Here is a 72,089-nt window from a genome sequence, read left to right on the forward strand (position 1 = left end):
ACCTTTGGGCAAGGGGATTATAATGGCAGGAATGTTTGGGTGTAAATAATAGAAACTTGATCCCAACTGAGCAAAAAGGGAACATGTTATGGTTATGGTTAGGCCTGGCTTGTCTCAGGTGCTCAGATGACACTATCAGGAAACTTTCTCCACCTTTGCTTAGCTGGGCTCTGGCAACAAATCATCACAAGCAGCTTCTGATATACAGACTCTCAGCTTACAGTGGAGGGAGGGCTTCTATGTTTCCTTGCTCAAGAAAAATACAATTATGGTCTCAGTCTCCTTGGCCTGGAATAAACCATATGCCCATTTTGAAACAATCACTGTGGCTGGGAGGTGGGGCTAGCTGTATAATTTGCAGAACCCTGTGCAAAATAAAAATGTGAGGCACCTTGTAAAAAAAAGCAGGAGAAAAGTGCCATTAAAGATACTAAAATAGAAAGCTCCTTCATTTATTCTGCAGTCTCTCTCACAACTTTTTACTTGTTATATAATTTCATTCTAAATTAGTAAAAATAAAAAACAAATTATTAGCACGGATATTACCATCCATCCTTATATTGAGCAGTGCTAGTTTTAAATGTAAATATAAGAGTATTAAACTTGGATAAGGACTCACTAAAATTAGATAATTCAGTTTTCCTCTCTCATACAAGTATATGCATTTCATTCTTACCAGAATGGTGGAAATACTGCAAAAAGAAATTGTGTACTTCTCACTACATTGTGCACATTCTATAAACACTCTACCTATAGCTCAGTGATGAGTAAGGAGTGATCAAAAGGGAAAGGAGCTATGAGTTGCCCCATTTTTCCCTTTCTATGTGATCATTTTCAGCATAAGTGGTTGACTAATGCAAGGAAGTAATTAGTAAGAAAGGGTATGATAGGGTTCCTTGGTCATCTGTGTTCCTTAGAATGTCATAGTCTTCCTTCTGAGTTTGAAGCAAGTTCTGGTGCAAATGGAAATCATGCCCTCCCAGGCATCAATGTCCCAGTTATACAGTTGTAGACATGAATGCCTAGCCTGTACTTGCTTTGAGTCTCACTGACCTCTTACATCTGCCAGAATCCTGTACTCATGAGGCATCATGAACATGATATATGAAAGCTATATGTGATGGGGGCAAGGAGGAGTGTGTATTGCATATAACTCCTCTGCTCACATGCACCCTCCATTATCCTATTGCATTTACAAAAGACAAGTTTCAAAGATAAAACTATAGGAATTCTGAGATAGAAAGAGCAGAGTGCTAAACCAAGCCTGGCACCAGTCTGTAACAGTAACCTTTTTAATACAACCTTAAAACTGCAAGCAAGTAGAAAATTGTAAATCCACCCTAAAATGTCACCATAAAGCATCTTTTAATTGTAACCTTAAAATGGAAAGCAGGCAGGGGATGAAAACTTTGTCTCACAAAGAAGCAAGATGTAAATAAGGTCTGCAGCCATATGTAAATGTCAGTCTGCACAAAAACCTAAATCAGCTTTAACCTATTGTCTTAAACCTCCCAGATATAAACAAACCTTTCCTCTATCTCCCCAAACTGTGAGGCATCTTTCCCAGTGTAAATCCCAAAAAAAGTAGGATAAACTACTGAAATTCTCCTTCTACATGTTAACTAAGGTGGTTAACTCTCTTTGTCTCTAATGGTTTTAGCCAATTGAAGAGTCACTTTGAGGAGACTGATTCTGAAAATCTTCCCCCGTCCTCCCACAGGTGTAAATTAACCCTCTTTCCTCTTCAGCCTGGCGCGGTGTGACGTCATTTGGCTGCGCCGAGTGATGCTCCCAGATTCCGGAAGTGCTCCTTCCACAGTTTTGGCGCCAAACCTGGGGCACAAGGTCTGAACAAGGTGCTGCTCGGTGGGTTCCTGGACCCCCGAGGTGCGACAATTGCGAGTCTCAGCTCCTTGGCCGATGAAGAGACTTACCTCTGGGAGCTGGAGGAGAGGATTTCTTGCCTCCCACATCCAGGACCCCAAGGGCTGTGGAGGAAAACAGGTTTGGTGAGTGAGTGTGGACGACTCATGTGCTGGTACAAGCCTTGGTCTTGTTTCTCTGATTCTTGCTCCTGTCTTCTGTTTGTTTCTGGGCTGTTTGCTTCATTTTCAGTGACACATAAACTGCTGGAGCTGTAAGTGGGAGACCACACTTGGTTTGGGTGCCCAGTGGCACATAAATTTATACCAAAGCTGTTTTTGGAGGGTGAAGCCCCAGGCATGGGGGATTAGCCATTGAGACTTGGTTTGGAAGGAAGCAGCCCCTGGCATTAAGGGAGGTCACTGAATTTGGTGCCTAGATTTTGGTTATTTGGGTGCTCAGTGGCACATAAAGCCATTGAGACTTGGTCGCCTAGGCTTGGCCCTAGCCCCCAGTATGAAACAGTGCTGGCCATGATTCCCAGCCCCCAGGTGGTTGAGGCTTTTGAACTCCAGGTGGAAACATTAGTGGCTGAGATTTCTAGGCCTCTGCTTGTGGGTCCTGTGCTCCCCCTCCCTCTCCTGCTAGAGTTTGCAGTTTTTGCACTTGCCTTTCCCTCCCCAGTGGAGCCTACAACTTGGCCACTCCCTCCTCTTCCTCTCCCTCTGTCAACTTGTCAGAAAGCTGAGAACAAGCCCCTCATGCCAATGAATTCCCCTGAAATGGCCTTCCCACCTCATATCATGAGTGATGTGAACTTTAGGCAGGGTGTCCCTACCTCTGGAGGGGACAGGCAGGGACAGTGTCTTTTCCCACAAGGGCCACTGGAGATAGACACAAGATGTGAGCAATCTCCTTTCTCTACCCCAGATCTACACAACTGGAAGAACTGGAACTCCAGTTATCAAGAGGATCCCAGGAAAATGAAAAACTTGCTGAATTTAATCTTTATTATGCATAATCCAAAGTGGCTGATATACAAACTTTGTTAAATGCAATATAACCCTCAGAAGAAAGGAGAATTAGAATGAAAAGGGCTCAATTATGCTAATTCTTTAACCAATGAGAAACCAGAAAATCCAGTTCATGCCCCAGGAAATCTTGCTCTTCCACAAGTAGTCCCCTATTGGGACCCAAGAAAACCAGCTGGCAGAACAAAATTCATGCATAATTGTGAGACTAAGAAATGGAGTTCCTAGACAAAATAACTTTATTAAAATTCAGGAGGTTGTCTAACAGCTGGATGAAAATTCATCAATGTTTTTAGAATGATTATTCAAAAACCTTAAATTTACTAATATAAGCCCAGAGGACCCAATAAATCAATGCAATGTAAATCAGTCTTTTATTTGTCAGAGTGCCCCTGATGTTTGTTGGAAATTACAGAAATTTAAGGTGGACTTAAGTTACCAATCTCAGCCCTGGTGAAAATTACTTTTAAAGTGTTCTATAATCATGATGCAGCTCAAGGAAAGGATGGAAAGAAAGCCATCACCTATAAAGCTAACTGGAATGCCAATGTCTTAAAAACAGCAGCAAAAGGAGTTTGTGAAATGTAAAACCCTCAGGGCTCCAAGGAAACTGCTGGGCTCCAGCATATGCATATTGCTGGGGGAAGGGATGTTGGAAATGGGAATGTCCCAGCTTGATGCAAAGGTAAACAAGGGACCCCAGCAATCCAGTGTCCACAGCTGACAGGAGATGAGGACAGTGACTTGTAGTGATGGGGTCTGGGGGCACTTTCTACCCATCAGGAAACCATCCTTGTCACCCACAAAGAGCCTTGGGTCTTACTCCAAGTGGGTAAGAACTTAGTAAATTTTCTGGTAAACAGGAGGCTTAATTGCTCTTAAAAGGAACCAGTCTTTGTTATGGGCAGGTCTGAAGTTGCTAATGACTTCTCCCAGCATCAGCAATGCCAAATTGGAAAAAGGTCAATTGACTTACAAAGTTCTTTACAAGTCTCTCTCTCTCTTTCCCCCCAAATGAATGAAAGTTCAAGTTCTGACTGTAGGAGCAGGCCTACAGACTGCATTGAAAGATGCAGGCAAGCCACAACTGCCTAAGGAAGAAGGGCTGTGAAATATCCTCCAGGTGAGCCAGAGACATATAAAAGTCACATTAAGATTGCAGCCAAACATGATTCCAACACATTTGAACAACGTCCACTTAGATGAAGAGAAGACAGAATATTTTTGCCACAAATTAAAAGATTTTAGAATAAGGATTAACACCAGCAACTCAAAATTACAAATTTGTCCAGAATTTAGAGTTAGAAATCCAATGTTTGAAAATATACAATCCATAATACCTAATCCGTATACTCTCCTCATCAGTATTTCTGATGCATATAGTTAGTTTAACTTTAAGGAATACCATTTTTTGCATTCTAATAAATAAAACTCACAAAAACTCTTTGCACTCATGAGAACTTGACATAGAAATAAAACAGCAGTCTAATTAGATAATGCTACCACAAAGTTTCAAAAATGCAAGTCTTCAAAAATGTTCAGTGTGTAAAGCTCCACAAGAGACTTTTTGCAGAGTAGACACTTTGGCAGGTAGTCATGCCATAGACCAAAAAGAAACTCAGGATTCTTAGGTATAACTGGCTATTGTCAACTGTCAATACCAAATTTTGGATTGATAGCCAAACCTCTATATCTGGACATAAATGGAAATGAAAAAAAGAAAAAAAAGCCTTTAAAATGGACATGAGATGTACAATTGCCTTTCAAAGTTTAAAGGCAAATTAATATCATCTCCAGCCTTGGGCTCCCTGATCCCGTGTAAAAATTTAACCTGTCTGTCCATGAAAAGCAGAGCATAACTTACAAGTTACTTGTATAAGCCTTTTGGAAAAATATAGGACCAGTGGCTTGTTTCTCAAACCTGTTTGTCACCGTAGCCTTAGAATGGCCCACTGGCCTGAGAAGAGTGGCAACCATTGTGAACTATTATGAGAAAGAAAAAGTTTAATCACACTTTTACCCAATCTTTCACCCTGGCCACTCCACCTGAATGTAGGTTTTTTTTTTTTTTTTTTTTTTTGTTTTTTTTTTTTTTTGTTTTTTTTTTTTAATCATCATTTTATTGAGATATATTCACATACCACGCAGTCATACAAAACAAATTGTACTTTCGATTGTTTACAGTACCATTACATAGTTGTACATTCATCACCTAAATCAATCCCTGACACCTTCATTAGCACACACACAAAAATAACAAGAATAATAATTAGAGTGAAAAAGAGCAATTGAAGTAAAAAAGAACACTGGGTACCTTTGTCTGTTTGTTTCCTTCCCCTACTTTTCTACTCATCCATCCATAAACTAGACAAAGTGGAGTTTGGTCCTTTTGGCTTTCCCAATCCCATTGTCACCCCTCATAAGCTACATTTTTATACAACTGTCTTCGAGATTCATGGGTTCTGGGTTGTAGTTTGATAGTTTCAGGTATCCACCACCAGCCACCCCAATTCTTTAGAACCTAAAAAGGGTTGACTAAAGTGTGCGTAAGAGTGCCCACCAGAGTGATCTCTCGGCTCGTTTTGGAATCTCTCTGCCACTGAAGCTTATTTCATTTCCTTTCACATCCTCCTTTTGGTCAAGAAGATGTTCTCCGTCCCACGATGCCGGGTCTACATTCCTCCCCGGGATTCATATTCTACATTGCCAGGGAGATTCACTCCCCTGGGTGTCTGATCCCACGTAGAGGGGAGGGCAGTGATGTCACCTTTCAAGTTGGCTTAGCCAGAGAGAGAGGGCCACATCTGAGCAACAAAGAGGCATTCAGGAGGAGACTCTTAGGCACAAATATAGGGAGGCCTAGCCTCTCCTTTGCAGCAACCGTCTTCCCAAGGGTAAAACTTATGGTAGAGGGCTCAACCCATCAAACCACCAGTCCCCTATGTCTGTGGTCATGTTAGCAACCATGGAGGTGGGGTAGGCGAATACCCCTGCATTCTCCACAGGCTCCTCAAGGGGGCACTACATCTTTTTTTTTTTCCCTTGTTTTTCTTTTTTTTTTTTTTTAAACTTTCCCTTCTTTTTTTAAATCAACTGTATGAAAAAAAAAGTTAAGAAGAAAGCAAACATACAATAAAAGAACATTTCAAAGAGACCATAACAAGGGAGTAAGAAAAAGACAACTAACCTAAGATAACTGCTTAACTTCCAACATGTTCCTACTTTACCCCAAGAAAGTTACATAATATAGCAACATTTCTGTGAACTTGTTCCTACTATATCCATCAGAAATTAACAGACCATAGTCATTTCTGTGCATCCCCAGAACGTTAAATAGCTTATCTGTTCTTCTTGGATTATTGTTCCCCCTTCCTTAATTGCTCTCTACTGCTAGTTCCCCTACATTCTACATTATAAACCATTTGTTTTACATTTTTCAAAGTTCACATTAGTGGTAGCATATAATATTTCTCTTTTTGTGCCTGGCTTATTTCGCTCAGCATTATGTCTTCAGGGTTCATCCATGTTGTCATATGTTTCACGAGATCGTTCCTTCTTACTGCCGTGTAGTATTCCATCGTGTGTATATACCACATTTTATTTATCCACTCATCTGTTGAAGGACAATTGGGTTGTTTCCATCTCTTGGCAATTGTGAATAATGCTGCTATGAACATTGGCGTGCAGATATCTGTTCGTGTCACTGCTTTCCGATCTTCCGGGTATATACCGAGAAGTGCAATCGCTGGATCGAATGGTAGCTCTATATCTAGTTTTCTAAGGAACTGCCAGACTGACTTCCAGAGTGGCTGAACCATTATACAGTCCCACCAACAATGAATAAGAGTTCCAATTTCTCCACATCCCCTCCAGCATTTGTAGTTTCCTGTTTGTTTAATGGCAGCCATTCTAACTGGTGTTAGATGGTATCTCATTGTGGTCTTAATTTGCATCTCTCTAATAGCTAGTGAAGCTGAACATTTTTTCATGTGTTTCTTGGCCATTTGTATTTCCTCTTCAGAGAACTGTCTTTTCATATCTTTTGCCCATTTTATAATTGGGCTGTCTGTACTATTGTCATTGAGTTGTAGGATTTCTTTGTATATGCAAGATATCAGTCTTTTGTCAGATACATGGTTTCCAAAAATTTTTTCCCATTGAGTTGGCTGCCTCTTTACCTTTTTGAGAAATTCCTTTGAGGTGCAGAAACTTCTAAGCTTGAGGAGTTCCCATTTATCTATTTTCTCTTTTGTTGCTTGTGCTTTGGGTGTAAAGTCTAGGAAGTGGCTGCCTAATACAAGGTCTTGAAGATGTTTTCCTACATTATCTTCTAGGAGTTTTATGGTACTTTCTTTTATATTGAGATCTTTGGTCCATTTTGAGTTAATTTTTGTGTAGGGGGTGAGGTAGGTGTCCTCTTTCATTCTTTTGGATATGGATATCCAACTCTCCCAGCCCCATTTGTTGAAAAGACCATTATGGCTCAGTTCAGTGACTTTGGGGGCCTTATCAAAGATCAGTCGGCCATAGATCTGAGGGTCTATCTCTGAATTCTCAATTCGATTCCATTGATCTATATGTCTGTCTTTGTGCCAGTACCATGCTGTTTTGGCAACTGTGGCTTTATAATAAGCTTCAAAGTCAGGGAGTGTAAGTCCTCCCACTTCGTTTTTCTTTTTTAGGGTGTCTTTAGCAATTTGAGGCATCTTCCCTTTCCAAATAAATTTGATAACTAGCTTTTCCAAGTCTGCAAAGTAGGTTGTTGGAATTTTGATTGGGATTGCATTGAATCTGTAGATGAGTTTGGGTAGAATTGACATCTTAATGACATTTAGCCTTCCTATCCATGAACATGGAATATTTTTCCATCTTTTAAGGTCCCCTTCTATTTCTTTTAGTAGAGTTATGTAGTTTTCTTTGTATAGGTCTTTTACATCTTTGGTTAAGTTTATTCCTAGGTACTTGATTTTTTTAGTTGCTATTGAAAATGGTATCTTTTTCTTGAGTGTCTCTTCAGTTTGTTCTTTTCTAGCATATAGAAACATTACTGACTTATGTGCATTAATCTTGTATCCCGCTACTTTGCTAAATTTGTTTATTAGCTCTAGTAGCTGTATCGTTGATTTCTCAGGGTTTTCTAGATATAAGATCATATCATCTGCAAACAATGACAGTTTTACTTCTTCTTTTCCAATTTGGATGCCTTTTATTTCTTTGTCTTGCCGGATTGCCCTGGCTAGCACTTCCAGCACAATGTTGAATAACAGTGGTGACAGCGGGCATCCTTGTCTTGTTCCTGATCTTAGAGGGAAGGCTTTCAGTCTCTCACCATTGAGTACTATGCTGGCTGTGGGTTTTTCATATATGCTCTTTATCATGTTGAGGAAGTTTCCTTCAATTCCTACCTTTTGAAGTGTTTTTATCAAAAACGGATGTTGGATTTTGTCAAATGCTTTTTCAGCATCTATTGAGATGATCAATTGATTTTTCCCTTTCGAGTTTTTAATGTCTTGTAATACATTGATTGTTTTTCTTATGTTGAACCATCCTTGCATGCCTGGAATGAACCCCACTTGGTCATGGTGTATGATTTTTTTAATGTGTCTTTGGATTCGATTTGCAAGTATTTTGTTGAGGATTTTTGCATCTATATTCATTAGGGAGATTGGCCGGTAGTTTTCCTTTTTTGTAACATCTTTGCCTGGTTTTGGTATTAGATTGATGTTAGCTTCATAAAATGAGTTAGGTAGTGTTCCATTTTCTTCAATGTTTTGAAAGAGTTTGAGTAAGATTGGTGTCAGTTCTTTCTGGAAAGTTTGGTAGAATTCCCCTGTGAAGCCATCTGGCCCTGGGCATTTATTTGTGGGAAGATTTTTGATGACTGATTGGATCTCTTTGCTTGTGATGGGTTGGTTGAGGTCTTCTATTTCTTCTCTGGTCAGTCTAGGTTGTTCATATGTTTCCAGGAAATTGTCCATTTCTTCTACATTATCCAGTTTGTTGCCATACAGTTGTTCATAATATCCTCTTATAGTTTTTTTAATTTCTTCAGGGTCTGCAGTTATGTCACCTGTTTCATTCATTATTTTGTTTATATGGGTCTTCTGTCTTTTTGATTTTGTCAGTCTAGCTAGGGGCTTGTCAATCTTGTTGATCTTCTCAAAGAACCAACTTTTGGTGATATTTATCCTCTCTATTGTTTTTTTGTTCTCTATGTCATTTATTTCTGCCTTAATCCTTGTTATTTCTTTTCTTCTACTTGGTTTACGATTGGTTTGCTGTTCATTTTCTAGCTTCTTCAGTTGATCCATTAGTTCTTTGATTTTGGCTCTTTCTTCCTTTTTAATATATGCATTTAGTGCTATAAATTTCCCCCTTAGCACTGCTTTTGCTGCATCCCATAGGTTTTGGTATGTTGTGTTCTCATTTTCATTCATCTCTATATATTTAGCAATTTCTCTTGCTATTTCTTCTTTAACCCACTGATTGTTTAGGAGTGTGTTGTTTAACCTCCAGGTATTTGTGAATTTTCTAAGTCTCTGATGGTTATTGACTTCTAATTGTATTCCATTGTGGTCAGAGAATGTGCTTTGAATAATTTCAATCTTTTTAAATTTATTGAGGCTTGTTTTATGTCCCAGCATATGATCTATTCTGGAGAAAGTTCCATGAGCACTAGAAAAGTATGTGTATCCTGGTGATTTGGGATGTAATGTCCTGTAGATGTCTGTTAAATCTAATTCATTTATCAGATTGTTTAGGTTTTCAGTTTCCTTATTGGTCTTCTGTCTGGTTGATCTATCTATAGGAGAGAGTGATGTGTTGAAGTCTCCCACAATTATTGTGGAAACATCAATTGCTTCCTTTAGTTTTGCCAGTGTTTCTCTCATGTATTTTGTGGCACCTTGATTGGGTGCATAGACATTTACGATTGTTATTTCTTCTTGCTGAATTGCCCCTTTTATTAGTATGTAGTGGCCTTCTTTGTCTCTCAAAACATCCCTGCATTTGAAGTCTATTTTATCTGAGATTAATATTGCTACACCTGCTTTCTTTTGGCTGTAGCTTGCATGAAATATTTTTTTCCATCCTTTCACTTTCAGTTTCTTTGTGACCCTGTGTCTAAGATGAGTCTCTTGTATGCAACATATTGATGGTTCATTTTTTTTGATCCATTCTGCGAATGTATATCTTTTAATTGGGGAGTTTAATCGATTTACATTCAACGTTAAAACCGTGAAGGCATTTCTTGAATCGGCCATCTTATCCTTTGGTTTATGGTTGCCATATTTTTCCCTCTCTCTGTTAATATCCTTTATTGTACCCATACCGAATCTCTTTAGTACTGAACCTTTCTCCAAGTCTCTCTGTCCTGTCTTTGTTTCTCTGTCTGTAGGGCTCCCTTTAGTATCTCCAGTAGGGCAGGTCTCTTGTTAGCAAATTCTCTCAGCATTTGTTTGTCTGTGAAAAATTTAAGCTCTCCCTCAAATTTGAAGGAGAGCTTTGCTGGATAAAGTATTCTTGGCTGGAAATTTTTCTCACTCAGAATTTTAAATATATCGTGCCTTCTGGCCTCCATGGTGGCTGCTGAGTAGTCACTACTTAGTCTTATGCTGTTTCCTTTGTATGTGGTGAATTGCTTTTCTCTTGCTGCTTTCAGAACTTGCTCCTTCTCTTCTGTGTTTGACAGTGTGATCAGTATATGTCTCGGAGTGGGTTTATTTGGATTTATTCTATTTGGAGTTCGCTGAGCATTTATGATTTGTGTATTTATGTTGTTTAGAAGATTTGGGAAGTTTTCCCCAACAATTTCTTTGAATACTCTTCCTAGACCTTTACCCTTTTCTTCCCCTTCTGGGACACCAATGAGTCTTATATTTGGACGTTTCATATTATCTATCATATCCCTGAGGTCCATTTCGATTTTTTCAATTTTTTTCCCCATTCTTTCTTTTATGCTTTCATTTTCCATTCTGTCATCTTCCAGGTCACTGATTCGTTGTTCAACTTCCTCTAGTCTTGTACTATGAGTGTCCAGAATCTTTTTAATTTGGTCAACAGTTTCTTTAATTTCCATAAGATCATCCATTTTTTTATTTAGTCTTGCAATGTCTTCTTTATGCTCTTCTAGAGTCTTCTTGATTTCCTTCATATCCCGTACTATGGTCTCATTGTTCATCTTTAGTTCTTTGAGTAGCTGCTCTATGTGCTGTGTCTCTTCTGGTCTTTTGATTTGGGTGCTTGGGCTTGGGTTATCCATATCGTCTGGTTTTTTCATATTCTTTATAATTTTCTGTTGTTTTTGGCCTCGTGGCATTTGCTGAACTTGATAGGGTTCTTTTAGGGTTTGTAGACCTATTGAAGTCCTTATCTCTAATTTATCAGATCTACAGCTTCGTGGAGTACACTTTCTCTAACTAACCAGCAGGTGGCGTCCACGAGCCACCTGTTCTCCAGAAGCCAGGTCTCCCCTGCTTAGCCTTTTTGGTGAGTGGGGGAGTGAGTCTTGTGGGGCCCAATTGGTGTACCAAGCTTGCGTGTGTAGTTGGTGTTGCCTGCCCTGTATGTGGGGCGTGTTTCTGGGCAGTCGGGGAGGGGGTTGGCCCTAACAATCAAATCTCCCTGATGATCCTAGAGTTTTAACGCTGCTGCAATAGTCTAATCCTTCAGTTCAGTCCTGCCACAGTTTGTCTCTGCCACTGACCCACAAGTCTTTGGTATTGGCGTATGGCTCCTGAGACTTGCAAGTGGGCCCCTCTTCCAGGCCATGCACCCCGGGTCCTCTGTTGAGGGATGACTGTGCTATGTCACAGGTGAGTGCCGTCCCCCCAGGGCAGTTCTGGGCTGCTGGGCTGTGTAGGGAGGCTCCCAGTCTGCTCAAATGATGGCTGAATGGGGCTTTGTTAATTCACACTGCTCCACCTTCCCAGCTCTGGGACAATCAGCTGAGGTTGCAGGGAAGGCTAATGTCCATGCCCAGTATTGTGGTGTGTGCCTGTTATTTGAAGCACTTCCGTCACACTGGGTTGTCTGGGGCAGCTCTGGGCTATGGGGCTGGCGATGGGCAGGAGTGTTTCCTGTCCACCAGGATGGTGGCTGTGAGCGGACACCCCCCTTTTCTTGGGAAGTTGTGGTGTTTAGTGAATTTTCCCAGCCACTGGATTATTGCCTTTTGTCTCAGAGCTCTCTTAGTTCTGCTCTTGACTTGACGTGCCCAAATTGCAATTCTTTGAATCTTTCTGTATTGGGCTTCTTAGAGTAATTGTTTTAGAAAAAGTAAAAAGGATTAAAAAAAAAAAAAAAGGGCCCTCCTCAGAGATCTAATGGGTTATTGAAATGCTAATAGACACAGCAACCAGGGCCATTAAGGAAAGGTCCACAGGGCAGAGAGATCAGCTTTTCTTCGGGATTTGCATATGCGCCTCAAGGCCTGAGCTCCGCCCTTCCCCTTTCTGTGTTCACCAGAACTCCAAAAATCCTCTGCTTTTATTTTGGAGTTTTTCGTGTTATTTTTATTTTTTTTTTTTCTATGCCTGTCTCCTCTCTGCTGGGCTGGCAGCTCTCAGATTCTCCGGTGTCTGGTCTCAGTCTATCTATGGTTGGAATCTGGATCAGTAGAATGAGTTTCCGATAAGAGCAGCCACTGCAGTTCTCCCTTCTCCTTCCCGGAGCTGACAGCCCCTCCTCCCACGGGACCAAGCCTGGCAGGGAGGGGCGCGGGTCCCCTGGCCGCAAAAACTTACAGATTTCGCTGATCTCAGCAGTTCAACATTTTCATGAGTGTTGTATGAAGTATGCCCAAAGACAGATTGCTCTGTGGTGTCTAGTCCACGCAGTTCCTGGCTTTTTACCCACTTTCCTGGAGGAGTAACTAAAACCTACAGCTCACCAGTCTGCCATCTTGCCCCGCCTCTCGTGAATGTAGGTTTTTGTTCCTAAAAGTCCAAGAAAAAGCTTTTGCTAGATTCACAGATCCCCAGATTCCAAAATGCCATTCAGCAATCCCCCAAAATACTGTGACCAATGTTCTCCTAACTCACATAAATCATCTTTTTTCCCAGTTGAACATTCTGCTGCAATATTTTCTCAAAAACCTTACCTTGAAAGAGGTCAAAAATAGATTGGGGTAATGAAGTCATAACTATTTGATGGTATTGTGAACAGTTGATTGTATACCATGGATGATTGTGTGGTATGTGAATATATTTCTAAAATTGAATTTAATTAAAAAAATCACAGAAAAGAAAAAAAAAAACCTTACCTTGGTCTTACCTTGGTGGGCCATTCTCCTTTGCCACTGTAGCTGTTGGGCTTCCAGTATGTGTTTTGTAGCAACAAAATTTATCTTTATAGCTCAATCATTGCTGTTATAAATGCAATAACAGAGAATATATCTATTGAGTAAGGCATTGCTGGGCCCAAGAGAGTTATATGTGATATAAAAAACAAATTAGATTTCAATCTGTAAAACAAAACTTCTTTGCAGAAGGAACATGCCAAGGAACTATAGAATACAAACTTAGGTGTTTCCACAATCCAAAAGCTAATGCTATTAATATTATTCCAATTCATATCATTATTCTAACTGGTAAAGTAGAAGTGTTCATTCTGTTTAGGTTGGTTGTAGAAAATAACAGTGTATCTATGCTTTCTTTGGTATAGTATGTAACTGTTTTGTGCCCCTATTTTAAAGACACACATGACTTTCTTAAAAGATATCATAATTAACAGTATATATTGTGCTAGTATAATAACATTCTGTTTAAGCAAGCTGGGAAATTATTGAGGACCAGAAATTTAGAAATGTAAGTTCAGAAAAGTTAAGAAATTTAATTGTAATTTGTGTTTAATTTACCTGCTTGTGAAAACAGCAGTATTATCAATTATCTACTCCAAGATATTATTCAAGATTAAATGTTATATTGTTAAATAAAATTATTTGAAATTACTAAAATATATTGTGTAAATATAAACAACATTGTAAGCTATTTGAATGGATAAATGAATGTGTAATCTTTTGTATCCTTTCTGCCTTGTTTCATTATTAGCTCAAGGAAAATATGCATTGTACAGGATAACTCTGGGACAGTCTTCATTTCCCTTGTGTTTAGTCAGTCAGTCAATCAATCAAAGCCTTCCAGTTTTGCAGCAAATACTTAAGGATCAACTTTGGAATTCTACAGAATCCCTGAAAATTCATGTTAGAAATGCAGATACTCAGGACTTACATGTAGAGAATCTGTCTTAGGATATAAAAGAATGGTGTATAGACATCCCAATTGTTTCAGGGTTTTCTTTTTGTACATTCAGACAGATTATTTGAAGTTTAGCATCCATGTAGTTTTTATGCTATTTTGAAAATCAAAACTTCATTTTGTGTTGCATATAAAAAGGATGAGATAGAAAATATCTATTATATCTTATATAATATCTTTATTATATGGAATAATAAAGATATAATAAAGATATCTTTATTTTTTTAAATTAAAGAAGTTGTGAGTTTACAGAAAAATCATGCATCAAGATAAGGTCCCTATATATTACTTTATTATTATCTTGCATTAGTTTGGATCATTTGTTACAATTGATAAAAGAACATTTTAATAATTGTTCTATTATCTACAGTTGATGGTTTTACCTTAGGGTTCACTGTTTGTGTTACACAGTCCCATGTTTTGGTGTTTTTATGTTTATCCTAGTAACATATATACAACCTAGAATTTCCCTCTTTTAATCACATTGAAATATATAATTCAGTGCTGTTAATTATGTTCACAATGTTGTGCTACTTGTATCATCATTTATTATCAAAACTTTTCCATCATATCAAATAGAAGCTCTGTATAATATAACTATTAATTCCCTCTTCCTTACCCCCATTCCATCCCCTCGTATTCTAGATTCTGACTCAGGGCTTGTGTATTATAATTCTTCATATCAGAAAGTTCCTACAATATTTGTCTTGTTCTGTCTGGTTTATTTCACTTAACATGATGTTTTCAAGGTTCATCAATATTGTCATATGTATCAGAAGTCCATTTCTTTTTAAGGCTGGATAATATTCATTGTGTGTATATACCACATTGTCTATCCATTCATAAGTTGATGAATGCTTGGGGTACTTCCATCTTTGGAAAATTGCAAATATGCTACTTATGGCCATTGATGTGCAAATATCTACTCAAGTCCCTCTTTCCAGTTCTTTGGGTTATGTACCTAGTAGTGGGTATACTGAGCTTTCTGAGGATTCACTGAACTGACTTCTCCAGAGGCTGTACCATTTTACATTCCTTCCAGCAATGAATGCCTTTTCTTATTTCTCCATATCCTCTCCAACACTTGTAATTTTCTATTTATTTTAACAGTAGCAATTCAAAGAGGGTAAACTTGTATGTCATTGTGGATTGGTTTGGATTTTTCTAATAGCTAGTGATATCGAGCATCTTTTATTGTACTTTTTAAGCCTGTATCCTATTTGAAGAAATATCTTTTCAAGATTTTGCCCATTTTTAAATTGAGTTGCTTTTTATGGTTGAGTTGTAAGATTCTTTATATATTCTGGATACTAAACCCTCATCACATATGTAGTTTCCAAATATATTTTCCCCCTGAATAGGTTGTCTTTTTATTTTTGTCATAAAGTCCTTTGTTTGATGCACAAAATTTTTCAATTTTGATGAGGTCCCATTTATCTATTTTTTCTTTTGTTTCTTGTGTTTGAATGTAAAATTTAATAACCACTGCCTAAGACAAGGTCCTAAAGAAGCTTCCCTATATTTTCTTCTAGGAGTTTTATTGTCCTGGTTCTTATATTTAGGTCTTTGATTCACTTCTTTTCACCTTTAACACATTTTTTACTAAAGGAGTACTTAAGGCAAAAGAAACAAGTTTACAATGTAAAAATTAATTGATACGCTACCAAGTTTGGGAGCCCCCATTCCTCCAGATGCAGCTGGATGTGAGATCAGAGAGCTCCCACTTGTTTGAGTTTCAAAAAATTTATAGCATCTTGATTTGCAGTACCTTTAATTAAGTCATAATTTATTTATTTAGTATTTCTAATGTAATTTTATTGAAATATAGTCACATACCATACCATCATCCAAGGTGTACAACAATTGCTAACAGTTTCATCATCAAGTTGTGCATTCAACCCCACAATTTTTTAACGTGTTCATTATTCCAAAAAGTAAAAATGAAGCATAAAAATAAAATAAAAGAGAACACTCAAAGTATCCCATTCCCCTCCTCCATCTTCATTTACTTTTTGAAATTTTTAATTGAAATATATTCATATATCATACAATCATGCCAAGTATAAAACAATTGTTCACAGTGTCATCACAGTTGTGCCATCACCACAATCAATTTTTGAAAATAATCATTACTCCAAAAAACAAAAATAAGAATAAAAATAAATGTAAAAAGAATATCCAAAATGTCCCATACCTCATTATCCATATTATTCATTGACTTTTTAATCTCCATTTTACTACTCATTTGTCCATATACTGGGTAAAGGGAGTGTGAGCCATAAGGTTTTCACAATCACATGGTCACACCATATAAGCTATATAATTTTATGATCACCTTCAAGAATCAAGGATACTGGATTGCAGTTCAACAGTTTCAGATATTTCCTTCCAACTATTCTAATAAACTAAAAACTAAAAAGGGATATCTATATAATGTGTACAAGTTACCTCCAGAATGACCTGTCAACTCCACTTGAAATATCTCAGCCCCTGAAATTTTATTTTGTTTCAATTCTCTTTCTCCTTTTGGTACAGAAGACTTTCTCAATCACACAATGCAGTGTCCAGGTTCATTCCCAAGAGTAACATTCCATATTGCCAGGGAGATTTATACCCCTGCAAGTCATGACCCACCTAGGGAAGAGGGAAGTGAGTTTCCCTGCCAAGTTGGCTTAGAGAGAGAGGCCACATCTGATCAACAAAAGAGGCCCTCTGGTGATGACTCTTAGGCACAAATATGAGTAGGCTTAGCCTCTCCTTTGCAGTAACAAGCTTTATAAGTGCTAGCCCCAAGATCAAGGGCTCGCCTACTATGCTGGTGGTCAACAATGCTTGTGAGAATATCAGGAATTCCCCAGCTGGGGAAGTTTAATTTTGCTACATTTTCCCACAGTCCCTCAAGGGGGCATTACAAATACTTTTTATTCTCTGCATAAATTACTCTGGGTTGTATTGGAGCTTCAAGCTAACCTGTACAAACAACAATGTCTTCCTTTCTAGCCAAGGTTCCATGTGATTATGGCATTTGAGTAAACTGAACATATAAGTTAAATTATATACTGTGCTACAGAAAATATAGATTTTTCACCATATAACCCTCTCTTCCTTTGGTCCCGCACAGAAGCCAAAGTTTTAAAACCCAGCTAATATCATCCTCTCCCCTTTAGTCTGATTTACCCCAGTCTCAACCAAGTCCATTTCTCTCATATGAACAAATGAGGTCTGATCTCATTGTCAACCTCTTTAACAGTTGATTCATGGGGTAATTCCAACACTCACAGCTGCAGAACCCTGGTTCTGGGTCCTAGGTGCCACAGACACCCAAAGATCCAGGGACTGACTACATGGCACACAAACAGTTCAGAATTGCAAAGTTTAGAAATAAATGTTACAACTCATAAATAAATGTGACTGCTATAAGAGCTCACAATCTAAGAAACTTTATGTAAGCCTGCCCCTTGTTGTATTACCATATACTAAATGCTTAGAGATGATATTTACATTGATCCTCTCAGTTTAATTTGGCTTAGATTGATGCTGTAGTCAGGATGACTAAAATCTCTACCTGATTGATTAGTGTTTTTCTTCAGTGTGTGAGTTTTCTAACATTTTTAAAGGTTTACTCAAGGGTTGAAATCTCACCCATATAAAAAACCTTTTTAGGATTAGTTATCTCATGTTATTTAAGTTAAAAATGTTGACTGAAACATTTCACATGAATGGCATTCATAGTTTTTCTCTCCAGTTTGGTTTCTGTTCATGCTAAGTTTACAGGAATAAATGAAGGTTTCCCCACATAGATGATATTCTTCTGGTATCTCTGCAGATTGAATTTTCCCATGTTTTCTAAAGGTAGATGAAAATGAAGGCTTTTCCATAAAGGTGGCATTCATAGTATCACTATCCACTGTGAATTTTCTCATGTCATTTCAGGGCAGAACATTTGTTAAAGGCTTTCCCACACAGGTGGCATTCATGTTTTCTCTCTAGTGTGAATATTATTGTGTTGTCACAGGGTAGAAAACTGAGTGAAGGCTTTTCCACATACAAGGCATTCATATGGCTTCTCTCCAGTGTGAGATTTTTTATGTTCTCTCTGGCTAGAATAATGAGTGTAGGCTTTCTCACATAGATGACATTCATGTGGTTTCTCTACACTGTGAGTTCTCTTATGTAGTCTAAGGAAAGAATAAAGATGGAAGGCTTTCCCACATAGATGGCATTCATATGGTTTCTCTCCAGGGTGAATTTTCTCATGTTCTCTCACATTAGAAGCCTTAGAAAAGGTTTTCCCACATAGATGACATTCATTGGGCTTCTCTCCAGTGTGAATCATCTCATGTTTCCTAAACATAGAACAATTGATGAAGACTTTCTCACATAGATGGCATTGATATCATTTCTTTCCAATGTGAGTTCTCTCATGCTGTCTCTTGGCAGAATATAGCATGAAAGCTTTCCCACATAGATGGCATTCATATGGTTTCTCTGTAGTGTGAGTTTCATTGCAAGGTGTAAGGGTAGAGCTTTCAATAAAGGATTTACCAATGAGATGACCTTCATATGACATATTTTTAGTTCATATTTGCTTTTATTTATTAAGAGATGACTGGTCACTGAGGTCTTTTCCAACAAGATTGCTGAGGTGGGATTTCTTTCCATTGTGAGTTAACACCTGTTGAGTCACTCTGGATCTGTAAGTAAAATCTTCTGGCAATTCACTACATATGCCATTCTTTTTAATATGACAATTCTGCCTCTGGGAAGAAGAGGAGAAACCATAATAGGTTTGCCAATGACGTTATGGGATACATATCTTTCCTGTAGTTCTGTTGTGTGGATAGCATTTCTTGTTTTCTAAGACAACTTTCCTTGCCTGAATTCTGGGATTGGAAAAATCCAATTCCTTCTCTCCACAGTTCCTCTTGTTGCTCCAAGTGGGAAGGTACATATGATTTGAAGATCAAATGCCGGGATCTTCAAGCTTCACTCCCTTCCTCTCCATTGCACAGCTTTGCCCGCAGGCCCAGGGTCATGGTGAGGTAGGCCGCGGGTTAGGATGTTGGCACTTCTGTTCAACTCAGGGTGCTGGGGACACAGCTTCCACCTGCAGGATCCTGACCTCGGAATACTCAGGGGTTTGCAGGGTGGGGACGCAGAGAGGGCACCGTGTCCAGCAGCTCTGGTGGGAAGCGGCTGACCCCTTCCAGACCGAAACCCATCTCCCCATAATTTATTTTTACATTAAATGGTACATCGTGAACATGAGTGACTCATAAAGCAAACTGTCTTGATCCAAGAGTGGTTAAAGATCAATGGAGGATATCCACATTATCAGACTTAGACTTGAATGCCTGTAAAACTCTACTAATAATAGTTTTGCAAATTAAGCTATGACTTCTGTGAGAGCAATATAACATACTTTTACTTCTATAAAGTCTAAAAATTGGAAAGGGGATAAATATATCTTGTCTCTAACTTGTTAATATATTTTTCTCATTTTATTCTATGATTAGTTTAGCCATTACATCATATTGATAAAACATATTTTGAATAGGACTGTATTCAATATTGCTACATTATATGTGATTTATCTATGATTAAAGTTAACACCTGCAGCCCATCCTGTGTTTAGACAGGACCAGGTGATTTACATGTTATCTATATCTAAGGTGGAGATTTTCTGCATTCTTGAAAATAATTACACCTTTTCTAGCTGTTTAGCTTCTCCTTCAGTATAATCTTTTAATATAGGATTTGAAGGATATGAATCATCTGTCTCAGTTATTTTTTTAAGTAACTCTTTTTTTAAAATTAACTGTATCAGAAAAAAATATAAAAAAACATACAGTAAAAAGACATTTCAAACAAACCATAACATAATAAGGGAGTAAGAAATGACAACTAACCTAAAATAACTACTTTACTTCCAACACATTCCTACTCTACCCCTAGAATATAACCTAATTTAGCAACATTTCTGTGAACTTGTTCCTACCATACTCATCAGAAATTAACAAACAATAGTCATTCCTGGCCATTCCCAGAATGTTAAATTTACACACAATGGCTTATTTTTTCTTACTGAGTTATCATTCCCCTTCCATTAATTGCTCTCTATCACTACTTCCCCTACATTCTACATTATAAACCATTTATTTTACATTTCTCAATGTTCACATTAGTGGTAGCATATAGTATTTCTCTCATTGTGCCTGGCTTATTTTGCTCAGCATTATGTCTTCAAGATTCATCCATGTTGTCATAGGTTTCACAACATTGTTCCTTCTTACTGCCACATAGTATTCCATTGTGTGTATATATACCACATTTTATTTATCCGCTCATCTGTTGAAGGACATTTGGGTTGTTTCCATCTCTTGGCAATTGTGAATAATGCTGCTATGAACATTGGCGTGCAGATATCTGTTCATTTCACTGCTTTCAGATCTTCCGGGGAAGAAGTGCAATCACTGGGTCGAAGGGTAACTCTATATCTAGTGTTCTAAGGAACTGCCAGACTGACTTTCAGAGTGGCTGAACCATTATACAGTCCCACCAATAATGAATAAGAGTTCCAATTTCTCCACATCCTCTGCAGAATTTGTAGTTTCCTGTTTTTTAATGGCAGCCATTCTAATCAGTGTGAGATGGTATCTCATTGTGGTCTTAATTTGCATCTCTCTAATAGCTAGTGAAGCTGAACATTTTTCATGTGTTTCTTGGCCATTTGTATTTCCTCTTCAGGGAACTTTTTCATATCTTTTGCCCATTTTATAATTGGGCTGTCTGTACTATTGCCATTGAGTTGTAGGATTTCTTTATATATACAAGATATCAGTCTTTTGTTAGATACATGGTTTCCAAAAATTTTTCCCATTGAGTTGGCTGCCTCTTCACCTTTTTGACAAATTCCTTTGAGGTACAGAAACTTCTAAGCTTGAGGAGTTTCCATTTATCTACTTTTTCTTTTGTTGCTTGTGCTTTGGGTGTAAGGTCTAGGAAGTGACCACCTAATACAAGGTCTTGAAGATGTTTCCCGACATTATCTTCTAGGAGTTTTCTGGTGCTTTCTTTTATATTGAGATCTTTGATCCACTTTGAGTTGATTTTTGTGTAGGGTGTGAAGTAGGGGTCCTCTTTCATTCTTTTGGATATGGATATCCAACTCTCCCAGCCCCATTTGTTGACAAGACTGTTATGTTCCAGTTCAGTGGCTTTGGGGGTCTTATCAAAGATCAGTCAGCTGTAGATCTGGGGGTCTATCTCCAAATTCTCAATTTGATTCCATTGATCAATATGTCTATCTTTGTGCCAGTACCATGCTGTTTTCACTACTGTGGCTTTACAATAAACTACATATTCAGGGAGTGTAAGTCCTCCCACTTCATTTTTCTTTTTCAGAGTGTCTTTAGCTATTTGAGGCATCTTCCCTTTCCAAATAAATTTGATAACTAGCTTTTCCAAGTCTGCAAAGTAGGATGTCAGACTTGTGGTTGAGATTGCATTGAATCTGTAGATGAGTTTGGGTAGAATTGACATCTTAATGACATTTAGCCTTCCTATCCATGAACATGGAATATTTTTCCATCCTTTAAGTTTCCCTTTTATTTCTTTAAGTAGAGTTATGTAGTTTTCTTTGTGTAGGTCTTTTACATCTTTGGTTAAGTTTATTCCTAGGTACTTGATTTTTTTAGTTGCTATTGAAAATGGTATCTTTTTCTTGAGTGTCTCTTCAATATGTTCTTTTCTAGCATATAGAAACATTACTGATTTATGTGCATTAATCTTGTATCCTGCTACTTTGCTAAATTTATTAGCTCTAGTAGCTATATCATTGATTTCTCAGGGTTTTCCAGATATAAGGTCATATCATCTGCAAATAATGACAGTTTTACTTCTTCCTTTCCAATTAGGATGCCTTTTATTTCTTTGTCTTGATGGTTTGCCCTAGCTAGCACTTCTAGCACAATGTGGAATCGCAGTGGTGATAGCGGGCATAATTGTCTGGTTTCTGATCTCAGAGGGAAGGCTTTCAGTGTCTCCCATTGAGTACTATGCTGGCTGTGGGTTTTTCATATATGCTCTTTATCATATTGAGGAAGTTTCCTTCAATTCTTACCTTCTGAAGTGTTTTTATCAAAAAGGGATGTTGGATTTTGTCAAATGCTTTTTCAGCATCTATCAAGATGATCATTTGATTTTTCTCTTTTGATTTATTAATGCACTGTAATACATTGATTTTCTTATGTTGAACCATTCTTGCATGCCTGGAATGAACCCCACTTGGTCATGGTGTATCATTTTTTAATGTGTCTTTGGATTCAATTTGCAAGTATTTTGTTGATAAGTTTTGCATCTATATTCTTTAGGGAGATTGGCCTGTATTTTTGCTTTTTTGTAGCATCTTTGCCTGGTTTTGGTATTAGATTGATGTTAGCTTCATAAAATATGTTAGGTACTGTTCCATTTTCTTCACTGTTTTGAAAGAGGTTAAGTAAGATTGGTGTCAGTTCTTTTTGGAAAGTTTGGTAGAATTCCACTGTGAAGCCATCTGGCCCTGGGCATTTATTTGTGGGAAGCTTTTTGATGAATGATCGGATCCTCTTGCTTGTGATTGGTTGGTTGAGGTCTTCTATTTCTTCTCTGGTCAGTCTAGGTTGTTCATATGTTTCCAGGAAACTGTCCATTTCCTCTACATTATCCTGTTTGTTGGCATACAGTTGTTCATAGTATCCTCTTATAATTTTATTAATTTCTTCAGGATCAGCAATAATGTCACCTTTCTCATTCATTATTTTGTTTATATGGGTCTTCTCTGTTTTTGATTTTGTCAGTCTAGCTAGGGGCTTGTCAATCTTGTTGATCTTCTCAAAGAACCAACTTTTGGTGTTATTTATTCTGTATATTTTTGTTCTCTGTCATTTGTTTCTGCTTTAATTCTTGTTATTTCTTTTCTTCTACTTGGTTTAGGATTGGTTTGCTGTTCATTTTCTAGATTCTTCAGTTCCTCCATTAGTTCTTTGATTTTAGCTCTTTCTTCCTTTTTGATGTATGCATTTAGTGCTATAAATTTCCCCCTCAGTACCACTTTTGCTACATCCCATAGGTTTTGGTATGTTGTGTTCTCATTTTCATTCATCTCTATATATTTAGCAATTTCTCTTGCTATTTCTTCTTTAACCCACTGACTGTTTAGGAGCATGCTGTTTAACCTCCATGTATTTGTGAATTTTCTAAGTCTCTGAAGGTTATTGTCTTCTAATTGTATTCCATTATGCTCAGAGAATGTGCTTTGAATAATTTCAAATTTTTTTCAATTTATTGAGGGTTGTTTTATCTCCCAGCATATGATCTATTCTGGAGAAAGTTCTGTGTGCACTAGAGAAGAATGTGTATCCTGGTGATTTGGGATGTAGTGTTCTATGTATGTGTGTTAAATCCAATTCATTTATCAGATTGCTTAGGTTTTCAATTTCCTTACTGGTGTTCTGTCTGTTTGATCTATCTATAGGAGAGAGTGATGTGTTGAAGTCTCCCACAGTTATTGTGGAAACATCAATTGCTTCCTTCAATTTTACCAGTGTTTGTCTCATGTATTTTGTGGCACCTTGATTGGGTACATAAACATTTATGATTGTTATTTCTTGTTGAATTGCCCCTTTTATTAATATGTAGCAGCCTTCTTTGTCTCTTATAACATCCTTGCATTTAAAGTCTATTTTATCTGAGATTAATATTGCTGCTCCAGCTTTCTTGTGGCTGAAGCTTGCATGAAATATTTTTTTCCATCTTTTCACTTTCAATTTCTTTGTGTGCCTGTGTCTAAGATGAGTCTCTTGTATGCAACCTATTGATGGTTCATTTTTTTATCCATTCTGCCAATTTATATCTTTTAATTGGGCAGTTTAATCTATTTACATTCAATGTTATTATTGTGAAGGCATTTCTTGAATCAGCCATCTTATCCTTTGGTTTATGTTTGTCAGATATATTTTTTCCTCTCTCTCTAAATGTCCTTTAATGTACCCATAGTGAATCTCTTTAGTATTGAACCTTTCTCCATCTCTCTCTCCTTTCTTTGTTTCTCTGTTGGTAGGGCTCCCTTTAATATCTCAAGTAGGGCAGGTCTCCTGTTAGCAAATTCTCTCAGCATTTGTTTGTCTGTGAAAAATTTAAGCTCTCCCTCTAATTTGAAGGAGATCTTTGCTGGATAAAGAATTCTTGGTTGGTAATTTTTCTGTCTCAGAATTTTAAATATGTCATGCCACTTCCTTCTCACTCCATGGTGGCTGCTGTGTAGTCACTACTTCATCTTATGCTGTTTATTTTGTAAGTGGTGAATTGGTTTTCTCTTGCTGCTTTTAGAACTTGCTCCTTCTCTTTAGTATTTGATAATCTTATCAGAATATGTCTTGAAGTGGGTTTATTTGGATTTATTCTATTTAGAGTTTGCAGGGCATTTGTGATTTGTGTATTTATGGTGTTTAGAAGATTTGGGAAGTTTTCTCCAACAATTTCTTTGAATAGTCTTCCTAGACCTTTACCCTTCTCTTCTCCTTCTGGAACACCAATGAGTCTTATATTTGAATGTCTTCTATTATCTATCATATCCCTGAGGTTCATTTTGATTTTTTCAATTTTTCCCCATTCTGTATTTTGTTCTTTCATTTTCCATTCTGTCATCCTCAAGGTCCCTTATTCACTGTTCATCTTCCTCTAGTCTTGTACTATGAGTATCCAGAATGTTTTTAATTTGGTCAACAGTTTCTTTTATTTCCATAAGATCAGCTATTTTTTATTTACTCTTGGAATTTCTTGTTTATGCTCTTCTAGGGTCTTCTTCATGTCCTTTATATCCTGTGCCATGCTCTCATTATTCATCATTAGTTCTTTGATTAATTGCTCCAAGTTCTGTGTCTCCTCTGATCTTTTAATTTGGATGTTTTGGCTTGGGTTATCCATATCATCTGTTTTTTCCATATGGTTTAAAACTATCTTTTGTTTTTGGCCTCTTGGCATTTGCTTAACTTGATAGGGTTCTTTTAGGATATGTAGACTGAATCAAACCCTTATCTCTAATTTGTCAAATCTACAACTTCATGGAATACACTTTAACTGGCAGGTGGCACCCATGTGCCACCTATTCCCTTCAAGTCAGTTCTCCCCTATTTTATCTTTGCGGTAAGTGGGCTATGAATCTTGTGGGGTCCAATTGGTGCACCAAGTTCGCATGTGCATTTGGTGCTTTCCACCCTCGATTGGGGGAATGTATCTGAGCAGTTTGGGAGGGAGGGTGGCTTTAATAATCAAATCTCCTAGGTGTTCCTGGAGATTTAAAGCTGCTGCAATAGTCTAATCCTTCAGTTCAGTCTCACCAGTTTGTCTCTGCCTCTTGCCCACAAGTACTTGGTATTGGGATATGGTACCTGGGACTTGTGAGTGGGTCCTTCTTCCAAGCCATGCCCTCCTAGGTCCCCTGCTGAGAGAAAACTGTGCTACATCCCAGGTGAACACTGTCCCCAAAGGGAAGTTCTGGGCTGCAGGGCTCTGTAGGGGTGTTCTCAGTCTGCTGAAAGGGTGGCTGAATTGGACGTTATTTTCCCCTTTTCACACAGCTCTGCCTTCCTGTCTCTGGGACAATTAGCTTTGGGTGCACAAAGTCTATTGTCTATGCCCTATGTTGTGGTGTGTGCACATGTTGTTGGAAACACTTCCCATCACTCTGGGTTGTTTGTGGCAGCTCTGGGCTGTGATGCTGGTGCTGGGCAGGAGCGTTCCCAGCCCTCTGGAAAGATGGCTGTAAGGGAACACACACCCCCCCCCCCTTTTCTTGGGGAGTTGTTTCATTTAGTGAATTTTCTCAGCCACTGGACTTATTGCTTTGTCTCTCAGAGCTATCTTAGCTCTGCTCTTGCCTGGGCCCAAATTGTAAATCTTTGAGGCTTTCTGTAATGGGATTCTTGGAGTAATTGTTTTAGATAAAGATAAAAAGCCCCAGTTATTTTCATGATACCTTTCCACTTTTGTCATTTGGAGATTGTACTTGAGTATTTTCAGGTAAAAGTTCTGTTAAATATGGTTCTATAACAGATAAACTGGGTCTACACTATCAGAACAGAAAACATCAGGTGGTATATGAAAGCAACACAGAAGGAATCCATGTTCTCATTATCAGATTCCTTAGTAGAGATATTATCTTAAGATAGCCTCTCCTGCTCATTTCTGTGTCCTAATTCTATATAACTCATTCCATCATTAATTTGGTTCATATCTGGCTCTCTTTGTTATCTTATTTCATTTCATAAAGGCTAATCAACATTGATCCCCAAAATTCTTCCCTTTCAGAAATTGACCATATCTGTGAGTAGAATGTACTTGATTAGGGTCAGTAGCCCGTTTATTCAAAATAGAGACTGCTTTATTCATATGTTCTGACAGTAGAGTTCTTATACCTGGATAACAATCTAAAGGATACTGATGTTCTCACAAACATTGATAATTGGCAGTTTGATGTGCCAGGCCCTCTATCATGGGACTTACCCTTATGAAGCATGTTACTGCAAAGGAGAGGCTAAACCTGCTTATACTTGTGACTAAGAGTCTACCTCTGAGTACCTCTTGGTTGCTCAGCTGTGACCTACTCTCTCTAGCTAAGCCAAATTGAAGGGTGAACTCACTGCCCTCCCCCCATGTGGGATCTGGCACCCAGGGCTGTAAATTTCCCTGGCAATGCAGGATGTGACTCCTGGGGATGAATCTGGAGCAGACATTGTGGGATTGAGAATATCTTGACCAAGAGTGGGATGCAAAATGAAACAAAATAAAGTTACAATGGCTGAGAGATTACAAATGGAGTCAAGAGGTCACCCTAGTGGGCATTCTTATGCACTATATAGATAACCCGTTTTAAGTTTTAATGCACTGGAATAGCTAGAAGTAAATACCTGAAACTATCAAACTGCAACCCAGCAGTCTTGACTCTTGAAGATGATTGTATGACAGTGTAGCTTACAAGGGTTGACAGTGTTATTGTGAAAGCCCTGTGGATCACACTCTTTTTCCAGTGTATGGATGAATGAGTAGAAAAAATGGGGACAAAAACTAAATGAAAAATATGGTTGGGGGATGATTTGGGTGTTCTTTTTTACTTTTATTTTTTCTTATTTTTACACTTTTCTGGTACAAGGAGAATGTCCAAAAAATATTGAGGTGATGAATGCATAACTACATGATGACACTGAACAATTGATTGTACACTTTGGATGATAATATGGTATGTGACTGCATCACAATAAAATTGAATTTAATAAATCCAAATGCCATATAATTATTTTCTTCCCCTCTTTGGGGAATTTCCAATACCAATAATTATAGCATACAGCAAAACATTGTTTAGGATTATGTTTAGATATGAACTTTCCACCACACCAAGTGGCATTTTTACAGGAAAGAAAAATCAAAGTTCCATGTGGGGTCAAAATCATTACCACATCCCTAAGACCCAGTGAGTTGAAGGCTATTGAGATCATCATCCTGGAAGATCTCCATGGTGTTGGGTACAGGGTCTCCTTCCTGGCTGCAAAGGTGTTTGGGCAGATCAGAATGCTCAGCAGATGTGGTAGCTCATTCAGCAGAGGAAACAGTTGTTGCTGGGATATTCAGGCTCAATATCAGTGCCAGTCATGTTTGCAAAGCTCTGTGCCTGGTTTGGTGTTCTCATATCTCCTAGAACTCTTACTAGAAGGAATGGGTGATGGCAAGACAAAGAATATATCATGACAATTTATTGTCTCTTTAACTCTTGAATAGTAACCTGGATGCTATATCCCATTTTTATTGGAAGGAAGCACTCAGAATTTGGATCAGTATCATAAAACAAATATTTTCTATTACAGTACAAGGAGTGTACAGTGTTAACAGAGCAGATTTAAGTTTCCACTTACATTCTTCACTACTAAGGCCTTGTAATATGTTTTATTTTGTTTTGTTTTGTTTTGTTTTAGATTAAATTCAGTTTTATTGAAATATATTCACATAGCATACAATCATCCATGGTGTACAATCAACTGTTCACAGTACCAATCAACTTCTGAACATTTTCCTTACATCAGGAAGAATCAGAATAAGAATAAAAGATAAAAATAAAAAAGAACACACAAATCACCCCCCATTCCACCCTATTTTTCATTTAGCTTTTGTCCTCATTTTTCTACTCATCCATTCATACACTACATAAAGAGAGTGTGAGCCATCAGGTTTTCACAATCACACTGTCACCCCTTGTAAGCTACATTGTTATACAATCGTCTTCAAGAGTCCAGATACTGGGTTGGAGTTTGACAGTTTCAGGTATTTACTTCTAGCTATTCCACTACATTAAAACCTAAGAGGTGTTATCTATACAGTGCATAAGAATGTCCACCAGAGTGACCTCTCGACTCCATTTTTTTTTTTTTTGCCTTCTTTCAATTCTTTTTTTTTATCTTCATTTTATTGAGATATATTCACATACCACGCAGTCATACAAAACAAATCGTACTTTTGATTGTTTACAGTACCATTACATAGTTGTACATTCATCACCTAAATCAATCCCTGACACCTTCATTAGCACACACACAAAAATAACAAGAATAATAATTAGAGTGAAAAAGAGCAATTGAAGTAAAAAAGATGTAATATGTTTTTATGAAGATGCTGTAAAACAGTATTTTCTTATCCCTCTCCATGGTCACTTACTGTTCCTTCTTTTTCCAAAATTTGGAAGCCATATCAGAATCTTAAAAATCACTACTATAAGTATAGTAATAATTATTAGGATGAATATGGGCTTAGCATAAGTTAATGTGTCAATTATTCCATGAAACTTGCCTTTCATAGCAGTAGGCCAGGCATCCTCCAGTGCTTCTCCCAATTACTTGATCCACTCTGGAGAACCTCCTTCATGTAAATCCAGTCAGAAATTCAGACTTTATATCTTCTATCTGCTTCTCAATGCTAGCCTATGTATCAGTGACCTTGACTTCAATCTTAGCTATGATTCCAACCACATGTGGTTACCTCAGTTGTATTGTTGGTATTTGAAAGTTACCCCAAACAACAGTTTGCTCTTTAGGCAAATGCTTCTCTAATATTTTTTCAAAGCATGTTGCTGTGTCATTGACAGTAATAATTGAGGATTAATATGGAGGTATATTATAGTCTATATTATCAGGCATATCTGCCATTCTTTAAAGGAATGAATTCTAAATAAGGAGATGAAACTGCTTTTCCAGTTAGTAGACATTTACTCCCAGTTTTATTGCCACAAGGTTGATGTAGATTAATGTCTTCACAAATAAGATAACCTCTTCACATCCTCTAGGTTCTAAATAATATAATTCAGAGCATTTGTGACTAATGTGGGTGCATTTTGTTAAAGTGAGTTGAGTTCTTGTTTTTACTTAATGTCCAGTGTTCAATACCTGCCAGTTATAATAGTATACATTGTTACAGAGACTCACTTGATAATAAATCCCTATTTCCCAAATAATTTTCATTTCTGATGTGTCAAGTTTTCTTTATGTAATATATAATGCTGTGTGCTGTTCACTTTATTATTTGCATACCCTTTTGAGGAATAATAAGACCTTCATTAATCCATGTTCTATTTAATATTCTCCTGTCAATTCTCCCTTTTTGGAGAGTATTCTAAAATTTTGTATGTAAGATAGTATCAACATCACTGTAGTTAATGTATCTATTTGTCATCCTCTATGTTGGCTTCCATGAGGGTCACCATGTGATCTTTTAACACCTGTAATCCATCAGCTAACTGATGATCGTTTAAGTCAGAAAGTTTACATACTGTTGCTATTGAATTAGTCATCATAATGCTTGCTTTCTGAAGTCTCTGAGTATTACTGTGTCTTCTTCATCCTTGTTTTAAGGGACAAGGATTTACTTCCTTTTGTTTACTCTTAACTTGTATATTGGACATATTAATTTCATTAACAAATCCCCATATCTTCAGCTGGAAGTTCTTTAATATTAATAGTATGATTCTCTATGTGAGTTATAAAAAGCTCACTCAATGAGCTAATTGTGTTCTCTAAATGATGTTTTTTTAGCTTTTGCTAAGCATTTTAATGCAGTTATTGAGATATAGTCACATACCCTGCAATCATCCACCATGTACAACCAACTATTCACAGTAGCATCATATAGCTATTATGACCTTAATCTCTGAACAGTTTCCTTATTCCAAAATAAATGAAAATAAAAGTAAAAAAAGAACACCTAAAACATCCCATCCCCCATCCCACCCTATTTTTAATTTACTTTTTGTCCCCATTTTTCTACTCATCTTTCCATATACTAGACAAAGGAAGTGTGAGCCACCAGGTCTTCACAATCACACAGTCACACCATGTAAGCTGCAAAGTTACACGAATGCCATCAAGGATCAATGCTACTGGATGCAGTTTGACAGTTCCAGCCATTTCCCTCTAGCCATTTCAGTACACTAAAAACCAAAGGACATCTATATAGGACATAAGAATGCCCTCCAGAGTTCTCTCTCAACTCCACTTGAAATCTATCAGCCACTGAAACTTTATTTTGTTTCCTTTCACTTGCCCCTCATGGCCAGGAAGATTCTCTCAATCCCATGATGTCAGGTCAAAGCGGATCCTGGGGAGTCATGTCCAACATAATGAGAGGGCAGTGGGTTCACCTCCTGGGTGGGCTTAGAGAGAGGCCACATCTGAGCAAGAAAGAGATTCTCTGGGGTAGACCCCCAGGCACAATCAGAAGTAGGCTTAGATGTCCCTTGCAGTAATAAGCTTCATAAGGGCAAGTCCCAAGATCAAGGGCTCCTCCTAGTAAATTTTCAGTCCTCAAAATTTGTCAGAAGGTCAGTAATAACCCAGGTGGAGAAGTCCAACACTTCTGCATTCTTCCTCAGTATCTTAGGGGCCCCACAAATATATTTTTATTCTTTGTGGAAATTACTCTGGGATGCATTGAGATTTCACACCAACCCATAGAAGCCCACCACATCTCACCTCCCATTCAAAGTTCCATATAACTATGGAGTTTGAATAAACTGACCATACAAGTTAAAATATTTAGTGTGCTGCAGAAAATATAGTTCATGCACCAAATAAATATCTCTTCCTTTGGTCTCATGGAGAAGTTGACATTTTTAAAACACACTCAATATCATCCTTTTTCCTTTGGTCAGATTTGTTTTAGTCCTAACCAGATCAGCTTCATTCATATCTCTAATTGAAGTCTGAACTCTTCTTCAGCCTCACAGTTGCTAAATGAGGTCATACTGACATTCATAGCTATTGAGCTCTAGCTCTGAGATTCAGGTGTCACACAGAGATACCCAAAGTTCCAGAGACTGACCAGGTTATACACAGAAAGTTCAGCATCTCACAATTTAGATGTAACCATTACAACTCAGAAATAGGTTGCATTGACTTTATGAATCAGTTTAAGTAGAATTGACATCTTAACTACATTTAACCTTCCAATCCATAACCATGGTAAGTTCTTCCATTTTTTTAAGGTCCTGTTCAATTTTAGCAGTTTGTTATAGTTTTCTCTGTATAGGTCTTTTGTGGCCTTGGTTAAGTTTATTCGTAAATACTTGATTTTTTGTTGCTATTGTAAATGGAATTTTTGTCTTGATTTCCTCTTCCTGCTGCTAATTACTTTCGTATAGCAAAAACACTGATTTTTCATGATGATCTTGTAGCCTGTCCCTTTGTGGTATTCAATGATGAGCTCTAGTAGCTTTGCTGTATGTTTTTCTGGATTTTCCACATAATGTCATCTGCAAACAGGGAAAATTTTACTTCTTCCTCTCCAACTTGGATGCCTTTTCTTTCTTGCCTAATTGTTCTAGGTAGAACTTCCAGCATAATGTTGAATAACAATGGAGACAGTGGGCATCCCTGTCTTGTTCTTGATCTAGAAAGTTTTCAGTCTTTTCCCACTGAATATGATGTTAGCCAGATGCCAAGAGAGTAGCAAAAATCATGAGCCAGATCAGGAAATGGGAAGATATGGCCCAAAGGAAGAAACTAACATTTCAACTGTGATTCAGGAGTTCAGAAAACTAACCATAGGTGTTCAAACAAATCTTTTAAATGAAATCAGTGAAGTGAGGGAGAAGGTGACAAAGTGAGGGAGAGGGTGGGTTTTTCATAATTACCTTTAACATAGTGAGAAAATTCCCTTCTATTCCTATCCTTTGAAATGTTTTCATCAAGAAAGGATGTTGAATTTGTCAAATGCCTTTTGTGCATCAATCTAGATGATCATGTGGTTCTTCTGCTTTGATTTATTGAAGTGGTGTATTACATTAATTGATTTTCTTGTGTTGAACCTGCTGTGCATACCTGGAGTAAATCCCACTTGGTCATGTTGTATAATTCTCCTCATGTGCTGCTGGATTCAATTTGTGAGTATTTTCTGGAGTATTTTTGCGTCTGTATTTATTAAAGAGATTGGTGTATGATTTTGTTTTTTTGTAGTATCTTTTCCTGACTTTGGTGTTAGGGAGTGATTTTGGCTTCATAGAATGAGTTACATAGGTTTCCCTCCTCTTCAATGTTTCTGAAGAATTTGAGCAGGATTGTTACTTATTCTTCCTTGAATGCATGGTGGAATTCACATGTGAACCCATCTGGTCCTGGACTTTTGTTTTTTGACTGCTTTTTATGACCGATTCAATCTTTTTACCTGTGAACCTTTGTGTGCAGATTTATGATGTACTTTCCTCTATCTCACTGATCCTTTCTTATGCCTCTCCAAGTCTGCTATTGTATGTCTCCATTGTGTTTTTCATCTCATGTCTTGTGCTTTTCATTCCCTAAGTTCTGCCATTTGTTTTTTGAAGCTTACGAATTCTTCCTTATGGTCACCCAGTGTCTTCTTTATCTCCTTCATCTCTTTTGTCACATTCTCCCTCACTTCACTGATTTCATTTAAAAGATTTGTTTGAACACCTATGGTTAGTTTTCTGAACTCCTGAATCACAGTTGAAATGTTAGTTTCTTCCTTTGGGCCATATCTTCCCATTTCCTGATCTGGCTCATGATTTTTGCTGCTGTCTTGGCATCTGACTTTCTTGGTGGTTTATTCTGGAAGTTGTTTTCTCTCTTTTGCCTAGAGTTTCTTGTTGGTTGACTTTGATCTCCATCTTTTCTTTTTCTCTCTCCCTGGCCAGTTTTCAGATTGGCTCTGCCCCCTGCCCCCCAGTCTTCTCCCTAAAATCAGATTCCCACCATGGCCTGCCACAGGAATGGGAGGTAGACACTGGGCACTCCATCAAGTTCACTGTGTGTGGTATACAAATCTGCTGGCTTCCAGTGGTGCTCTGTTTTCCACTGGTTAGCAAGACCTGGGTTTGTTTTGGGGACCCACTTTAACATTTGGGTGTCCCCTATTCTCAGCCTAGACAGGGTCGGGCTACCACACAGGCCAAGTAGACTCCAGCTCTTGTGTTCCTCAGAAATGCTCCTTGCACTTTCCTTATTGTCCAGCAGATGGCACAGTTCAGTAACTTTATTGTCCTCAGAGAGGGATCTGCTTCAGAGCACAGCCAGGCTGAATCGGCAGGACTCTTATACCCTCAGTCTGCCAGCCAAAATCCGGCTCAATGTGGGGGTCAACCCATGGCAAAACACTCCCCCAGCTGACTGAGCACTCCAGCTTTCCCCAAGGTGAGGAAAATGACCACTGGCTGCTGCTTCCCTCTTGGATGGGGGAAGGGCTTTTGGACCTTGTGGAATTGTGTCTCTGTCCATGTTTCCTAGTCTCTTTGTCCCTCTCTGACCTGGGCCCTGAAATGTTCTCCCCTTCTTCACTGTTCTTCAAACAGTGAAGGTAATTTTCACTGCTCTGAGATTTTAAAATTTGGATTTTATATGCCCCTGGTGGAGGGGTCCTGCCTGCAGTTTCTTTTCCTTTCCCACATGAAGACAGTGAGAGGGAGGGGAGAGAACTGGCCAGTCTGGGATGGAAAATTCCTACTGGATATTTCTTCTCTTCATTTTGACATTTGCACAATCTTGCTCCAGTCTGTATCCTCCTCCAGAGTTTCAAAGAATTCAGAATTGTCCTTTATTTCATTGAATCTCTGGAGAGAACTTTTCAATAGCTGGTTACATTGTCATGTTGATGACATCATTCCCATTAAGTTTTCAAATTTATTAGCCTATTTGTTTGCTCATAGTATCTTCTCATTATTTCCCTTATTTCTGCAGCATTTGTAGTTGTGTCCCCTTTCCCATTTCTAATTGTGTTTATTTGCATCTCCTCTCTTTTTCTTGTTATCCTAGCTAAGGGCCCATCAATTTTATTAATTTTCTGAAAGAAATCGCTTCTCTCTATTGTTTTACTGTTCTCAGTTTCATTTATTTCTGCTGTTACCTTTGTTATTTTGTTCCTTCTGTTTGCTTTATAGTTAGTTTGTTGTTTTTTCTATAATTCCTCCAGGTGAACAGTTAATTCCTCAATTTTTTTCTCTTCTCTTTTAATATAGGGTTTATGGCAATAATTTTCTCTCTCAGCACTGCCTTTTCTGCAACCCGTAAGTTTTGTTGTGTTGTGTTTTCATTTGCATTTGCCTTGAGGTATTTATTAATTTTGCTTGTAATTTCTTCCTTTTCCCAAACAGTGTGTTATTTAGTGACCGTATATTTGTAAATATTAAGAATTTCTGCCATTATTGTCTTCCAACTTCATTCCTTTATGATCTGAGATGGTGTCTTGTTTAATACCAATTTGTAAAAAATTTGTTGAGACTTCCTTTGTGACCCAATATGCGGCTGTTCCTAGAGAATATTCCCTGAGCACTTGAGAAAAATATGTATTTCTGTTGTCGGGTGTAGTGTTCTTTAAATATCTGTCAAGACTAATTTATTTATCATGCAATACAACTTCTCTGTTTCCTTATTGAGCCTCTGTCTAGATGTCCTATCCAGTGATGTGTGCAGTGGATTGAAGACTCTCAACTATTATTGTAGATAGATCTACTTCTTTGAGTGTTGCCAGTTTTTGTCATGTGTTTTGGGGCAGTCTGGCCTGGTGCATAAATATTTATGTTTGTTATGTTTTCTTGATGAATTGTCCTTGTATTAATATATAACATCCTTCTTTTTCTCTATTTTAATTGTTTTACATTTGAAGTCTAATTTGTCTGTTATTAATATAGCTACTCCTGCTTTTTTTCTGGCTGTGGTTTGAATGAAATATCTTTTTCCAACCTTTCACTTTCAGCCTATTTATGTATTTGTGTCTAAAGTGAGTTTCTTGTAGGCAGCATGTACATGGGTCCTGTTTTTTAATCCATTCTGCCAGTCTGTGTCTTTTTATTGGGGAGTTGATTTCATTAACATTTTGTGTTATTTCTTGAAGGCAGTGCTTTATTCTACTATTTTGTCTTCTGGATTTTATATGTCATATCTTATTTTTTTCCCTCTCTTCTTTTTCCCTTTTTGATAGTTTTATTTTTTTCATGCTTCTCCAAAAATCTTTCTCTCCTATCTTTTCCTATCAGCCTGTAGCAGTCTGTTTAGTATTTCTTGAAGCACATGTGTATTATTCACAAACTCTGTCAATGTCTGTGTGTCTGTAATCTCTTTCTGGATATAGATTTCTTGGTTGGCAGTTTTCCCCTTTAGGCTATTATCTCTTTCACATCAACAGTTACTCAGAGTCAACTATAATTCTTAATTCTGCCCTTTCCTGTGGAAGTGTTGAAACAGCTCCAAGATAGTTTGTTGTGCCTTAGGGGGATGGGAGTCAGCCACCTGCCTGGGGAAACTTACAGTTTTTTTGCTGCAATCTCAGCCATTCCACCCATTCTACATTGGTGTATGATACATGACTAGTCACAGAAGTCCCTGAAAACATGTCTGTTCCAGAGAGGTCCTGACTCTTTACCAGATGCCCTAGATTAGTAACTATATTCCACACCTCACCACTCCACCATCTTGCCCACCACACTTTGATCCATTTTGAGGTAACATTTTTATATGTTGTGAGATAGGGGTCCTCCTTCATTCTTTTGCATTTGTATATACAGTTCTCCCAGCACCATTTGTTGGAATGACTGTTCTTTCCAAGTTGAGTGGACTCATCAGCATTGTCAAAAATCAATTGGCCATAGAAGTGAGGGTCTGTTTCTGAATTCTCAATTTGATTATATTTGTTGCTGTGTCTGTCCTTGCACCAGTACCATCATGTTTTGGTCACTGTGGCTTTGTAATGTTTTAGGATTAGATATTGTAAGTCCTCCAGTTTTGATCTTCTTTTTCAAGATTGCTTTGGCTATTCAGTGACACTTACCCTTCCATATAAGTGTGATGGTTTGCTTTCCATTTCTTGAAAGAATGCTTTAGGGATTTTAATTGTGATTGTGTTGAATCTGCATATCACTTTGGGTAGAATTGATATTTTAACAATATTTAGTCTTCCAATGCATGAGCATAGAATGTTCTTCCATTTATTTATGTCTCTGGTTTCTTTTAGCAATGTTTTATAGCTTTCTAATGTAAAGTCCTTTATATCCTTGATTAGATTCATTCCTAGAAATTTGATTCTTTTAGTTGCTATTGAAAATATAATTTTAAAATAAGTTACTTAATATTGTGGCCTACAGTTGTTCATAGTGTCCTCTTATTATAGCATAACAGTTGTTCATAGTGTCCTCTTATAGAATATTTTTTGTTTACTTATGTGTGGTCAGTTATAATATTTGCTTTTTCATTTCTGAGTTTAGTTATTTTATCTTCTTTTTTCTCCCCATCAGTCTAGCTAAATTTTAAGCAATTTCATTGAGCCTTTCAAAGAACTAATTTTGGGTAAGTTGAATCTATTGTTTTTTTCAATTTTCTATTTTGTTTTTTCCATGCTCTAATATTTGATATTTACTGCTTTCTGCATGATTTGGGCTTAATTTGCTCTTTGTCACCAGGTTTGAGTGTAGGTTTTTTTTTTTTTTTGCTCATATATTTAGAACTATAATTTCCCTCTCAGCAGTGCCTTTTCTGCATCACATAATTTTTGATATGTTGTGTTTTCCTTTTCACTCTCTTCCAGAAAGTTCCTAATTTCTCTTGTGATTTCTTCTTTCACTCATTTGTTAAATGTACCTTGTCTATTTTCCACATATTTTTGAATTTTCCATTTCCCACTCTGTCATTGACTTAGCTTCATTCCATTGTGCTAAAAGAAAATACATTGTATAATTTCATTTTTTTTAAATTATTGAGACTTTTTTCATGACCTAACATATGATCTGTCTTATAGAATGATCTATGCACAACTAGAAAAGAATGAGTACTCAGCTACTTTTGGGTAAAGTGTTCTATATATGTTTGTGAGATCTAGTTGATTTATAGTCTTTGAGTCTTCCATTTCCTTACTGATCTTCTCACTAGATGTTCAATCCATTATTGAAAGCTGTGCCTTAGTGTCTTCTGCTACTACTGTAGAACCCTTTCTTTCTCTCTTCAAAGCTGTCAGTATTTGCTTCATATATTTTTGGGCTCTGGTGTTAGATGCATATATGTTTACCATTGTTATGTCTTCTTCCATTTACCCCCTTTAGCAGTTTATAATTACATACTTTTTCCCTTTTAGCAGTTTTTTACTTAGAGTTTATTTTATCTGATATTAGTATAGCTAACCTAGGTCTCTTTTACTGACTACCTTTATGGTATATTTTTCTGTCCTTTCATTTTTAACCTACTTATCTCATTGAATTTAAGGTAAGTCTCTCAAAAAGAAAACATATATATTTTATCCATTCTGCCCATCTGTGCCTTTTGATTGGAGAGTTCAACCATTTTACAAGAAACTACTGCTACTCTTCTAATTTCTTCTGCCATTTGCTATTTTGTCTTTGTAACTCTCATACCATTTTTGGCCCTTAATTCTTCTGTTAATGTCTACTTTCATATTTATTTGAATTTTTTGGATTGTAATCATTTTGAGATAGACAGCTTAATGTTGTTTTCTCACTAGACTGTGTGAATATCATATACTGATAAGCTTTTTCCTTCTGTCATGATTTCAGCTTGTTCAAACTGGTGTCCTCCAGGCCTCTCCCCTCCTCCAACTCCTTAGTGAATGGACTGTGGAGATAGCGGCTCCTCTCCTGGGCTCACCAGATCCCAGTCATGCTCAGTGCATAATTGCAGGAGGCAGAATGCCCATCTGCCCTGAGTTTTTTGAGGAGGAGGAGGAAAAGAGGATTTCTGTATACTGGCAGGAGCACAGGGAAAGGTTTCCCAAATCAACCTCCCAGTAGTGATTTTTCAATTGGCTTTTATGTAGGTCAGAGACAAAGTAAGATAATATTTTAGTTAAAAGATACCAGAGATCTGGAAAACTTCAGAAATTTCATTATTTACTATTTCCTTCCTGGGAAAGCTGCCTCTGGGAGTCTAGGGAGATATATGATGGCTTTATTCCTATCTGGGAGGTCTGGGGACCATCAATGAGAGCTTATCCAAATCTGGGTGCAGATTTTACATTTCCATATTGCTGCAGACCTTACATTTACATTTTGCTCCTTTGTGAGAACAACCAACTGCCTACTCACCATTTTAAAATACATTTAAATGCTGCTTTAAAGGTTACATTTTTATATATTATATTTTTAATTCAATTTTATTGAGATATATTCACATACCCTACAATCATCCACAGTGCACAATCAAGTGGTCACAGGACAACCATACAGCTGTGTATTCATCACCTTAATCAATTTTGAACATTTTCATTACTGCAAAAGAATAAAAATGAAAATAAAAATACAAGTAGAAAAGAACACCAAAAGTGTCCTATCCCCATCTCCCCTGTTATTCATTTAATTTTTGTCCCCATTTTTCTATTCTTCTGTCCATACACTGGACAAAGTGAGTGTGAGCCATAAGGTTTTCACAATCACACAGTCATGCTGTGTAAGCTGTAGTTATACAATCATCTTCCAGAATCAAGGCTCCTGGGTTGCAGTTCAACAGTTTCAGTTATTTTCCTCTAGCCATTCCAGTACAGTAAAAACTAAAAAGGGATATCTATATAACATAAAACAATAACTTCCAGAATTACTTCTCAACTCTATTTGAATTCTCCCAGCCATGGGAACTTTAAATTTTTTTAATTTTATTCCTCCCTTTTGGTCAAGAAGGTTTTCTTGATGCCAGGTGAAAGCTCATCCCCATGAGCCATGACCCAGACTGCCAGGGAGATTCACACTCCTGGGAGTCGTGTTCCATGTAGGGGCGAATGCAGTGGGTTTACTGGCTGAGTTGGCCTCAACTGAGAGGCCACGTCTGAGCAACAAAAGAGTTTCTCTGGGTATGATTTAGGCACATATACCAGCAGGTCCAGCCTCTCCTCTGCAGCAACAGACCTCATAAGGATAAGCCCCAAGATCAAATTGGCAGTCCCCAATTCCAGAGAAGTTTAACATTTCCACATTTTTCTCCAATCCCTCAGAGGGGCTTTCCAAATGCATTCCTAATCTCTGCCCAAATTACTTTGAGATGTATCTGGGTTTCAGACCAACCTGTGCAAACCAATCAGATCTCACTCTCCAAGCTTCATGTAATTATGGTGTTTGAGAAATTGAGTGTATACATCAAACTCTCTGGTGTGCAACAGGAAATAGAGATTTTGCACTAAATAAATATATCTTCCATTGGTCTCATGCAGAATTCAAAGTTCTAAAACATGGTCAATACCATCCTTTATCCTTCAGTCTGACATGCCTTTGTCATAACCAGTTTTGCTTCAGTCGTATCTGTAATTGAAGTCTGGACTTTTCCTCAGCATTTTTAATAGTTGCTGTATGGATTCATACTGACATTCACAGCTGCCAAACTCTAGCTCTGAGTCTCATGTGTCACACAGATATTTGAAGTTCTAGGGCCAGACCATGTTATACAAAAAGAACTCAGCATCTCAGAATCTTGAGATAACCATTATAACTCAGGAACACATGTGACTGCTGTAAGAGCTCACAATATAGGGATCTTTACAATAAGCCTTCCCCTGATAACCTGTGCTCTAAGATTCAATACTCAGAGTTTGCACATTGTAGTTTGTCCATATTAGTGAGTTTTTGTAATGTTATAATGTTTGTCATTTTGTTTCTGGCTTATTTCACTCAATATGTTGTCCTCAAGATCCATCCACCAAGTTGCATGTCTAACAACTTCATTCCTTCTTGCAGCCTCTCAGTATCTATTGTAGGCCTACACCACATTTCGCATTCTATTCATCTGTGGAGGTACCCTAAATCCACTTCCATCCATTGCAAATCAGGAATACTGCCACCAAAAACAGCAGTGTGCAAATATCCATTCATATCTCTGCTCTCAGTTCTTTCAATTATATACTCAATAGTGAGGTTTCAGGATCTTATGGCAACCTCATACTTAGCTTCTTGTGGAACCACTGCCCTGCATTCAACATGGGCTGTACCATTCTGCTTCCCCACCAGTAGTGAATAGGTGCATCCCTCTCTTCATGTTTTCTCCAGCATTTGTATCTTTCTATTTTTCCACCACAATTTTGTAGAGATACGTTTGCATATTATACAGTCATCCACAGTGTACAATCAATTGTTAATAGTATCATCATATAACTGTGCATTCATCATCACATTCAGCCCTTGAACACATTAATTACTCCAAAAACATTTAAGGTAAGAATAATGAAAAGGATACAAGAAAAAATAAAAGTAAAATAAAATAAAGTACAACAAAAATGTCAGACAATACCACCACCAAGAATCCCATTCCCCTCTCCTATATCCATTATATCCCATTCTTATAGGACTTTAAGTTTAGTATATTGCCTTTGTTACAATTAACAGAAGCATATTACAAGGTGACTGTTAACTATATACTCTAGTTTTCATTGATTATTTTTCCCCAATACTATCCAATTCTCAACATATTGCAAACTTGACATTCATTTGTTCTCCCACATGTAGAAATTTTCTTGTATTTGTACATTTAATCACCATGATTGATGACTCATCATTTTGCTACATTATACAGTACCAGTCTTTATCTTCTGTCTTTCCTTTTGGTGTCATACACATCTCTAGTTTCCTCTTTCAACTTTACTCACAGTCATCTTTGTTCAGTGTACTTATAATATTGTGCTACCACCATGCAGTGTTTTGCTCTCCATTTCTGGGTCTATACAATGAATCCATTTGCACATTCTATAGTCCTTCAGCATCAAATGCCCAATCTCTACCTTTTTCTGTGTTGTGATAACCTTTGTTCACAGCTTTTAACTCTCAAAGTTTTTACATTAATATTAATTCATATTAGTGACACCATACAGTATTTAACCTTTTGTTTTTGTCTAATTTCACTCAACATGATGTCTTCAAGGTTCATCCACATTTTATGCTGTGTCTTTTTTTTTTTAATCTCCATTTTATTGAGATATATTCACATACCATGCAGTCATACAAAACAAATCGTACATTCGATTGTTCACAGTACCATTACATAGTTGTACATTCATCACCTAAATCAATCCCTGACACCTTCATTAGCACACACACAAAAATAACAAGAATAATAATTAAAGTGAAAAAGAGCAATTGAAGTAAAAAAGAACACTGGGTACCTTTGTCTGTTTGTTTCCTTCTCCTATTTTTCTACTCATCCATCCATAAACTAGACAAAGTGGAGTGTGGTCCTTATGGCTTTCCCAATCCCATTGTCACCCCTCATAAGCTACATTTTTATACAACTGTCTTCAAGATTCATGGGTTCTGGGTTGTAGTTTGATAGTTTCAGGTATCCACCACCAGCTACCCCAATTCTTTAGAACCTAAAAAGGGTTGTCTAAAGTGTGCGTAAGAGTGCCCACCAGAGTGCTCTCTCGGCTCGTTTTGGAATCTCTCTGCCACTGAAGCTTATTTCATTTCCTTTCACATCCCCTTTTTGGTCAAGAAGATGTTCTCCGTCCCACGATGCCAGGTCTACATTCCTCCCCGGGAGTCATATTCCACGTTGCCAGGGAGATTCACTCCCCTGGGTGTCTGATCCCACGTAGGGGGGAGGGCAGTGATTTCACCTTTCAAGTTGGCTTAGCTAGAGAGAGAGGGCCACATCTGTATGCTCTGTGTCTTTATTCTGTCTTACAGCTGTATAATACTCCATTGTTTGTATATGCTACTCCTCATTGTTTGTTTACCCACTCATCCATTGGTGGACATTTGGGCTATTTCAGCCTTTTCACATTTGTGAATAATGTGACTATTAACATCAGTTTACAAATGTCCATTAATTTCTTAGCTTTCAATTCTTCTGACTATATAGCTAGTAATGGAATTGCTGAATCATATGACAATTCTATACTTAGAATCCTGTGGGACTGCCACACTGCCTTCCAGGGTGGCTGCACCATTCTAAACTCCCACCAACAATGAATAAATTTGCCTCTTTATCCAACATCCTCTCCAGCACTTGTTATTTTCATTACTTTTTGATAATGACAATTCTAGTAGGTGTAAGATGATATTTCATTGTGGTTTTGGTTTGCATTTCATTAATCATCAGTGAAGTTGGGCATCTTTTTATATGTTTTTGAGACATTTGTATTTCCTCTTCAGAAAAGTGTCTATCCATGTCTTTTGCCCTTTTTAAAATTTGGTTGTTTGTCTTACTGTTGTTTAGTTGTAGGGTCTCTTTATATATTCTGGATATTAAACCCTTATCTGATATGTAGTTTCCAAATATTGTTTCCCATTGAGTTGGCTGCCTTTTTACTTTTCTGACAAAGTCCTTTGATATACAGAAGTTTTTAATTTTGAATAGATGCCATTTATCTATTTCTTCCTTCATTGCTCATGATTTGAGCGTAAGGTCTAGAAAACCACTGCCTATCACAAGATCCTTAATATATTTCCCTAAAGTTTCTTGTATAAGTTGTGAGATAGGATTCTCTTTAATTCTTTTAGATATGGATATCCAGTTTTCAGAAACCATTTATTGAAGAGGCTGCTCTGTCCCAGTAGTGATGGCTTGATCGTGTTACCAAAGATCAATTGTCCATAGATGAGAGGATCTATTTCTGAAGTCACAATTTTTTTCCATTGCTCAGTACATCTATCTTTATGCTAGTACCATGCTGTTTTGACCACTGTAGCTTTGTAATATGGTTCAAAGTCTTGTAGTATGAGATCTCCCACTTCACTCCTGTTTCTCAAGAGACTTTTGGCTATTTGGGGCACATTTCCCTTCCAAATACATTTGGTTATTGGTTTTTCTATTTCTGTAAAGTTAGTTGTTGAGATTTTAATTGTTGTTGCATTAAATATATCAAACAGTTTAGGTAGAATTGACAACTATATTTAGTCTTCCAATCCATGTCCATGGTATGTTCTTCACTTTTTGGGGGTCCTGTTTGATTTCTTTTAGCAATTTCTTATAGTTTACTGGGTATAGGTCTCTTGAGACCTTCATTAAGTGTATTCCTTTGTAAATGGGATTTTTTCTTGATTACCTCTTCATGTTGCTCATTTCTGGCATATAGGAATGCTACTGATTTTTTCATGTGATCTTATACCCTGTCACTTTGCTGTATTCATTTATTAGCTGTGATTGTTTTTCTTTGTATTTTTTCTGGATTTTCTACTTATAGGATCATGTCATCTGCAAACAGTGGAAGTTTTTCTTTTCCTCTCCAGATTGGATGCCACTTATTTCTTTTTCTTGCCTAATTGCTGTAACTAGAATTTCCAGACAATGTTGAAAAGATATGTTGACAGTGGGCATCCTTGTCTTATTCCTGATCTTTGAAGGAAAGCTTTCAGCCTTTCCCTATTGAGTATGATGTTAGCTGTGGATTTTTTTTTTATTTTGCCTTTATCCCTTCAAGAAAGATCTCTTCTATTCCTTTCCTTTTGTGTGTTTTCATTAAGAAAGTATGTTGAATTTTGTCAAATGCCTTTTCTGCATCAATCAAGATGATCATGTGGTTCTTCTGCTTTGCTTTATTGAGGTAGTGTATTGCATTAATTGATTTTCTTTTGTTGAGCCAGCCTTGAATTCCTGGAATAAATCCCACTTCATAATGGTGTATAATTCTTTTAAAGTGCTGCTGGATTTGATTTGTAAATATTTTGTTGAATATTTTTTGCATCTATATTCATTAAAGAGATTGGTCTATAATTACCTTTTCTTGCAGTTTAATGTCTGGCTTTGGTATTAGGGTGATGTTGGCTTCATAAAATATGCTAAGCAGCTTTCCCTCCTCTTCAATTTTTTTGAAGAATTTGAGCAGGGTTTGTACTAATTCTTCCTTGCATGCTTGGTTGAATTCATATGTGAAGCCATCTGGTCCTGGACTTTTGTTTTTTTTGGAGCTTTTTGATGACTGATTCAATCTCTTGTGATTGGTTTCTTCTGGTCATCTATTTCTTCTCAGGTTAATATTGCTTATTGCTTTTCTAGGAAGTTTTCCATTTTGTGTAAGTTGTCTGGTTTGTCAGTATACTTGCTCCTAGTGTCTTCTCATTATCTTCTTTATTTCTATGGGATCAGTGGTTATGTACTCTTTCAAATTTCTTATAGTATTTATTTGAATCCTCTCTCTCTCTTTTCTTTTTGCTGAGCTAGGGGTCCATTGATATAATTGACTTTTCTAAAAGAACAAACTTCTGGTTTTGTTGTTTCTCTCTGTTTTCATGTTTTCAATTTCATTATTTCTGCTCTAATATTTGTTATAACTTTCCTTCTGTTTGCTTTGGTATTAGCATGTGGTTCTTTCTCTAGTTCCTCCAGTTGAGCAGTTAATTCCTTAATTTCTGCTCTTTGTTTTTATTGTAGGCATTTAGAGCAATAAATTTCCCTCTCAGCACCACCTTTTCTGCATGCCATAAGTTTTGATATGTTGTGTTTTCATTGTCATTTACCTTGAGATATTTACTAATTTCTCTTTTAATTTCTTCCTTGACCCATGATTTTTTAAGAATGTGTTGCTCAGCCACCATAAATTTGTCAATTTCCAGCCTCCATCTGTTATTTATTTCCAACTCCATTCCATTATGATCTGAGAAAGTATTTTGTATATTATCAACATTTTTGAATTTATTGAGACTTGCTTTGTGACCCAACATGTGGTCAACCCTGGAGAATGTTCCATGTGTACTTGAGAAAAATGTGTATCCTGCTGTTGTTGGGTGTAGTGTTCTATAAATATCTGTTAAGTCTAGTTCCTTTCTCATGATATTCAACAGCTCTTTCCTTATTGATCCTCTGTCTAGAAGTTCTATACATTGATCGGAGCAGTGTATTGAAGTCTCCAACTTCAGAGTATTCTTAAGATTCTAGGTCTTCTGAAGTTATCAATGGCACAAAAAGAGAGATGCTACAGAACAAAAGAAGCTCTGAGCTCCAAAGTGTAGAGGAGGCATGCTCAATGGAGACTTTTCTTCATTTTGTTTCCCAATTTACTTGAATTCTGGTGAGTGTTGGAGACAGTTTTTACCAGGAGGTGCAGACTTTCCTTTTTTATAAATCAAAATTTAATCAGAATGTAATTGTTTAAACTGATTTAAGCATTTGGGAGCAGATATTCTGAGGGTTCATTAGAAGGTTGTAACCTGATATTTCTCAGTATTTAAAATGTATAGAGAGGCGGGGCAAGATGGCAGCATAGAGAGGAGTGGAAGCTAAGTAGTCCCCCTGGAACAACTACAAGAAACCAGAAACAACTAGTAAATAATCCAGAATAACTGCAGGGGGACAAACGAGACCATCCACTCATCATACACCAACCTGAATTGGGAGGAATGCCTGAGAACACAGCATAAAATCTGTAAGTAAAACCAGTGGATCCAAGTCATGAGACCCCCTCCTCCATAGCCCGAGCTGCAAAGCCTCGTGGTGCCAGAGAGAAGCTCTCTCTCAGCAAGCGAATATAGCTCAGCTGAGCTTCAGCTGGGGTTTTAAGTAGTGAGTGTGAACTGCTCACTACAGGTACACAGCCCCAAAAAACAGAGGCTTTGGGTGATGACTGACCTTGGAGAGCCGGAGGGTTGCCTTGGACTGGGTCTGAAGGGGACTATCTTTCTTTTTTGGCTCAGTGGAGAAAGCCCCAGTCATTTTCAGTTTCCAGGGCTGTAACTCTGGGAAGGGTGGAGACAGCACAAGCAGAGAGCAAGACCATTGAAATGCTAATGACCTCCACCTGGGGGCTCTGTCTTCTCTAGGAGGAAAGGGGTGGGGCCCTTTCCATTCAGATCCAGACCCCAGAGCCTGGGGGAACACGGCCATACCTCCTCACACCAGTCAAGAATTATAGGCTAACAGGCATCACCTGCTGGGCAGAAAAGCACAGTGACCTGAGGCATCAAAGGCTGGAGCAATTTTCTAAGACACACCCACAGGGAAACCAGATACTGAATATTTCTTCCCTCTGGGACCTGAACCTGTTCTGGTTTGGGAAAACCTGATTTGGATAACCAAGGAAACCATGCCTAGACAACAGAAAATGACAACCTACACTAAGGAAAACAAAGTTATGGCCCAGTCAAAGGAACAAACGTACACTTCAACTGAGATACAGGAATTTAAACTAATGATAAATCAAATCAAAAAGTTTAGAGAAGATATTGCAAAAGAGATAGAAAGAATGAAAAAATATGAGCAACGTCTCTGGGAACTCAAGGATGAAACAAAGTACAATAATGTACGTATCATTGGTGTCCCAGAAGGAGACGAGAAGGGGAAGGGGGCAGAAGCAATAATAGGGGAAATAATTAATGAAAATTTCCCATCTCTTATGAAAGGCATAAAATTACAGATCCAAGAAGCGCAGCATACTCCAAACAGAAGAGATATGAATAGGCCTACGCCAAGACACTTAATAATCAGATTATCAAATGTCAAAGACAGAGAGAATCCTGAAAGCAGCAAGAGAAAAACAATCCATTACATACAAAGGAAGCTTAATAAAATGTATAAGTTAGTGTTTGAAGGAAAACTTGCCTGATATTACCAGTCAGATGTTGATATTTCTGCATTTAGACCAGTTTTCAAAAAGAACATAAACAGCTGGATATGGGATAGACAGATAGGTAGACTGATAGAAAGACAGATAGACATCTATAATCACATTGGATCAGTTTTCTGAAGGAGTAATAGAACAATGAAGTGGGAGCGCAAGCAAAAGGCTAAGTTTGGTTGGATCAGTGAAGGGATCTCTGAGAGACTGATGTTTGAAATGATTGAAAGAAAATGAGTATGGAATGGGAAGGTATGTTTGTGGTATGTTTCCCTTGGAGTGGAAATGAATCATGAGAATAGTTCTCAGTGGAGAGAAAAGCAATGTTAATTTATGCTTAGTTGTGTCAAGAGGTCATGTAAGAAATCAATACCTGAATGTGTCTTGGAGTCTTTAGCTGAGATTTGAGACTGGTGGAAGAGTAATATTTGCACTTTGGGTGTATAAGAGTGTCCCACACTATATTTCATTTTAGGTGCAAATAATTAAGCAAAATCCATGAGGACTTAAAAATAGTATCCAGATAAGTGTTTTATCACTTTCAATTTAGAGATAGCCGTGGAAGAATTTAATTAAATTGAATAAATGTATCAACAGACCAGTTCAAGATGTTCCAACCATGTTGTTTGAGTTCTTTGTAGTGGATATGGTAAAGGAGTGTCTGGAGTAGTTTGAATATGATCAGAAGCTTGTGATGGCAGAGAAAGTGAGGAAAAATAAAGTTCCAAAAAGGAGATTGTGGTCCAATTTTTGGATCCAAGTAAGGAACCATTTATTGGGAGATCATTATTGATCTCCAAGTTTTATGAAAGAGAACATCAGTGTTGAGTTTTGTGAGTCAAAGGATGAGGTGCATGAAAGGATGGGGTGGCTGCACATTAAGTTTGTCAAGGGGGGGTCTGGAGAGCAAAACTTGAGAGACAATATATTCAGAGAATATTTGCTTTGATTTTTTCAATATGGAAGCATCAAAAGTGAACTTATGTGATTTGATGGATTCTGATGAGAGGGGGAGATTTAATTTAAAATTGACAATGCAATTGACAACAAAAATGAGATTGAAATCAATTGGAGATAATAGACTTAGCCAGAGGGAACATGACTTTTCTATTTAATAGGAGAGAAGGAATAACTAATGTGTATGCATTTGGGGATATTTGAAGATACTGTGGATTTTAGTGAAATTTGGAAAATTACATAATCCATCTGCTCAGGAGAACTTAATCTCATCTGTTGAAAATGTGTGGAAATGATAGAGTGTATGAGATTCAAAAGGCATTGAGAAGATATGGAGTATTTATGTAGTATGCAGGAAGGAATTAATTAGCAAGACACAGTACAGTTACCAGGTATATTTGAAAACCTCCAGGAGTTGTGGATCTGTGTTTAGACCAGGATCAATATCTTACTCAAGTATTGTGCCAGATGTAGTCATGGAAAATTGCAGGTTTTTGAAGTCATTGAGTATTGAGGGTTAGATTGTTAGATGTGGTAAATAATCACAGGGACATAATGTTGGTCTTGGTAAGTATGTGTTGAAATTACAAATATGAAAAAAAACTGGGCAGTTAAAATGAGAGATAGGGGGTGATGTTTATCAGGAGGGTCAGTACACTGTAGGTCCACATGGAGAAGGAGAATCTGGGTATGGGGAGTACTTTTGTGGCAGAGCTAGGAGAGAAGATTGTAGCCACAGGGTGGGACTTCTGGTATTTGATATGAAAGGGATATTCCTAGTAAAAATCTGAGTGATGTGTAATACTCCAGAAATTTAAGCTTGGCAGACAGGCAGAACAAAATTCTAAATCTTGCTGTGTCATTTTCTAGTCATGTAATTTTGTCATAATACTAAAATGTTCTGAACTCTGATCATGTCATTTGTTAACCTGATAAATAAACCATAAGCAGCAGGATTATGGTGAGGATTAAATAAGCAAATACTGTTAATCTCCAAGCAGAGCAACACATTATGCACCTTCTTTTCTCTTTATTTCTGGGCCTCAGATACAACTTGGTGAATTAAGCCTACTATTGCTAATGATAAATTATCAAATGTCTGTGAAATATATTTAATAATTAGTGGTGCTCTAGGGATAATTTACTGGCTATAGATGATTAATGATTTCACACAAATGCACACACACATACTGATATGCACACCACATATACAGGGAGAGAAAGATAAATGCATGCATATTCCTACAAATGATTAATTTGGGACAGGTCTACAACAACCACTTTACTAAATTATAGATGAAGCAACTTGATAGCCTCACAGACCCCTTCAGTCTATAGTTTGTGCCAGCCCTTGCCTTCTGTGGATTGTGGATCATGACAGAAACTTTATGAACATGTACTCCTGTTACTTTCTTTTGAGGGGATTTTTGAGTTCTCAGTTTGGAGGGTGGACATAATTGGTCCCTCCAGATGAAGTTAGTTCTTGGATTGATCAATCTCAACATGAAATAATTTTGTAGTTGCATGATAAGTATCCAAATCCTTTAGGGAAATATCTGAAAGTCACTGTTTACGGGTTGAGGGAGTGATATTTCCAGGGATCCAAAGGAGTTGAACCATGATGATTTAGGGCAATTGCATACAGAAGGACAGGGCAGAATAGAGAAGGGAGAGAGTGCTCTGAGTGTGGGGATAGATGTTGGAGAATCAATGGTACTTCATAAACAAAGAATACTTAAATCTGAGAATTTCCACAATTTTTACCTGTAGGGAAAGACCAAAATCCACATGTGGTATGAGTTAGAGATACCTGTTCTTGAATCATGGAGGGGGTTGGAATACTCTGACCACCATGGGACAATTAACACATGAAAAGTGATGATTTTCATGTTCTTATCTGTAAGATAGCTTTATACACATTTTCATTACTAGCAACATGAGTCATAGCATTCTTATATTTGAGTTTAGATGAGAGCCTTCCCCTGTTTCTCTTAAAGAACACTGTATGTTTCTGCTGGTGGACTGTGGGTGTTATTTCCAGGTGAATATTTGGGTAATTGTGACATGTGGGTATGGAAAATGTAAAAATGTTTTGAGTCTTATGTCTTCTTTCTCCCTCCTCAGCATTGGATGCTTATTGCTCAGATTGAGAGTGAAAAACCAGTGGAAAAGGTTGATGGCAGAAGTTTGACGATGCAAACACTGGTGAGAAGGGAATGATATTTCTACTGAAATAAAATCTTTTTCAAAAATATGCCTATTTCTCCTACTGACCTGGCAGATTCCAAGTACATTGATGAAATACTCACATATTTGAGATCCACTTAATTATACCCAGGACTCTGGTATAACTATGGTGGGTCAGGAAGTAAGAAATAATCCCTCTACCTTTACACTAGTATGTTGCAGCCTCTGTTAAGGCTGTGTGTTCACAGAAGAGATGTGAGAGGATTTATTTGCCTCATGGAGCCTATGGTCTCAGTTGGGAGGTAATTTGCTCATTCTCTGTGTTAGTGGTATCAATGTGCTTAGGATTGTGGTGAATACAAGGGATAGAGATGAGTAACTGCACAACCTAACACTCCAATAGGGAGGCATATGGTTCATCAGGTGAGTTCAATCAGTCCAGCATCACGAGTGCTGGGGTCAGGGCTACGCTGTGTTCAGGAGATGACAAGAAATAGATCACAAGGGGCTATGAAAATAATGTATTCATATAATCTGATAGTAAACTTCTTACAGTTTTGATAGAATATATTTTCACATTTTGAAAAAAGTTTTAAATTCTCATTGCCATCTTTCCCCAGTTAACCATTTTCTTGGATTTTATCAATATTTGTACAACTTTGGTAAGTTGAAGAAAAGAATAGGGAATATTGTTTCCTTATTTTAAGCTGTGCATAGAGGAGGAATATTGTAGGGAGAGTAAAATTTTAGGACCAGTGAAAATACTTGAAGGTCTATTGAGAAAGAGAGACCAGAACAAATAGTCTATTTATCCTTGAACAGAGTCAAGATGAATATACAAGAGATACAATGAAATTGGCAGTATGGAAGTACAGGAGAATATTGACTACAGGTGGTCTCCTCACAGAGAAAGAGTCAGCCTAGGACTGTATTTTGGTATAGCAGTCATAGGGGGCTATAGTTTATGTTACTTTACAGCCTACACTCATATCATAGTAAACAGCTGAGTTTTGTGGAGTTGGAAGAGGAAGAACCTACTGTCCCCAAATTCTGCAATAAAGTGTATAGACCTCTGAAGAGTTATACACAGTGCTTCAAGTCTTCCACCACTTTATTGAATAATGGATTTATCACCTGTACTTAAGTTTTGGTTAGATAGGAATCATCAGTCATTGGGTTTTTCAAAATTTAAAAAATTTTGTCAAACCATTTCATAGACAAGGAAACCAAGATCACTGCAGGTGCCACAAAATTGGTTACGTTTGATTTTAAATTTGTGTCCAGTTGGAGGTCAAGTATCACAAAATGGGGTAATGAAACAATATTACATGAAAAATGTAGTTTATTACTCCAAGACCCTTGGGAGACAGTGTTGCCATGTGGAGTCATTGGGGAGTGTGAACAACCCAGTTTGTGTGTGGGCAGCACACAAGCAGAGCCAAAGGGACCAATCGGTTTATGCTTCTATGCTTTTATTGTAGGATGGGGTATACATTAGATTTTGTACAAGAGGTAGAGATTGGTTAGTTTAGAGCAAATACCTGTCAAAGAGGAAGGACATTCAGGGTTCCAGGGTTGTTGGGATGTTACCATAGCATTTGAGATCACCAGAGGGTTCTGGGTGAGGCATTTTAGCAATGCTGGTGGTAAGCAAAGATGTAGGTTTGAATTCTGGGGTCTTTAGGCTGGAGGGATAGAAAGCTGTTACTTAGGCCAAGGTCAGTGTTGAGGCAAGCCATTTGGCCAAAGATGGATACTAAGGCAGTACACAAAAATATTTTTATAAGATGGATGGGAATAATTGAATAATCATTGCATTAAAAAGTGGAAGATCATGATTAATGCTTCCATAATTATGAGTCTGTGAATTTACTTGAAATAGTTGGAGATTTAGTTATGGATACTCATGAACAAATTTGATGATCACCATTTGGAAGTCATTATTATCAGTCTGTGGGAAAACTTTAAGGGTACATCACACCATATGTCGTGCACTATTGCCTAATGGTGAAGTTTTATGTATGCAGAGTTTGTATGTCTCTGTGAGTGTGTCTGAAAGACAGATCCCAGGTTAGCAGTAAGAATGACCTAACTGGGATTCCAAACACATTTTGGTCCTTTTATATGCCCAACACCTTCCCTTCCTCAGTGCCATCATTTCTACCTACCTACTGTGGATATTGTAGGAATAGCCTTTTCTGAAGTCAATTGCTTATGATGTTTTAGGAATTGGTGACCTTCAATGATGTAGCTATAGACTTTGATGCAGAGGAGTGGGCCTTGATGGACACAACCCAGAGAAACATATTCAGAGATGTTATGCTGGAGAGTATCAATCATCTGATGTCAGTGGGTGAGTTTAAAATTTTCTCTACAGTGTATACATCTATCTATCCATCAATTCAACCATCTAACTAATCCCTAAGCAATATATTCAAGTATCTATACAACTTCCCCATATGCCACTCTTATTTCTTCTCTGATTCTTGCATAATGTTATGACTACTTGTAAGAAACTCCGTCTTTTCTATTTTTCCTTATGTCTCATTTGTCAAACCATTGGCCTGTGATATTCCTGACTAAAATTTCGTATCATTTTTGCTGCTTTACAATTCAGAACAGTATGAGAACTCAATGAATATTGTTTCTATAGATAAAATATTGTCTAGATAGTATTATCCTCCTGGGACTCTGGTGAAGTTTCAGTACACAGTAGAAAAATAATAGACATGTTCTTTTCCACATAGAACATTGATTGAGTAGAGCCTATTTTAATGGATGCTTTTATAAAATATTCTTCAAAACTGTGAAGTTTTAATTTTTCCTTGTATATAAAGAATGAGGATGTGTTGTCTAAGAATTTAGGCATGGGCATCAACATATACTTAATGACTTTGATTGAAGGTCAGGAGTCATCCTTTGCTGGAAATGGATTATCAACATACTGTGTTTAAATTGCACTTCCTTGTGGTGCTCTTCACAGTTTACCGTATTGTTCCTAATCATCTGCCCTAGACTTGATTATCATGAACTTGTATCAGCATAGAACTCAAAATATATGCTTGTTTCTTGTAAGTAGGGTATCAGCTCTGCAAATCTGAAGTGGTTTCCCAGCTGGAACAAGGAGAAGAACTGTGGAGGGAAGGATTAGGATTCCTTCAAGGACAGAGTACAAGTGAGTTCTAGGATGCTGTGTTTCATTATGAGAAGGGGCATGGTGTCAATGAATGAGGTCTTTAGAAATGTCAACTGAAGGTTTCCTTAATTGAGTGATATTCCGTGAAATGTAGGCTATGACTTGGGAAATCCAGAAATTTGCAATTATTCCATACCAATATCAATCTCTAGTTAAGAATCCATCTATGATTGTCTTTTGCTTAAAGAAAGAGATATTTGTGTACCTATAGGAGTTAAACTTACACACAGTGGCCTTTGTCCCTATCCTCCTCTTAGAGGAATTTCTCTTTCTTTACCACCCAACATGCCATCTTATTATTATCAATTACTTTAATACTGAGAATGTTTTAGTTCTCTATTTCTAGAAAATGCTTTGCTATTTTCTAGAGTATACCTTAATTTCAGGTTGCTCCCCATGTAAATGAGAATTTGAAACATAATCACATGAACCTTGGAAGTTTTTTAACATTTCAGTCTGCTAATGCCACTTTATGATGTTTTTAAAATTATTTCAGGCAGACAAAATGAGCCCAGAAAAGAAGAACTGATAAACATGCCATGTATCTGTGATAAGGACAAATATACTATTCCGTTAAAGGTAAGCATCATGAGTATGACAGTGGTCTTCCAAATAAGTAGCTGGGATTGAATAGTCTAGGAGTTCAGCACAGTCATCTGACTAATGAAATATGGGATTAAACACTGCTCCATCAATAAGTTTTGGATAGTTCCAATTAAGGGAAAATTAACCTGAGCTGAAAGCCATAACCTGAAATCTTATAAAAGCACAATTGTATAAACATGTTTATATACCTATACTTTGTGACTTTGAAGTTTGCAAAATTGATTAGATAGCTCTGCAGTTGAGATGCTAAAAAGAGAAAATTTCTGCCTACAAGAAAGTGGCATGATGAATTTTAACTGGGGCCTACTGTATGATTAGACTAGCGAATTGAATCAATGTTTACATGTTGACATACATTTAACAGTTTCTCTTCTCATTTATACCAGCAGATTTCTAACATTGGAGAGGATCCCTTTGAAAGTAATGATTTGGGAAAAGATTTAATTCACTGCACATTGTCTGACATGGAAACAAACCCCTATGTAAATGAACAATTTCAGAAAGCTATCAATTCCCAGTCATTCTTTAGTAGACATAAGCAAATTCAGTATGGAAATAACCACATTGTTCCACATGTCTGCCATCTATGTGGGAAATCCTTCCGTCGATGTCATTCCCTTAAGGAACATGAGAGAAGTCACACTGGGGAGAAACCATATATCTGCCATCTATGTGGGAAATCCTTCAGTCGATGTCGTAACCTTAAGGAACATGAGAGAGGTCACACTGGGGAGAAACCATACATCTGCCATGTATGTGAGAAATCCTTCAGTTATCCTGGTAGCCTTAAAAATCATGAGAAAACTCACATGGTTGAGAAACCATATGTTTGCCATTTTTGTGGTAAATTCTTCACTAGTAAGTTTAACTTCACAGAACATGTGAGAACACACACTGGGGAGAAACCATATGTCTGCCATCTATGTGGGAAATGCTTCAGTCATTGTGGTAGCCTTAGGGAACATAAGAGAACTCACACTGGGGAGAAACCATATGTATGCCATCTATGTGGGAAATCCTTCAGTCATTGTTGTAGCCTTAGGAAACATGAGAGAACTCACAGTAAGGAGAAACCTCACATTTGTCATCTTTGTGGGAAAGACTTCACTAATAAGTTTACCCTCAAACAACACATGAGAACACACACAGGGGAGAAACCATACATCTGCCATCTATGTGGGAAATCCTTCAGTTGTTGGAGTACCCTTGGGAAACATGAGAGAACTCACACTGGGTAGAAACTGCCCATCTGCCATCTATGTGGGAAATCCTTCAGTCATCATGATGGCCTTAGGCAACATGAGAAAACTCACACTGGTGAGAAACCATGTTTGCTATCTTTGTGGTAAATACTTCATTTATAGTTCTATCTTCAGACAACATATGTGAATGCACAATGGGGAGAAACCATATGTCTGCCATCTATGTGGGAAATCCTTCAGTGAAAGTGGTAGCCTTAGGCTACATGAGAGAACGCACACTGGGGAGAAACCATATGTATTCCATCTATGTGGGAAAGACTTCAGTTATAGTTTTACTCTCATCCAACAGGTGAGAAATCACACGGGAGAAACCACAGGTCTGCCATTTATGAGGGAATCATCAGTGTGGTACTCTTAGAGAACTTGGAAGAATTCACACTGGGAAGAAACCATTTGTCAGCTTTTTTCATGGGGAAGCCTTCACTGATAGACTGATCCTCAGACAACATGAGATATTAACACTGGGGAGAAAACATGTCTGCCATCTATGTGTGAAAGCCTTTAGACATAAATCTGCCATTAGGAACATCAGAGAACTTATTAAATATGTTGTGCATATTGTAGTTTTCAGACACAGCTACCACATTTAAAAAGTTAAAAAAATAAAACACAACACAGTAGTGTAAATCTCTGTCAATGTAATCAATGCCTAAATGCCTTTATTTACAATCTATCCTTAATAATGTGATTGCTCTATCCTGAGAGGAACACTATGTAATTACTTATAATAGATTTCAGCTCATCAACTCTAGGAGATAATTATGATGTCATTATTACTCAATGAAGAAATGTGTGAAATCCTTAAATTACAGTGTGCAATATACATGAAGTTTCACATTTTATACATTATTCTCTGTATATATATGGAATGAAGAAAAGTCTTTGGTAGTTTTGAATTTATCCATCAATGCTTAATTTCCCATACTAAGGAAATGTCTACCGTGAACTCAAATCAGAATGTGTTCAGCTGGAGTTCACCTCAGGAATATGAAACTGAGGAAAACATCTAACAAGAATGCTTCACAGAACAATTCAACCATGATTTCAGAGTTTTGCCAACTAACCTATAAATGAAAACTAAATTAAAATACAGGATTGTGAAGTGATCTTGGAGTGCTGAATGCAGAATTTTGTAATGAGTTGTAGGCAATGAAATCAAAGTTCTTCTCGACGTACTTGCAAATATTTATGAGGTAAAAGCTGTACCTCAAAATTCTATGATGTTCAGCTTCTATTTTTTCACACAATTCTAAACATAAATATAATGACTCTGTGAAACCAGGGATCTTTGAACATTAACTGAAAAATATACAGGCCAAGATTATGTGTCATAAGCCTTATATACTCTGAACAGGTATAAAAACAGCAGTAATGAACAGAATATAAATAAATAATAACTTTGGATTCATTTCTGGTGATACAGACATTTTCCTTTCCACTGTCTGAGTTGGTCTTTTACATTAAAATGAAATTAAAATTAACTCTTACAGGAATAATAAGGTTGTAAGTCGTGGAGTATTGGGTAGCCTGGGGATGGAAAATCTTGAGCATGCATTTGGGTCATTCCCTCCATTAAAAATGGGTGGTGTGGGATACAAGATGGCAGATTAGGAGACATAGAGCAAAATTTTCCTCTGTGAAAAACACTAGATGAAAGACAAAGTGCTCCAGAATAGCAGTTCCAGGGTTCCACCTGCTGGGCAAAGACTTTTACATCCATAGTGACCGTGCACTTGGGGAAACTGATAGACTGTGTTTGGAATCATGTGAGTGTTTGAGTCCCCTGGGGAAATGGCAGCCAGAGCCATGCCATGGTGGGGAGAAACTGAGAGACAGTGTTTGGTGGCAGGTTAGTGTAAAATCTGGAAAGCAGCTTGGGAATCAGCAGTAAAAGCCACAGTTGAAGGGTGGTGGGGAGTGCTTTCCATGTCCTGAGCACCTGCCTCAGCCAAGAGCCCCAAAGACAGAGCAGTCCAACAAGTGGAGGATCACAGAAGTGGGTAGTTTCCATCCCCTGTAGAAACATTTTTGCAGTGGGATGGGAGATACCCCTTTGCAGGATCATGGCTGAGAGTTTCCTGAAGGATTTTGATGGCCTGTGATGGCACAAATTCCTCCTCCACAGAAGCCTGCAGAGTGCACAGCCTAGAAGCAGTATTGCCACAAGAAGTGCCAGGAGCCCTACACCAATCATGGGGACTTGTGGGCCCACTATAGAGTGGGACTGTGAGCAATCTGAGATCAAGTGTTAGAAATCTGTTGCAGCCCCAGTGCATTCCAGCCACAGCCACAGGAATGGCTGGGAGTACTGGGTATTAAAACCATCTTCCTTGCCAAACTGCACAGGGCACATCTCCCACCCACAGGGCTGGTAGTCCCTGCTGCACATGATAGAACCTCCACAATGTTTGGACTCCACATGATGCATAAAAAAGTTGGGGAGAATTGACTGGACTGTAGGTGTTGACTCCAGCAGGCCATCTGCTGGTAAGTCAGGGAGAGTGCACTCTACTAACCTGTAGCTCCATCAAATTGTAGATAATTGTTGAAATAAGCCTGCATATCCTAAAAGAACCCTATCAAGATAAATGCCAAGAGGCCAAAAATAACAGAATTTTAAAGCATATGAAGAAACCAGAAACTGAATAACCAAAATGCTCAAATTAAAAAAATCAGGAGACACAGACTTGGAGCAATTAATCAAAGAAGTAATCACAGATACCAATATCATGGCTCAGGATGTAAAGGACATCAAGGTGACCCTAGAAGAGCATAAAGAATATGCAAGAGTAAATTTTAAGAAGAGGATTTTTGGAAATAAAAAACTTGATCAAATTAAAAGGATTCTTCTTGGGAAAACTTCCCAACACTTCTCAATGATATAAATATGCAAATCATAGATGCCCAATGAACTCCAAACGGAACAAATCCAAATAAACCCACTCTGAGACATATTCTGATCAGATTTTCACATGGTGAAGAGAAGGAGCAAGTTCTGAAAGCAAGATTGGGAGTAGCAAATTAATCCTAAATCAAGTAGAGGAAAAGAAATAACAATGAATAAAGCAGGAAACATGACAACATGATGAACTTGAAGACATAATGCTTAGTGAAATAAGCCAAGTACAAAAAGAGAGATTTGTATGTTCCCACTAATGTGAACTCACTGAAAAATGCAAAATAACTTTTATATGTAGAATGTAGGTTTCTAGTGATAGCAACTATTGAAAGGGCAGTGATTTTCTAATAACAGATGAGTTATGGAGGGTAACCTTAATTTTATGGGGATGCTTATGAATGATTATGGTTTGTTAAATTTTGGGGGGTATGGTAGGAACATGTTGAAAGGAATGTATTTCTGGCTGTTTTTCTTAATACTTTTGTTGAAATGATTTGTTTTTTTCTTTAAATTTTTTGATTAAGTTTAAAAACTGGGTTGCCACTATATATCACCAGAAGGGTGGCTCAAGTGGTGTTAGAAGGGGTTGCTTGCTTAGGGGGCTGAGATGGTGGCAGCTGGGGAGATTCTGCACATCCCTGCCCTGTGGCTCCTCCCAGCCACAAGCTCCAAGAAGGGCTCCAATTCCCTGGGCTCCACATCCCTACACAGGGCTCACCAGACACCTAGAGCTACACCCTTGGCAGTGGCCAACTGGGGTTTAAGGAGGAGGATGTGGTGGGCAGTGTCAGGCCAAGGATTTGGAGCATGTGTGGTGGCTGTGGTGACTGATGCCTTGGCTGGCCCTGTAACCTCTTCAGCTTCCTGTTGCTGCCCCTGCCAGGAGTGCCTTCTTCTCAAACTTCACCTGGAAAACATCAGGACCTGGTGCCCATCACCCACCCTGAGAGCTCCCAGTGGTTCCATCCACCCACTGCTCACAGTCTGGTCACCAGTTCACTAGAACAAGTGGTTTCTGCTGCTCAGCTACCTGACTTCTAGCCTTCTATCCTTGATTCCACCAGGCTGTGCCAGGTTGTGGGTTCACTGTCATTGCCTGTGGCCATATCAGCTCCCCCAGGCTGACCTGCAAGAGGGACAGCTGCCAGACTGATTCTGTGACCATCAGAAGCAGACCTGGCATTCAAAACAGATCTGTGTTATGGCCCATCAGCAGAGGGTACAGAGTTTGCAGGTAAGAACCATGCACACAGCTGTCATGTAGGGGCAAGATTCTGTACAAGATGACATCAAGCCTGAGCAGGATGCAATGCTGATATCATCACAATGAATGACAGAAGCTGTGCTCACATGACCTCTGCAAAATGTGGCTGTGGATTGGGTTGGCTGTGTCTAAAAAAGATTTCAGAACTGTATTACCTCAGCCCTGCTGGCTGCCCCTTCTAGGGCAAGAAGCCACAGAGCCAGAAGATTCTTTGGCCATTGGACCCATTGGTTGATGCTCCAGTGGGGGTTTCCCTCATGGCTGGCATTGCCTTTCCTGCCATGGTCACTGTCATTCTTGTTTGTGTTGGCAGGAGGATCCTCAGCAGGTGTGAGGGAAGGAAAACCTCCAAGCACTGGAGGAAATTGACTATTGCAGGTAGAGTGTCTTTGTCAGTCTTGGCATCCCCAGTTATTGCTGCAGTTATTGGTCATGTCTCCCCATGAAGCTGGCATATGTCTATAGGGTTGTGTCCATTTCTTTCTGTCCTGGAGGAGTCTGGAGATAGCACAGCCCAGGGAAAGAGAGTGAAAATTTCCCTTGGGGGTGAAAGTTATGACAGTAGCTGTCATAATTCTGACAAGTAAGTAAGATGAATCTCACATCATATTTCAAATAGAAAACTGCCCTTGATGATCTCAGATGTAAAGCTTACATTTCTGGCTTCCATTAACACTTCAGTCAATGTTTTTGATAAAAGACTCCATACTACTTAAAATTGATTTAACTTGAGTATCTCTTATATCTCCACCATTTTACTATAAAATTCTTTAAGTATAATCAATGTGTTATTGAAGTAATATCAACTTGGATGCAATATATGATATAATTGATATCCTGAGAAAATATACTCAAAAAATATGTCCCATAACACCATTAATTTAATATTACTAAAATATTTCAAAAGTAAAGTCTCTGGAGATGTATAAAAATTCTTAAAATTGTGTCCTTTGGGGGAAGTTACTTGAGAATCATTGTATTTCTGCTTTACATTATGCTTTCATTTGCACTATTTGATTTTTTAAGCTATAGTGATTTTATTACTATCAATATGCATTTATATATTTAGAGAGGAAAAAGAAGTGAAGACTGATAACCTTACCAGAAAAAGTGATGGATTGCTCTATTGATTGGTTGATTTATGCATTCATTATTTACACCACAATGAATGTTCACAGATCTAGAAAATAGGAATAATGAGATCTAGTATTTTTCCTTTCAACTTATGAAAGTAGATATTAATTGTGGGAATCAGTGTTTAATAACATTGTGGATTTGAATAAGATGAAATATGTTGAGTCTTGTGTAAAATATTATGTTTTACCATACATGTTAATCATATTTCAGGATGTGAATAAGCTGAGACATAAAGAGATTGTTTTATGCATTGTTAGTAATCTGAGAATAATTAATTGATGTTGATTCACAGCTAATTCCTTGTTAATGTTTGTCTTCATAACTGTCACTATAATTTGTGAAATTTTAACCTATATTTGAAGCCCCTATGCTTACAATTCCCTAGGCTAAATTCTTAATAAACCCTGGTGAACAGCACATATTCTCATGGACTTGCTTAAACTATTTTTATTGATGAGTTGAAACTTGAATAGACATTTGCAGACTAGCCAAGCCTTCAAACCTCAACTTCTGTAAAGGAACAGTAATCATGCCCCAATACTTCATATTCTGGTTTGTTCCCTTTTACTAGTGATTAACATGATCATTTAATACACAGAGAACCTCTGATAACTTCCAGAAGGCAGGGCAGGTGTCACTATCAGAGTGACCTCCTGCTTACAAAATTCTTTCATTTTTCTCCTCCCTCTTGTTCAATATTTCAGGACCATTTGAAACAATTCTTTGAGAAGTTTTATTTTCTTGTTTCTGTTTTATGCCAATCTGTTTATAAGTTTAGTGTTAACATCTTATGACTAAGGTGGTTAAAAATAGCCACATCTATATTTGTAAGAAGCTCTAAACTAGTAAAACTTGTTTCAGCATGAAGGTTGAGATCTTAGGAAGACTTTACATTTTCTATAAATTAAACTAATCTTTCAAGCCCATTATCAAACTGTTACTGCATATTATAGGAATGCAACAGGATTCCATGGTTTGAACACAGAATAGAAAATTGTTATGTTGCACTCTTAAATCAACATTTTCTAGTTTTAATTTACATGTGACAGTACAGAACAGTTAGAACTTCACACCATAATAGGAAGGCATTTTTTATGTCTTGACTGCCATTTACTTGCTTTGTAGCTCTGAGAAGTGTTTGATCATCTTCAAAACATCACTTCCTTATAAATAGAATTTCTAATAATACCCTCATCATGAGTTTAATGTTTAGAAAATATTTCAAATAAAGCCCATTCTCAAAATGGTGGCTATGTTGAGGAAAAATAAATAAAAAAGTATTAAAAATCACTGACAAAAGCATTAATTATGTTATCCATTCACCATTTGCTTTTCTACCATCCTAAACCCATAGTACTATTGTTTCTAAACAAAGTAGTAGAAGGAAAACACAGGATTCACATTTGCTAATGGGATTTTCTGTTAAGAAGAAGATGACATAAAATGTTCTGAAATGATTTGTATAGAGAGTGTAAAACTAAGACCAGCTCTTCACTTTCAGATGGGCAGATGGCAGGAGGGTCAAAGCACAGCAAAGCTTTCCAGTGGTAACTAGAATATTGCACAGGGGCTCTCATACCACAACATATTAAAGCAAATTGCATTGACTTTAATGCATAAAAATGAAGAATGCATTTTCAGTCTGAAGAACAACTAGTAAAATTTTTCACTTTGTATTCACACATCCATATAAAATTCAATTTACTTAAAGTTAATTCAATGTTACAAAATATTTAGGGGTGAATTAAGCACACAGTGTTCTCGGGGCTGTCTGCAGGTATCATAAGCAAGTGCTTATGTGCTCTTTCATAATATGCTATGAAAAAACCCTAGAATTGCACTTCAAGTATAAACATAGATACAGGATATATACAGGAGAAAATATTTTATTTTTATGTCTGTATATATTTTATTTTCATGTGAATAATTCATTTACTCATTTTGTACCGTGTGCATATAAAGAACAGACTAGCAAAGAGAACATAATAGGCAGATATTTTTTGTAATTTAATAGCAATAATATAAGAAAATACACAACTTTTAAGATAAACAGAACCCACTATAATGAAATTTATTTAAATAATTTAAATTAGTATTCTGCATATAGAAAATTTGGGCAGCCAGAAGAGCCCTTCTGTCACTCGCTGTTTTGCTGGCAGTGGTTCCACTAGATGCTGTTATCCAATAACTGTGCACTTTCATTAGCAGTTATCTATTCTGCTTAAAACTTCTGGGACTGAGTTTTCCAATTCAATGAATAATAAAAAATACATTGGTCTTGTGTGTGTACCAACCTTATTGGTATTTTCTATTCCAACTTTTTTAAAAATGCTAGAGCAGGAGAGAATTGGAGGTGATTCATGGAGGAGGTGAAGAAGAGGAAAAGAAGACAACCATAACATCAAACACAGTTAATACTGTCTTTTCTTACACCGGGAAGGAAAGGCAGGAATTCTGGTAAGTGTCCAATCATGCTTCAGATGCAGGCAAGGATGAGTGGGCAGTTGAGATGATTAAGTCCATGGCAGAAATCATTCTATTTATGACAAGGACATCTCTGTTCAGTTTTAGTTTAAAATGTAGGTTAGTAATGGCACTAGAGGGAGCCCCTGGTTATATAGCCCTCAGCATAAAAAGTAGAAAGTGCCCAGGTGTAATTTCTTTTTTTTTTTTTTTTTTTTCTTACAGTGGCAACTCAATTTTATTCTGGAATAAAATAATTTCTCGAAGAAGAATATCTGAGAATATTCTCTTACTTTCACTTTGAAAATCTTGATTCAGCTTTTCTAAATTAAACCAAGGACTAAAACAAGAGTATACATTTCCCAGACAGCTTTTTGGTAAATTAAAAGTTATTCACCCATTTCTATCATCTGATAGATACAAAAGAATTTCTGCAAAGCTTTAGGATGATCCAGAAATAGATTAATAGCAAGAATTAAAGAACAATTTTTAAGTTTTGGGAAGAAAAAATTTTCTAGGTGCCACAATTTTATTTTTTCAAAATTATCTATGTGCTAGGTTATATTTTATGTTTAAAATGTTTATCTGTTAAGTTACATTGAGATATTTAGCCTTCTTGTATTACTATTAAGGAATATTTTTTCACCCTTATTTATATTACACTGACAAAATGGCAGTTCTACAATTAAATAAGACACTAAAACGTTAAAAAGTTGGGATAAGCGCAAAAATGCACCTTGAACTTTGCTTGTTTAACCACTTAATATCATGGGTGGACACCTTCCTTTATGATAACAAATACCAGACCATAGACTAATTTAACTTGAGTTATAAAATATTTTTAACACTCAAATGGGTTTGAAAATATAAACATCTCTGCTCTAGCACATAGTTTTTGGGGGAGAATTATTCATCAGAATACAGCAGATCCAAGTACGCACAAATGGGTAGTAAGAGAAAACTATTTTTATAAAATATTATGGAAGGGTAGAGAAAGGAATGGATCTTTTTTTAAAAAAAGAGGAACCGATAACTTATTAAATAATTCCTTTATAAACTTTTTATCCTAGACCCAGTTTCATAGAAATCTTGAAATGATATTAAACATTTCTCTTCCCTTTTGTTTAACAGGTAGATACCAAAAGTCCTATCTTAATAAACTTTAAGGCAACAATATGGAATCAAGTCTCAAATTAGATGCTGTATTCTAATACAGACTACCTGCTGTCTAACTCCACCATGTCACTGGTCAGTCCATAAAAATAATTTAAGCCAACTCATATTCAGGAAAAAAAAGAAGAGAGACTAAAATGTCAAATATACTTCCTACGAAATTGTTTCTTTGCATAACTCAAACACCAGAGTTTTATGTCATCAAATTGCTCATGCAAAAATAACCTAACATTTAAAATTAATCTAAGTTGTTATTTATAGTACACTTAATATATAAAAGGAAATATTATAAAAGTAGAAGTCTAAAGCATTTCTTAAATCAAAATACTTGCCAGATTATCAAAACCAATAACACTATAACTTTAAATTTTACTACAGAGGCTTTCTCAATAGCTCATCAAAACAACACACACTAGCTCTCCTCCCCAAAAACTATAAATACACAGATCTATAAATTGGAAGGCAGAGAAGTATTAACTTCAAATAGTTCATTTTAATTATGAACTGGTATTGCCATTTCTAGAAACATTAATGATACTGTATCAATTCACCAATATCCATGACTAATACGTAAACTTGTAAGGATCCTGGAAATTGCATATCTTGCTGGCCAAGCAGAAATATTTACTTTTATGAAACGTTTTTTGAGAAATAATGCTAAAAATTTACAAGGCTTGAAAACATAGTTTAACAAAGTTTAATGTGAAAAAGAAAAACACCAAAATTTGTAAACTAAAAGTCTTTTGGCTTTCTTACAAATGGTATCCTTATCCCCCATCTTTCAGAGCGTGAAGACTTTTCCAGGAAAAATAAAATGATTAAAAATTTTGCTTCCTATATAACTTCATGTGTCAGAGTCACTTCCAGATCCTGTTCTGCTGTCATCTGGCCCATCACTTTCTTTGTCCCAGTCTTTCATAGATGCTCCCATCATGAAATCATCACGTAGGATAGACCATCCTGGGCCCTCTTCTGATTTCATTTCAGCCTGTTTGGCTTTTGGGTTCCTCCCAGTAGAACTCTTCTCATTTGTACTTCCATCCTGTCCTCTAAGAACACTGATGAAATCTTTCTTAGAAACTGTTGATATCAACTTAGCACGCTTTCTCATAGAGCTTCCAGATTCTTTAACCTTTTCATCAACATTCTTCTGATGCTTCTGAACAGCATCAAATAATTGCACCACACCCCTTGTTGCAATTCTCTGAAGATTTCTTTCTGTTTCTTTGTCTTTGACAACATCTGGCTTTACTCTGCATATCATTTCCCACTCCCGCTTCTTATCAAGCTGTTTTCTTTTCTCTAGTCTCTCTTGCTTTAACTTTTCTTTTTCCTTTTCCAGCTCTTTGTTTTTGACCAAAATGGTGGGTTTACTTTTAGGAGTTTTTTTGTTAAGGATCTTAGCCATGGCATCTGCCCAGCCCGTATTAGTTCCAACACCAGATTCTGCAGCGTTCTCATTTTCTTTGTCACAAGGTTCAACATCATCTTCATTGTCAGCTTCTACTGCTTCATCATCAGAAAATTGGTCCTTTTCTGATCCACAGCTTCCTACAGAACCTTCCAGCTCTACTACCCGCCTTCTGTTCAGGACCAGACTCCAGAGCTGTGGGAGGAGAGCAGCGGGCCACACCTCCTTACACCAGTCTGGAGTGACAGGCTGACAGGCGCCACCTCCGCTGTCTGCAGTGTCTTTGTGTTCATCTTCCAGCTCTGATGCTGCGGCCCTGGCTACCATTTTCATCTTCTTTTTCTTCTTTAGGGAATTTTTCAGCTTTTTCCCCCGCATTCACATGTGATCCCTGAACGGCAGTGGCCATTATTGCCCAGGTGTAATTTCAAATAGATAATTTGCTCCAGATGGCTCTAGGCAATCAGGAGCTCTTCCATGGTTCTCAGAAATGCTACTTACAATTCTGTCATTGATCTCTAGTTTTATTCAACTGTGCTCAGAAAAAACAGTCATTGTATCTTTACCAGCTGGAGTATGGTTACTTTGGTCCTTGTTCTGGTTTGCTAATGATGTCATTAATCAAAATATCAGAAATAGATGGGCTTTTATAAAGGGGGTTTATTTCATTACAAAGTTACAGTATTAAGGGCATAAAGTGTCCAAGGTAAGAGGGTGCTTTCACTGAAGGATGGCCAATGGCATCTGTAAAACCTGTTAGCTGTGCAGTCACATGGCTGGTATCTGCTCCAGAGTTCTGGTTTCAAATTGGCTTTCTCCTAGGATGTTCCTCTCTAGGCTACAGCTCCTCAAAAATGCCACTCTTAGTTGCTCTTGGGGCGTTTGTCCTCTCTTAGATTCTCCAGAGCAGAAGTCTTTCAAAGGCCATCTCCAAAATGTCTCTGTAAGCTGCAGCTCCTCTCTCAGCTCCTGTGCACTCTTCAAAGTGTCTCTCTTGGCTGTGCAAGTGTGCTCCTTCTGTCTGAGCTTATATAGTGCTCTAGTAAACTAATCAAGGCCCACACTGAATGGGCAGGGCCACAGCTCCATGGAAATTATCTAATCAAAGTTATTGCCTACAGTTGGGTGGGTTGCATCTCCATGGAAACAAAGAATTACAATCTAATCAACACTAATACATCTGCCCACAAAAGATTGCATCAAAGACCATGGCATTTTAGGGGACATAATACATTCAAACTGGCACAGACCAGTATATGGACTATTTTGATATATTCTGTCAAAACCATGTGGTACTGGCACAAAGATACATGTACTGATCAATAGAATCAAATTGAGAATTTGGACATAGACCCCCAGAGGTACAGTCAACTGATCTTTGAAAAGTCCCCCAAAACTGCCGATTTGGGACATAACAATCTCTTCAAAAAATGAGGCTGGGAGAGCTGGATATCCATATCCAAAAGAATGAGAGAACCCCTACCTCACAGTCTACACAGAAATTAACTCAAATTGTATCAAAGACCTCAATACAAGAGGGAGCACCATAAAACTATAAGATTATGTAGGGAGTCATCTTCAAGACCTTGTATGAGGACATCACTTCTTAGACCTTACATGGAAAGCATAAGCAATGGAAGAAAAAAATAGATGAATGTGAACTCCTCAAAATTAAAAGCTTCCATACCTCAAAGGAATTTGCCAAAAAGGTGAAGAGGCCACCAACTCAATGGGAAAAAAATATTTGGACACCATGTATCTAACAAAGACTGATATCTTGTACATATAAAGAAAACCTACAGCTCAATGGCAGTTGTACTTACAGGCCATTTATAAAATGGGCAAAAGATATGAAAAGACATTTCACTAAAGAGGAAATACAAATGGCTAAAAAACACATGAAAATTGTTCATCTTCACTAGCTATTAGGGAGATGCAAATAAATACCACAACGAGATACCATCTCACAACAGTTAGAATGGCTGCCATTAAACAAATAGTAAACTACAAATGCTATAGAGGTTTTGGAGAAATTGGAACTCTTATTGTTGTTGGGACTATATAATGGTACACCACTGTGAAATACAGTCTGGCAGTTCCTTAGAAAAGTAGATATTGAGTTACCCCTTGATCCAGCAATTTCACTTCTTGGTATACACCCAGAAGATCTGAAAGCAGTGACATGAACAGATATTTGCACACTGATGTTCATAGCAGCAGTTTTCACAATTGCCAAGAGAAGAAAACAATCCAAATATCATTGAATAGATGAGTGGGTAAAGAAAATGTGGTATATACAAATGATGGAATACTACACAGCAGTAAGAAGGAAAGATGCCATGAAATATGACAACATGAATGAACCTTGAAGACATGATGCTGAGTAAAATAAGCCAGGCACAGAAAGAGTGATATTGCATGTTACCACTAATGTAAACTCTGTGAAAATTGTAAATAAATGTTTTATATTGTAGACTGTAGGGGACCTAGCCATAGACAGCAACTAGTGAGAGGAGAATAATAATTTACTAAGAAGAGATAAGTTATGGAGGGTAATTTTAATGTAATGGGAAGGCCCAAGAATGACTATCATTTGATAATTTCGGGGGGTATGTTAGGAACACGATGGAAGAAATGTAGTTATTTTAGATTATTTGTTTTTCTTATTCCTTTGGTTATAGTTTGTTAATTTTCGTGTGGTATGGTAGGAACATATTGGAAGCAATGTAGTTATTTTTAGTTATTTGTTTTTCTTATTCATTTGGTTTGTTTTGTTTGAAATGCTTTTTTAATTTTTTGTTTGTTTTTTAATTTTTTGTTAAATAAAACAAAACAAAACAAAAACTAAGGAAAGAAAGTAGAGAAAAACAGAATGTGGTCTTGAGAATGGGGATTCATTGGAGCAGAAGTAATCCAGTTCTCCCCTACCTGTAATCTTTTTGAGGTTGGACTTATTATAGAAAAAGGAGAATGAGACATAATAATGTTGGTCTCTATATCCAAAGGTGTAAATTGTATATGGGATTTCTGGTCATGACTATCAGTAGGATATTTTTGGGTCTTTTTTTTTTTTTTTTTTCCATTATTGCTCTTTGGGACCTCCAATCCAGAAAAAAATCAGGATTAATTCTGGTCTACTGGGTTCTGAGCTCTTTAATGTCTAAGCAAGGACTTCTCAGGAACTGAATGTCAAATATACTCACATGCCCCTGGAGAGCCAGAAAGAGGACTTCAGCTGTCCTTCTGAGATTGGCCTTCCTCCAATCTGCATCAAAGATAATAACTATGAAAACTTTTAGTCCCACATCTAACAGAGAACTTCAGTGTGTATAAAGTACAGGAAGAGAGGTGACATAAAAAGAGAACTGTTCAATTTTTAACAAAATTTAGAGGAAATATCAAGGATCTAGTACTATTATTTTTTTCTGGAGAATATGGGAAAAAGATTGCTGTCTTCAAACAATCAGTGCTACATTAACATCTCCTGTCTCTTCAGTTTGTTTAAAATTCTTAACAAAATAAATGGCTTTAGTGTGAAGGCCAAGTCAAGGATATGACTGTAAGACATTTTATTAAAAAGGGCACATCCTGAACTAGAGTCAATATAAGATTAAGTTTTAATAGTCTACATTCCATCTCTGTAATATGACTTTCTCCTGCACAGTCCCCAAAACAAGTTATTTGAGAATACAATAGACATAACAACTCCTGATTCTTCTATCACTGATGGTTTCACTAATCACTGGGATTCTTACAGCAATATAATTTTTCTCTTTAAAATTATTTTCATAGGCAGGGACATTTTCAGGAAATTTCCCTTGGCACTTCCTATCATAAAAGTTCTCATTTACAATTCTTAAAAAGCAATGTGTGTATTTTGCTCATTGCCAACTATGTCTGAGGGATGAATATCAGGTTACAGAGGGAAATACTATTATTTTTTCCAGAGAACATGGGAAAAAGATTGCTGTCTTCAAACAATCAGTGTTACATTAACACTATATAGCAGGAGGAGAAGACTTATTTGAGTGAGTTCTGTTCTATTCAATTATATTCCACTGGGTAAATTAAATAATCGTTTACTTGGACTGTTCCATGCAAAATTTTAGAAAAGACAAATGCTTTGTATTGGAAGATTAATTGTCAAGAATAGGGTAGGGCAGAATAATCACTGCCAGATCCATGGAACACCATTTAAACTAGGACACTGTACAAAGCAGAATCAGAGCTCTTACCACTTACCATGTACCATAAAACTATAGCCAGTCTCAAAGGTGTGTATTGGAAACCTAGGAGCATTGACTCTTTCCATGACTGCCAGGAACTGAGATCCCAGAGAAACAAATGATAGAGTAACCATAAGGGATGGTAAGGTCTGGGAAGTCATCTCCACATGGTCATCCACCAAGGTCAACATTCTCTACTTTCCCCTCACTTTCAGATTACCATTATCAGAAGAATTGGATGCAACCAACATAACTCTGAGATACATCTTCCAATCTGACATTACATGTCTATTTCATCTCCTTGAGTTTCCATAATGCAGATGTTTAGTATTTGTCTATTTTTTTAGGGAAGAAACAGAGGAAGTAGAACAAAAAAAATCACTTGAATGAGCCAGAGAAGTTCTTTTGCACTGTGAGAAAGAAATGTAATGGCCAAGAATGCTTTACTTTCAGTAACTGCAGGGTCACAGAGAAAAAGTTTGATATAGGGGAAGCCTAGAAATATAAATTTGTTTTATCATTTAATTTTTTCTTTCCAGATGGGGCTTTGGTTTCTAATGCAGCCAATTTTCTCTCAGCCCACTTCATTGGAATTTTAAATTTTCTTCAATGTATTTTAAACCCTAGAGGTTCTATTTGATTTGTTTTTGAAATATGTTTGTGCCATGATATATATTTAGAAGCTTCTTTTAAATTTCCTCAATCTTGTAAAAATAGTTGTTCCATGATCTCTGCCAGTATCATTTCAACATCTGAAACAGTTAAAGGCTTTTATCCACCATCTTCCTTTCTTCTGGCTCTTAGTCAAGTTACAAAATAGTCTTAAACAATCAAGTGGTCAAGAGGTAAATCATAGGGGAAATTAGGAAATATCTTGAGAAAAATGTAAAGGAAAATGATGTACCAAAACTAATTCTTGTTTGTATTCCTGTACTTGAGAGGATGGTGCACTGGCATTTGCAGTGTATTTGTAACCAATACCTATGGGAAGATCTCCTACTACCTGGATTGCAGAAAATGCCATGTGTGTGAGGATCCAACAATTTTAGTGGATATAATCTTGATTGTACAATTTCCCTGATGATAGCAGAATTACCAAAGTTCCTGGTGGCCTGTTTCTCAGTGTTTACTAAACTTCCAATTACTTGAAAGACATAAATCTAACTTCTTCAACAGTTTAAGAGTACAGACCTACTGTTTCTTCAAAAAATTCTTAAAATATGATTTTTAAAGAGATTTCTTGTTAAAGAAAAGAAGCCATAAAGGTAAATTAGATATAGAAATTGCAAAACCACAGGTCTTCCAGGATAAGAATCTGTGAAATGAGATATCAATTTGTTTGAAGTTCAGACAACAATGATGTTATTTACATTGGCTAAATGTATATCACAAATGTATGTACAGTACAGAGAATTCTGTTTGACAATATATTTTTTTGCAGTCATTCCTCAAGAAATTGCTTAAGGAAGATTTTGAAAACTGTCTGGTTCATCTTATACAATATTTGTTGAGAATCAGAATTCCATGAATGTGTACTAAGGTCAGTCTTTTAATTGCCCCAGAGACATTTCCAAAAAAAACTGACAAACTGAAGATTTTAATTCTAAGATTAGAGCACAATCAAAAAAACAAGAAATTATCTCAGACTGCATGAATCAAATGTCCTTTCTCTGTAAACCACAGTTCTGATGTAGGTATAAATAATAGAGTCTGATCTTGTGGGTTAATGGATTGAAAAATAAATGAATTCACAGCTTTGCCAAAGAGTGAAAAATGAATAAAATAAGTGACATCATCTCTTTTTCAAAACTGGACATTTGCTCAGAGAAGTCTCTAATCTCAAAATGCCAGTCTAATTTGCCAATCAAGGAGATGGCTCTGGGGTCAGGTGAGACTTGACTATTAGACTTATTCAGCCTCACAAAGAAGAGAGTAGGTCTACTTAAAACCCTATGATTGTTTCATAATATTCATGATTAATAGTTGAAGAAGACATAATTGGCAATGTACAAAATGCATATGTTGCTTTTTAGGATCTATAAATGAGGACTATTATAGGAGAAAGTGGCAAGGGAAATTTTGTGACTATATCCCTGCCTAGGAAAATA

The 72,089-nt window shown here is 37.2% G+C and overlaps 2 protein-coding genes and 1 pseudogene across 3 annotated transcripts; 2 read left to right on the top strand and 1 right to left on the bottom strand.

Moving 5' to 3' along the window:
• The first annotated feature begins 1,844 nt into the window (after positions 1-1,844).
• Positions 1,845-56,779, top strand: LOC119520499 (zinc finger protein 596-like). 2 transcript variants are annotated; one of them, XM_037818402.1, is made up of 7 exons: positions 1,845-2,004; positions 50,282-50,362; positions 52,571-52,697; positions 53,421-53,519; positions 54,037-54,119; positions 54,533-54,898; positions 55,698-56,779. In XM_037818402.1, exons 1-7 carry the CDS (start codon positions 1,921-1,923, stop codon positions 55,764-55,766), a joined length of 909 nt encoding a protein of 302 aa, XP_037674330.1. In that variant the 5' UTR covers positions 1,845-1,920; the 3' UTR covers positions 55,767-56,779. The 2 variants fall into 2 exon arrangements, with proteins under 2 accessions (XP_037674330.1, XP_037674328.1); XM_037818400.1 differs by having other exon boundaries at positions 53,424-53,519; positions 54,533-56,779.
• A 2,135-nt stretch (positions 56,780-58,914) lies between these two features.
• Positions 58,915-60,158, top strand: LOC119520224 (annotated as a pseudogene).
• A 4,972-nt stretch (positions 60,159-65,130) lies between these two features.
• On the bottom strand, positions 65,131-66,164 carry LOC119520562 (RRP15-like protein). Its single transcript, XM_037818501.1, is given in 3 exon segments — positions 65,131-65,904; positions 66,019-66,127; positions 66,129-66,164. Coding segments are annotated over 3 exon segments (861 nt in total). The 3' UTR covers positions 65,131-65,188.
• Between the last annotated feature and the right edge of the window lie 5,925 nt (positions 66,165-72,089).

This window comes from Choloepus didactylus, chromosome 25, assembly GCF_015220235.1.
Source record: "Choloepus didactylus isolate mChoDid1 chromosome 25, mChoDid1.pri, whole genome shotgun sequence".
In the NCBI taxonomy this organism is placed as follows: domain Eukaryota; kingdom Metazoa; phylum Chordata; class Mammalia; order Pilosa; family Megalonychidae; genus Choloepus; species Choloepus didactylus.

Bases quoted from the DNA above. Each gene is read 5' to 3' on its own strand.
- LOC119520499 (XM_037818400.1), top strand. From the start codon at position 1,921: ATGAAGAGACTTACCTCTGGGAGCTGGAGGAGAGGATTTCTTGCCTCC. The intron at 2,005-50,281 runs GTTTGGTGAGTG...CTCCCTCCTCAG, and splicing joins AGGGCTGTGGAGGAAAACAG to CATTGGATGCTTATTGCTCA. The intron at 53,520-54,036 runs GTGAGTTCTAGG...AAATTATTTCAG, and splicing joins CCTTCAAGGACAGAGTACAA to GCAGACAAAATGAGCCCAGA.